The 71,888-nt window shown below is 48.3% G+C and overlaps 1 protein-coding gene across 1 annotated transcript; it reads left to right on the forward strand.

The window, feature by feature from the left end:
• Positions 1-13,618: 13,618 nt before the first annotated feature.
• Positions 13,619-28,677, forward strand: ZNF365 (zinc finger protein 365; the record flags this gene model as incomplete). Its single annotated transcript, XM_084290155.1, has 4 exons — positions 13,619-14,181; positions 22,505-22,685; positions 24,306-24,343; positions 26,302-28,677. 4 exons carry the CDS (start codon positions 13,619-13,621, stop codon positions 26,546-26,548), a joined length of 1,029 nt encoding a protein of 342 aa, XP_084146281.1. The 3' UTR covers positions 26,549-28,677.
• Between the last annotated feature and the right edge of the window lie 43,211 nt (positions 28,678-71,888).

Raw genomic sequence — 71,888 nt, forward strand, 5'->3', positions numbered from 1 at the left:
AACTCAGGACAGCATCTGAAATACTTTAAATATTTAATCTTCTTATGTCTTTGGCTGTCTTGAAAAGGGTTGAAAAACATAGTTTTTCACTTCTGGTTGACATACAATTCAGGTAATACCTAGAAACGAAACAAGGAGGATATCTCAATACCTGATTACTTCAGGCCATGAACCAGAAGTCAGATAGCTGTGGTAACTTCGACATTACAGAAGAACCGTGCCTTGTCTCATTGCACAGTCACGCAACCAATGATCTTTTCATTCCAAAGTATGAAATAACACAAACTTGCCTGTCAGTCACTAGAATTCTGCATCAGGGTTTTTTCTGAAGGAAATATGTTTTTATTATATTGTAAAACCTTATGGAAAATCAATTTTTCCTATTTATTCTCAGAGAAATTGGATATTTATAAATTGCATTATTCCTCACTTGCCATTTCAAACAGGTCTATCCACACCGAGCCAGAAGATAACAAAGGTGAAGGATCACAGGCTGTTCGCTGTCTCCCAAAGGTGTGCTAGATGCCACAGATGACCGTGATAACCATTTCCTCATTATGTGGCCATCCCTGACCAACCCCAATTTTCTGACATGTACAAACCAGAACACTATCACTACATCACTCGGTTGCATTGCAAACACATTGCAATTCAGTGCCTAGTCTTTCTCAACACTGAGGAAGAGTGCCCCAGCAACCACTGGATTTGTAAGCACTGTCAGTTTTCATCTGTATAGCACATCTGAAGTCAAAACAAGCGCTCTGGGGATGGATCTATAAGCAACTGCCTGAAACCAGTAAAATAAACTGAATTTGCAAGTTCAGTATTTCAGCTGGTAGAAAAGTACTGGCAACTCCTTTGAGCCTTAGAACAGGGTAGAAATGGATGGGAACTAATTTTTCCACAATTCAAGTACCAGAGAGCACCAGAGCCCATGAATGGGGCAATGAAGATGGTTTTCTTCTTGCCTGCAGACTCGCTCTGTCTGTGGCTGCCTTTGACACAACAAAGTGACCCTTCACAGCAGTCACAAGAAGCAGGTGGAAATTCACTGCACAGTCACCAACCACTCCCTCCTGTCTTTGCAGGAGTGGGTTTTATTGTTTTTGAAGGCCCGATGCCATCAGCCACAGATATTTAATGCTTCAGCTGCTCCTCCATCTGCTCAGAGCATCTCTCCTTCCCAACCACCCCCACTTGCTACCCCTAAAGAAAAGCAGCTCCGGTCCGTAAGCCACATTCAGCACAGCGCAGCTCAGGCTGTAATGCCCTGCACTTCCAGCCACCTCAGACCCCTTTTGCAGGTTAAGGCTCTTGTTTTATTTCCCAGCTCCTCTGTTACAGAGAGCATCTCATTCTTGTCAAAAATAGAGCCCAGTGCCACGCAGATGCTTCTTCTGCCCCACATCAAGAGCCAGCAAGTCACTAAGCCCACATCCACAAACACAGTTTCCCGTTTTCCTCAGGCAACATACGAAGTGTTTGGGTTTGTTTTTCCCCTATCAGCTGGTACAAAGCCAAAACTCATCTCAGGAGGGCGAAGCCGCGCTTGCCCCTGACACCTCCCAGGGACGCTCCCGCACTGACGCGGCTCGGGGCGCGGCCCCGCAGCAGGAGCTGCCCGAGGAGCAGCCTCCGCCTTCCCCAGGGCACGGGCTGCGCCCTCCGGACACCAACCGGGCCCCGCTCCGGTCCCTCCCCGCCGCCCGTCCCGTCCCGTCCCGTCCCGTCCCGTCCCGCTCCGCTCCGCTCCTCTCCTCACCGCCCCGTGCCGCGGCCGCCTCATGGTGCCCGTTCAAATCTCCCGCCCCCCGCAACGGCCGCAACGGCCGCGTCATGGCGGCCCCGCCCCTCGGCGCCTCTGTGAGGCGGCGGGCAGCGCTCGAGGGCTGCTGCCTGCGCGTTAGCCCGTGGCGTTAACAAAAAGCCAAAAATAAAACCACGCCAACACCGCTGCAAAGGACAAGCTACGCCCCGGCCTGCCTCAGGCAGCCAGCCTCTATAAAGCCCTTTTTTTAAAACATTATTTTTTTCCCCGGTGGTGTCGACAGCTCGCTGGGATCCGCGGCAGCTTTCCAAGAGCTTCAGCTGCTAATTAGAATGGTTTTGCAGCACAGGCTGTTCAGCAGATCCTACTCTTAATAAGTCCCCAAATGTGGCTGCGAGTGGCGTGACGAGCCCGTGCCTGCAGCCCTCACACGCCTCGGCTGGAGCCCCTCAGAAACCAGCGGGAGCCCTGCGGGGAGGACAAACCCCAGCCACTGCCAGCAGTGCCCGCACAAGCTGGCTGCGGATCTGCCCCTGAGCTGGCCCAAATGCCCAGTTTGCCACTACTGGAAACACGTCACTGCAAAGCCCGGCTTTTCACGCTTGCACCTGCTTCTGCTTTGGTCCTCCCTTGCATTCACTTCGTGCTTTTTTTGATCTGTCAGATGCTTGATTAAAAAAAATGAACATTTCGCCAAACTCCTGGTCCTTCCTCTTCAGGGAACGCGAGGCCGAGGCTTCAAGCCGCCCTCCTGTCCTGCAGGAGCCCTATGGGCGAGACGTCCCCTCCGCGCTCCCGCTCCAGCCAGGCTGCTGCCGCAGCACGCGCGCTGACTCCCAGTGCAGATGGCTTAATGCCAGCTCTGTTATCCAGAGACTTGGGAGCCAGCTGGTAGCTCTTCTGCTCCCTAATTTAAGAGTAAAATCCCAGCAGACAGCAACAATAACAATGGAAGCAGTGCCCCCGTGTTTCCTTCTCCAGGCCAGCCTCTGCTGAGGGGCACAGACAGCGGAGGCTGAACAGGGAGAGCCCCGAGCAGCCTGGCACAGAGAAGCCAGGAGCAGGTGGGGTGAATTAAACAGGGGATCTATATCCTGCCTCCTGGGGTTGCTTGAGTGAAGCATTTTTTCAGATGAATCACACCTTCACACCATCCTTTTATTTGCCGCTCTCTCTGCATTGCAAAGCATTTAGCTTCCTTCTAGTATTAGGGAAACGGGATAGCAGAGGAAAGATCATTGTCTCCCTAAATCACTGCTCTGCTTGAGTGTTACATCAGCATATTATTTTAAATGTTAGGCCCATCATTTTAGTTTAGCAGGTACAAAATGTCTACACCTACTCTTGACAGCACTGCAATATTTTTCTTAATTTCTTAGTTCCCACAGCTTGTTACACCTACTCCTTGAATCTCATCAGTGTGCCAGTAGAAATCTATTCAATTCCTATTTAGATTTCTCCTAAATGGATATACATGAAGATTTCTACTGGACACACGGAAAAGAATTTCCAAGACTTTCAATAACTGATTTCTACTTACCGCATTTTAAACTGAAAAGCAAACTGCTGCCATGGACTGCCGTCACACAGGACCCCTGTAGTCTGGTTCAATGGACAGAAACTCTGGAATTTAGGGTGTTTACCTGAACTGAATTGAAGATAGGGCTAAGATAAAAGGCAAAACTGTTGGCCTTCACTCATTTCTTCATTTCAGCCTGCTGAGGTCACGTAGTCTTCCCATTGACAGAGCTGGATACCAGGCCAACATTTAGTCCTGCAAAACAAACTAAATAAAGTAACTGCTTTGTTGTTTTGTGCGTCTGCTGCAGCTTTGACTGGATGAGGTGAAAAGCAATAATCTAGATAACAACAAGGAGCTACTGCCTAACCCTGCCAAGGTGAAAACATTGGCAAGAGAAAAGTTTGAAGGTTCTGTTTTACCTGAGCACTCTGAAGTAGGCATCTTCTCTAAGGTAGTCACGTAGCCAATGAAGATGTCCTAAAACATCTTGCATAAATTAGTTAAGATGCATCATCTCTACTTTTCTTTGATAATTACACACAGAGCCCAAAGCAGCTTAGCGTAAACACTTATTATTTCAGGTGTTCACACATTAATTTTGCCTTGAGAGTTTCTTTACCTTCTGCTCCTTTTTTTTTTTTTTTTTTTTTTTTTTTTAAGTATTTTGCAGTCCTGCTGCTGCTGTAGTGCTCCAAATGGCACTGGGGTCACCTCTCCGTACAATGCTTTCCTATAATATTTACGGCTCCATCAACAAGACATTTATACCAGGTGCTTGAATGAACTATTCTGTTGATAGTTTTATATTCCTGTAGGATTTCTAAAATAAACAGTAAAAGGCTGAAAAAACATAAGGAATCATTTTTCCTTTTTCCACATAAGAGTCCAGAACCTGGCTCTACCCAGTATTCCTGATGTTAATTCCATCTCGAAGTGCCTCCCAATTAAAATACTGTAGTCTCTTAAATAAAACACCGTACGTGGTATAAATGCACCCCAAGTAAGTTTCGTAACAGAAATAATGAGTTGCAAAAAATCCATCACCACATGCATTTGGAAAACAATTTCTGAGATCAAACCTGAAAACATGAAAAATCAATGACACTATGTGACTTCAAACCACGGTTTCACGATCCTCTATGTCTTAAAGCTGTTCACACACACAAAAAGTTCTGAAGCATGGTTAGCTGAGGTAGACCAGCCACACATACTCCTCAGTTTCTGCTTGTGAGACCAGGGGCAGTGGTTTTGAAGTGAATTGAGATGTGGTCCCTACATAAGTGTAAAGCCACCTCCCTGAGAAGTATCCTGTTGGACAAGGATCCTCGCAGGTGATTGATCGATAGCTTCACTCGAAGAATTCCTCCAGCTGAGAAGTCGATGTATATACACAGTGTCTAATAAAGCATGAGTTCTGCAGCCTTTCCTGACATTCAGAAATCTATATGGTCTCTCTTTTCTATGTGGCTTCTTATCTTCACAGCATTTGAAGGACCTAAATTAGTTGGTTGAACTTGGCCACTTGGATGCTCTGCAAATAGGGGGACATTTACACACGCACGCATACACAGAAATTACGGTCACACAAAAATGATAGTCCTATGTAAACCCAGAGAGATCCTTCTGCTGTTGAATATTGAAAGGATGTTCAGTATTAAAAGGATTTCTAAGAGGTTTTATACACCGTCACTTCCGTATGGTAGCTTTATACTAGGATTTCTTTGTTGGGTACAAAACCCTGCTTTGACTTCTGATACATTTACCGCAGGTGACATTTGGTGCATAAAATACCCCATCTGAGACAGCTGCATCTGAACATCGGCTGAGCAGCCTGCTGGTGAAGTTGCTATTTTGTGCTACAGGACAATCTCACCCGGCCTTTCATGTTCTGCTTTTAGACTCAGGTCTGTTACGATTTTTCCTAATTGATCTTGTATGGGCAAGTGGAAAGTCACTGGACCATTTAAATGATTTGCTGTATTGAATTTGAAACAGGGAATAAATGGCTCTGAGAATATTGCAAATCTAAAGATAAACTCCTATATGAGAAAAATGTGACAGAAATCCCCTTCCCTTTGTTATCCAGACGCCAACCATCTATTTGTGGGAGAGCAGACATAAGCTGCTTCTGATAATAATCTCCCAATAAAAGGGAGAGATTCTCCAGCTAGCTCAACAACAGGGTTGCTGTCTGAAGGTGGATGCAGGGTATTTACAGATGGTCTTCATTTTTATTTTTTTTTTCATACAATTTAGAGTATCTCTGCAGACCACAACTCTTGGCAAACGGTCTCAGCCTGAAATGAGTTTGCAGTTTGGGCTGTTTTCTTTCCAAGTCCTGGTGTGCAGGCATCTAAGGAGTGAAAAGTGGCAGAGCTTTATGGTCTCGAGGCTGAGCAACATCAGCTACCCTCTGGGCAGCCACAGGCGCTCACGATCCCTCTGCAAAGTAAGACCACAGTGAATTAAATGCTATTTCTTTGCACTTCACACACTCGGATTGTTTTGATTCTGTCTCAGGGAGGATATTCGAAGGGGCACGGGTAGGAATCTGTAGTTTCCTGCAAACTCCTACTTTGCCCTGAGAAAAGTTTCTCATCAGTCTGCCACTGGTTTGTGCCGATAGTTTCTCAGTAATACTTAGGGGTAGAACCATCCGGAGTTGTGTAATTCTTCCTGCCCTGCCACAAAGCTAGGATTTCTTCTGCACTTTTCTAAGTCTTGAGTCGGGTACTGGCTGCATTGTCATGCAAGATAGACCAAGAAAGAGCCCAAACAGGAAGGATTAAGGGAAATTTCAGAGCAAGAAAACTCAGTTAAAACCAAATAACGTATCATTCCTATCAGCATACTTTTTAAAAGGCACATAACAACCATTTGTGGGCGGAAATTTCTATCAGAAGTTTTAAACCTCTGGTCCTCAAGGAAAACATCACTTATGTTTTAACATCAGCTGCGTCCTATTTCTCACCAAAACAGGTCACAAGAAACCATTGAGCAATCATCTGCTCAAGTGCTTACATTAAAGAAATACATCCATAGAGATTATAAAAGAAAAAAAAAAAAAAAAAAAAGGATTTAATGTTTTAGAGCTGCCAGTTTCCCATTGCAAGTGTTCCTGGTCCCCGTGTCTCCACCCAAGCCCAAGATCTAAGGGCAGAAAGCTCCTGCAAAGCAAACCAGGTGCTGTGAATTCCTCACAGCCAAAGTGAAGGGCAGGACACCTTCCTAAAGCCCACTACGATTTCACTGTAGGATGTGTCCAGCTATTTTTTCTGCAGCTTCAGTTACCTTTGAAGTCAAAAGAAAGGAATGGAATGAAATTGGGCTGTGCCTATGCTCTGTTCAATGGGAGAGGGTAGCATTTCTGGCTAGTAACAGCATTACACATTTAATAGGACAACCCATTTTTATTCGCCACTACAAAAAAAAACAGGGGTTGAATAGCAAATGTAAGTAACTACATTTCACCTGAGGTTGGCTTGTCGGAGATTTCTATCATCCTTCTAACCATTTCACGGCCTGTTAAATGAGCTGAGACAACACTTCATGTCACTGTTAGCATTTTAAATTACAAATAACAGTAACAATAAATAGCACCTCGTGTTTTTACAGACAATTTAATCTGGAAGAATAAAAATAACTAGCTGTGCCTGGATGCATGTAGGAGTTATACACATGCATATATTTACTGCCTTATTTCAAAAACCAATTTGAGTCCTAGGAAGCCGTTCCTAGCACTTGATGCTATCTGTGTGTTTGTACAGTATCATCCAAGTGGAATCATGTTGTTTAAAGTGGAATCAACAAACAGCAAATAATTTTTTCATAACAGGTTCTTTCAGCAGCTAACGCAAACCCAGGCTGGAAGTCATCCAGGTGTGAGCTGGGACACCGAGGATCCCCTTTTTAAGGTAACTCACAGATATGCTTGTGCAGTAACACCTGCAACAGACAGCTTTAACCAACAAATGAATTTATGCTTTCTCTTAGTCCTTCCCTATTTGGGAATGTCTTCCCTGACCCCATCCATCAGCAGTCTCTGCAACTCTGACTCATCCTACTTACATCTACATGCAGTGGATTCTGTGGGGGAAAACACAAGCAAAAGCAAGCTGCTATCTATCTATCGCCAATCTGATGAACAGGTTTTTCTCATCAGCACCCCAGTCGCATGAATTTTTCGGCATTCCTTCTAAAATATCCCACTAACTAGCATCACTAAGCTGGTGGAGAACAAAAACATCTTTTACCACTTTAAGGGTAATAACTCCCATGTATAATTGGCACCATATTGGTTTATGTGCAGCTAACTGCATTTTACTGGCATTCATTTCCATCGTTGGCTAGGAAGCAAGCAGCCTTCTCCAGGCTACATCTCTGAGCATTCAGGCTTTTGTGCCTGTATGAGAAGGGATGAATCTTTCCATTGTTACTAATAGTTTCACCTCTGGGCATTTCTAAACTAAAATTACCGATCTAACTAAATAGCCTGCTTAGGATAAAATATTTCAACAGAGAATGGGAAGCTGAAAATGTGCCCTAGCTCAGATCTTGGGTAGAACGTCAGCATTCAGGTAAGCCCTGAAGAGAAGCACAGGGGAATACCTCACCTTCTGGAAAGGCTCACGTGAGTTGAACATATGGATTAGTCCATTACTCAGGAGAAGAGAACAAGCCCCATTTGGATGGGATCGATTCGGGTGTCATTCCTGCTTTGGGTGGGAGGGTCTGTGGCTACAAATTATGTAGCTAACCCCCATCTGGGTGCAAGAAATTTGAGGCAAAGACAAAATGCACCCCACCCCACCACTGCTATTTTTTCCTTTGGTCAAGACATGTTTGGTTTGCAGTCTCACTCTGAGCCAGAATCATCTGGCCACACAGCCTTCACAACCTACTGCCTGAAAGAGAAGTCTATGTGAGAACATCTGTTTTCAGTAATCTTGTTATAGATCAGCTGTCACGTATCCTTCAAATTACGTGCTCTCATGTTTTCATTGCAGATGTGGCAATGGCAGAAGCATGGTATTTCCCAGGGCTGCACCTTTTATTGGTACATTTTTTCCAAGAATACTTATCTTGTAGAATTGGCTAGAGCACAGTGTTGCCTGTTTGCTCTATGTCCTATCTTTAGACCTCAGAAATTCATTGCCCTTACGAATGAGAACGTCATGGCCTTCAGAGCCTTCTTTTGAAAAGAATCTGCTTTGTGCATACAGCCATTAGCTGAGCCGACTCACTTGCCCACAGTCCATGCCTTCAAAGTGGTAAGTATCAAAGATAATGCTTCACGTTGCTCCGAGCACTGCAGCTTTAGGATCCACAAAAGGTAGCATTCATTAGAACAAAAAAATGTCCTTTGAAAGACGATGAACTAATTTGGCATTACACCAGACTTTATTTTTACAGATATCAGAAGTACGAAAAGGTGCATTGCTGCAGCAAGCAAGAGCCCTAACACTCCCGCAACACATTCTGGCTGGACGAGAGACAAATGCCACGTGCCTTCACACTGCCCCATGTGCCCAGGTGAATTTCACCCTCTGTCTAACAAATTTATCAATAACATCGGCAGGCTACAGTGGAAGGGGCAAAGCACTCCAAACCAGCCGTGCAGCCACCTTGCTCTTCTCGCCCACTTTGGGCTGTTGCTTGACTACCACACGAACACTGAACGTTGCCAGCAAAGCTAACACACCGGAGAGAAGCACTCTCTTTTCATCTCACTCATGCTTAGGCACTCGTAAGCGTTCTGTACTTTCCTTTTTCCTTCTGAGTCCACCCCTTTATTGTAGATCATTTCCTCCTTCTCTCCACCATATAGGAAGCCCATTGGCTTGAACGAGCCCCTCTGCAGTTGCTTTGAAAGCCCCATTCAGTCCCCTCACTCAGTGTCCTGCCCAGGTGCAGGAACCTCCAGCCTACCTGTCCTCCTGCCAGCAGGCCCATGGTTGGTCCCCCCAGACCTTTACACAGAATGCAAAAAAGGAAATGAATTCTTGTATAATATCCAAGAGGAGGAGAAAAGAGGAAAAAACTGTCCATAAGCATCCCATAAAATCAATATACTCCCCAATGACACTAAAGACACAGGTCTGAATTGTCTTCTACACTCCTACGTGCTATTTGATGTCTGTCTCTGCAGGGCCAGGTGCAGGCTTTGTGTCTTTGAATCAGGGTCAGTCACCAGCTTGTTCTGCTTGGTTTTCATGATCTGTTGATTTAGGCTATGCTTGTACAGATCCCTGACAATTCTGATGTGAGCTGCCTGTGATGGATCTTTTGCCCATAGAAGAAGTGAAACATAGTTCTGCCACACTTCCTCCCTCCTGGAGAAATGTAATTTTCTCTTCCTCAGCGTGTTCTCTATAGCCAGGGTACATATCTGATACAGATGCACAAGCCTAATGTTGTCACCCACCCGGACTGCTTTAAAAGCAAGTGGCTCTCACCTCCTGGGCAGCAGACATTGCTGAGGAAGGCGAAGAGTCCCCTCTGCCTGCAGCGCAGATGCCAGGGATGCAGCCAAACAGGGGAAGGAAGAGCACAGGCCCACTGCTTCCCGTAGGGCTTAGAGCTGCTCTCTCACACGCTTGGATATGGCAGAGGGCTGCATTTGCCACCGCAGCCTTTCAACGCTCTTCTTTTTATGCCTCTGCTTATTTTTGAACAATAAATATAAATTGAACACTTTTAAAATCCCAGCGCATAGGATTAGGCACCAAAGCGAGCTAATTCGGAATTAATGACAATTCTCTGTCCTTCTTATGGCCTTTTTGGACACTTTTTTTCCGTTGGGAAATCAGTGTGATTTATTTCACATGTAATTCCTCAAACATGGAAGGCATTTGGTACGAACTTTTAACAGCAGTGCTCCTTACCATCTGGTGTCCATTGCAGAAAGAACACCATCAGAATGAAATAGCTTGAAATTCTGCTTTGATGCTGTGCTTTGTACTCTTCTTTGGAGAAAATGTCTCTATTTTAATAAGTCCCAATGAGGGAGAGGCTTTGCTGTAGGGAGAAATCTTTCTTTAAAGATATCCTGGCATGTTTTTTGCTTTCACTCTCTTTTTTTGAGTGGGGCAGCTTCAACCAAAAAGGAATGACCCCCTTCCTGCAGCAGATTGCCTCGCATTTTGGAAGAGCTCTAGGAACAGCAATTACTCTCTCCCTCTTGGCTCTCTTCCACCAACTTTCAACGCATAAATCTGCTAGCTAATCCCACAATTAGTACCTGGACTATAATTCTCTCGCTGCTCAGAGCTGGCTTAAGCACGCCCAGCGTGTTGTGGCCATCGAAAACATTCTGTCCCAGCTGGAGAGCCACGCGAGGTTTGTCCCTCACTGCCACCAGGCATGTTCTGACCCTGTGCAGCTGCTGCTACTTGTCCCCGTGGACCAGACCTGGAGGCCTCCTGGCACTACCAAAGGTGCTGCTGCACTGCTGAGGATCTCAAAAGGGGACCAGCGTGGGGAGCAGGGGAGAGGCAGGTTCACTTAAAAGGCTCAGCTCCTTCTGCTGCACATTGCAGCTTACAGCTCAGACTTTCATCCCCCTAGGAAAAAGAGGTGCCAACTGTGGCTGTTCCTGCCCTCAAGGGCCTCCTCCCCGGGGTTAAAGTGCCCTGGGACTGCTGCCTCCAGCACAGGGGCAGGTTCAAGCACGGGGCTGCCATCGAAGAGCATGTGCTGCCCATCAGAGCACGTTTGAGGCTGCCTAGAAAGCAGCCTCTGCACAGCAGAAAGTCTTTTTCCTACTAGGTGGTATGAGTGTCTGTGGCAGTAACACAAGCCTTGTTGTATGTTTGATACATCCTGAATTTACCTGCACACAAAGCTAGTGTGAATCCCAGTCCGAGGCACCACTACGGTAAAGGCCACTAAAATAATTCCTACAAGCGTCGAAGGTCTTCCCTTAGACTAACTTGTTGCTTCCTTTCAACAAACAGAGAGAGGAGATAAATATTAAATGCAGACAGGTTTCGGCATCTCAGAGTAACATGAGTATTTGTAGTTCATGCTCAAACACCAAGAAAAACACTGCACTTTCCAGCATACAAATGAGCTGAAGTGAGAAGGCACACCTATTTCAAGCACAGCTTTTACAGCAGAACAAGGGGACTGTGGTACTTGCCAGAGCCAAACTCAAAACCCCATCTGCATGCAGTGGTAGCGGATGTGTGCGTGCATCTTTGCATACCTACGTATAGCTCAATAAAACATCCGCAAGGAAACGCTGCACAGATTCATGTCTCCTGCAAACCGGCTGGATCATGCCATAAAGACCAGAGAGGGGAGTGTGGGCATGCTGGGGAGAGACAAAAATTCCTGACAACCCCTTTCAAAGCAAAGCTGTAAACAAACAAGGGAAAGCAGAGGCTGATGAATGCAGCCAGACTGATAGTTGTGAATCCAGCTCTACGCCACAAGAAAAAGCCCCCGCAAACATTTCAGCATTGTGAGCCTGAAGGGGAAAGTGGCTGCAAATAAAAACAGAACTGACTCACCTATTCTCCTCATCTAGGATGGGGGAAAAAATCAGAAGATAAACAACATGCGTAACTCTTGAAAAACAAACTGTTTTTTTTTCCAGCCCCCTTCACTAAAGGGGAATGACCAGCCAAACAAAATGTACTTCACCTTTGAAATATGATTTTTAACCTAGTGAGCACCCTCAAAATAGGAAGAGGTCAACTTATAATTTTCCAGCCAAAATCAGCAGCTGTGGGACCAGGCATGGCTAGTACAGATCACTACCCAAAAAAGCCGTATACGTTCAATATTCCCACCTTCCATGCAGCACCAGGCAGGTTGCTACATGCTAGCTTTATTTAAATAACTTTTATCCCTCCGGAAGACTTATTGAAAAGTGCTTAAAGGGATGTTGAAAGAAAGAGATGCATACAAATAAAGCGGGTAAGGCTCCCCCAGCACATGGCAAAGTTTCCGAGATGACTCATGCATTATGGCTGTGTAAATCTGGGCTTGTGTGAGCGATAGCGCTGGGTTCTACCCACTCCACATTTAAATCACAGGGAAGGAAGCTCAGACGTGTACTGGATGATGCACGTCCCCCAGTGCAAAATGCTCACTTGCTGATGCATCGCAGGGAGATTGTTCCTCATCGAGTACTCAGAAAATGACTGCACCACACATCCAGATGGGAACATCACCTGGCTCCCTCGAAGCCATCAACATTTTCTATCCCCAGGACCGTGATATAGTGATAGGACAAGGGGGAACAATTTTAACCTAAAAGAGGGGAGATTTAGAATAGATATTAGGAGAAAATTCTTCACTTTGAGGATGGTGAGGCACTGGCACAGGCTGCCCAGAGAAGCCGTGGATGCCCCCGGAGGTGTTCAAGGCCAGGCTGGATGAGGCTTTGGGCAGCCTGGGCTGGTGCGAGGGGTCTCTGCCATGACAAGAGGTTGGAGCTGGACAATTTTTAAGGTCCCTTTCAACCAAAACCATGCTGTGATTCTCTGAGGGCTCACATTCTTGTCAGTTGTTGGGGAAAATCAGCTCTTCTGGATGTGCATGGGGCCTCAGGTAGCACCCTACAAGGCACAAGGAGAAAAGAAGGGGAAACGGCTGCAGTCAGACCAGGTTAGTACAGGGCAAATACCTTGTGCAACAAGTTGCAGCCTGGATGGTAGCCCACACACTCCAGAGATTAGCTGAAGCTCTGAAATGCACTTCAAGTAGCGTCCTTTGAGGTGCCATCTGGTGAATCATTTACCGGGAACGTCTTAATCACATCAGAGGCATCTATCAATGCAGTGGATTTTCTCGGCGTTTAGGGCTCCTCCTGCACGCTGCACTCAAGGAACAGATACATCAGCACAGAATTAAACTTTACCGTGGTGTCAAAAAAAAGTCTGCAGCGTATCACCACCACGAAGCACCAGGTTTTAGCAAAGCGGTATTTCACTACTCCCTCAGACAGGCTGCCACTCCACGGCTTTGCTCGTGTTTTTGGGGATTAACTACGAACAGGCACCCACCGCGGGCACAGAGCAGTAAAGTGGAGCGGGGCAGCGGGCGGGAGGCGGCTCCGGGGCGCGGGTCCGTGGGGTCGGAGGGGCTGCCCGGCGGTCTGTCCATCCGTCTGTCGGTCTGTCCGTCCGTCTGTCTGTCCGTCCGTCTGTCGGTCTGTCCGTCTGTCTGTCGGTGGTTCCCGTGCCGCCCCGCCCCTCCCCTCCCCTCCCCGCTCTGCCTGATTTACGGCTGTGCTGCAAACGCCTCCCCGCAGCCTCTCGGCTCCGGGCTCCGTCTCCATCCCCCGAAGTTTTCCCCAGCCCGCCCCGCCGAGGCGGAGGATGCAGCAGGGCGGCGGGGAGCGGGCCGCCTGCCCCTGCCCCTGCCCCTGCCCGTACCCGTGGCCGGAGCCCCTGCCGCTGCCGCTGGGCAGCCTGGCGGCCCTGCGGGCTCACCTGCAGCACGGCCACGGCGGCGTTGAGCGGCGGGGGCCGGCCGGGGGCCGCCCGCTCCTCCCGCTGCGGGACGCGGCGCCGGGCTCGCCGCCGGAGCCCTGCGGCCGGGGCAGCGCCTCCAGGCGCCGGGAGGGGAAGCCGGAGCCGGAGCCGGAGCCGGAGCCGGAGCCGGAGCTGGAGGCGCCCGTCAGGGCGAAGCTGAGCAGGGTGGTGGAGGCGGTGGACGAGGCGGTGGAGAAGCGGCTGGCCAGGCTGAGCGGGGAGCTGGCGCAGAAGACGGCGGAGCTGCTGGAGGTGCGGGCGGCCTTCGTGCAGCTCTCGCAGAAGAAGCAGGAGGTGCAGCGGCGGGAGCGGGCGCTCAGCAGGCAGGTGGACGTGGCGGTGGAGATGATCGCGGCCTTGAAGCAGCGCCTCAGCGAGTCCGAGGAGGAGCTGCAAAGGAAAGAGGAGTAAGTGGGGAGCAAGGGCTGATGGCTCAGCACGGGCCCGCCGCGCTCCTGGGGCGGTGAGAGCCTCTGGGGGAGCGGAGAGGGGATGGGTTGCTCACCTGCTGGTTGTGAAGGGACCTGGCGGCCGCCCCCGGGTGGTGACTCCATCTCTAGGGACATAGCTCCCTGGCTGTGTCCCCAGCAGGTAGGGCACAGCTCCTCTGAGCAGTGCCTCTGGGCAGCAGCAGCTCCCCGCTCACTAACCTGGACATTTTCGCTGCGCCCTTGCTCCTGTGGGGTAGAAGCAAGCGTAAGCCATCACCAGCACGTAATCGGATTGACGCTGACACCTCTAATCCCTTGGCTTTTAAAGGAGGCTGGGTAAGTGCTGGGGGAGACCTGTACCAAAACTGAGCGGTGCCTCCTCCCCGAAACCCCCCCGCTGCGTGCGGGGCAGCCCGTGCGGGGCGATGGCCTCCTCCTGTGCTGCAGCAAAGCCCCGCTGGACGCGGTGCTAAAAGGCCACCCCAAGGAGGTGTTTGGGGCAGACACAGCACCACGAACCCGGAGTCACCGAGGGGCCATGGGGACCAGTCGCCAGAGTCACTCTGACTAACCCAGCCCATCTAAAAATCCGCTCGTGATGCAGCCATTAAAAATGTAGCGATAGCTGATATATTATTTATACATGGACTACTTAGTTTATTCTGCACTTGCTGAAACCTCTCAGGCTTTTTGGAGCAGCACAACTTATTTTAGAGGAATGCAAATGAAGAGTGTTGGTAATGGAGTGCCTCCAAACCAATTCACAGGCTTACAAAGGGAGATGCTAGTTGCCATGACGCTGATCTTAGAAGAAATAAGGAAGGTGGTGTAGGAGTTCAGTGTGGGAAGTTTGGAGGGCTTTCATCGCTCCTTCCCGCAGTCTAAGGACTAAAAAGAAAAGATGCTGATGGCTCCTCCATCAGTAGGAGTCAGCTACAGTGAGACTGCAGCTGATCCCCAGGAGAGGGGGCAGATACTCAGCACTTCTGATTTCTGAAACATTAGGGCAGCTTCGTGGACAAGAAGATTCAAGGACTCATGTACCGTACAGTTTGAAGTAGTTTTGATATTCCCATCTAGCCAAACTCCCCCTATGGGCTCTGTCAGAGCGTGATTCAGCCCACTTCTTCTAGAAGAGTATCTGGGAGTGGGAGGAATTGCTCTGGGGAGGTCCCTTCTTCCCTCTGCAGCCTAGAGAGGGATCTCAGGTAAGCAGATGTTGTAGGCAAGATGCTGAACTTGGGATATCTAAAATGAGGCACGAATTGTGCCCCACACAAAATCTCTGAGATGTGCGTGGGAGGGGAGTCGTGCAGCACCAGCAGCACCTCATCGTAGCGCCAGCTGGGGCTCCTTCACCCCCTTCCTGCCCTGCATCTGGAGCTGGGTGAGGTAGGGGATAGATGGAAGGGTGCCCTGGCTGCTCAGCTCCTTGCGTTGCTGCCTCGGCACAGAGCGCTGCCAAGGCACTCTGAGGAGGCTGTGAGATCAGGCAGGGTGTGTGAACAGGTAGAGGTCACAGAAAACCTGATTTGTCTTCTTCTAACAGCTTCTGCATTTCCCATCTTGGGGGACAGCGAGGGATACAGCCACAGAAAGCTGTACGGTACGGCATCCTAATTCAAGCATCACTGTATAATTAGGAAACTGAGAAGGAAGGTGGATATAAATCGTGCTTTGTAAAAGCACGGCTGATATTTCTATGGGCAGCTTTTTGACCCTGAGTCTCTACAAATGTCCAGACACTTAGTTTTGTGCCAATAGCAGGGAAGCTCTTCATGGTATGTAGCGGTAGAGGGGGAAAAGAAAGGATCTTCGTAGCTCTGGTAATGACAGTGTCACTTGTTTGGTTTTCTCTTGGACCACTGGTAAATTCTGAGACCTGTCCATATATTCAATCCCTCTGTGTGTTCAGAAACTCACTTACTTGGTGTGCTGAAATGACTTTCTCCTTCAAAAAGGAGGATCTCAGCTTTGGCTTTGATTTCTGGAAGAAGTCCAGATGATTAGAAAGCCAAACAAGACTGCTTAATGGAAATTGCAGAAGCAGGAGTTCTCACTGCAGATTGTGAAAAGTCAAAGGCAGCCCTTAGGGACTGCTTTGATACTTGCTGACCTTCAGAAACAAATGCTTTCATCAGTTTCTTTGGACTGTATTTTTTTTTTCTATGAGCAACCTTGTGAATATGGATAACTTTTCCCAAAAGTAGTATTGATATTGATCCACTATAGCTGAAAACTCGTTCCTCTGTCCTCTCTTTGAAAGAGGAAAAAGAAAACACCTTCCTCCCAGAAATATCTTGGTCACCCTTTTCCAAAGGAAAGCGGTCTTCCTTTGGGTTCTGAATGGTTGTCCCTGCTACCAGACATCAGGAACAGGGTGCATGTGAAAACCAGAAAAGGGTTATTACCAATATGCACTTACGGATCTCAGAGACTGAAATAGGGCTACTCGAGATCAGTCTGTGGGTTTAAAAAAGAAATCTTGTGAAGAGGAAAGAAATTCTAGTCCAAGTCTTAGATAAGGTCACAAAAACTCTTCTTTAGAGGCTCTTCTAGAGAAAAAGTTAGCAACTGATATGGAGATGAGTTGTGAAGGGTAGGACAGGTGGAGGCACCACGCTAACTATAGTACTGCATAGTTAAAGCAGTAATACTGTCTGCACAGAGAAGTCCTAGAGCAGGTGCTGTTGTGTCACTGAGTCTCATCAAACTTAGAGAGTTGAACAGCCAAAGCTTTTTTTTTTTTTTTAATTATTATTATTACCTGGATGTTCTAGAGAAGCAAGCACAGCTGCTAAAGATAGGTCCCAGTTTACCAATCTGCCTTAGTTGGACCCTGAATAGTTTTGGTGAATGATGGCCACAGCGTCAAGCCTTCAGCAGAGCTGCTGAGCAAACAAATGATTTAATTAGAAAATGTGCCCTGAAAGGGATTATTCAATGTCTGATGAAGGAGAATGCAACTCAGTGTGAGCACTGTGGTGTTAAAGCTAACGCAGGAGCCTTCCCAAAGGGAATAAGACTGTGTTGAATAAGACAGCAAGAAAACCATTGAAAATAAAACCAGTTCTCAACTCCTGCTATTGGACACCTAGAGACTTGTTTCTGGAACTCATGTGAAAACAATGAAATGGCAGAGTTTGATTTTTTTGTCTTCAGTAGGTCTAAACAGGGTATTTGAAGTTACAGTCTTCAATAGGGACTTAATTTCACTTTGTCTCCTAATTATAGGGCAAGAGCATTCATGTAGTAAGTTGTCATATCTCTGACAGCAATTTCTTTAACCAACCTATTGCATTTGTTTTAAGACTGTCTGGTCATGCCTCTGCTCTGGCATAGCCTGCAATAAGAGGGCTATTTCAGAATAGCGATTGTGGTGAGTGGTTATTTTTGCCACTGGCTTCACCTGAAATTTGCAATTATTGGAACTATTTGTTCAAACAGCAGCTTGACAAGGGGATTAAGAGCAGGCTTTTAAAGATCACTGCAATTTGTGCTTCTTTAAAACAACAGCTTGCCTTTAAATATGAGAATCACTTGTACAACAAACCGGTTTTGCTTTTGATGACCACAACTAGATGTTGGTTTTCCACCCTTGGTTTCAGGGGGTCCTGCTCCCTCTTCCCCATGTCCTTTCATCTTCCCACTCAAGCCATTGCTCCCCTCTCAGCTGCACTGGTTCCAGTGTAGCAGGACTAGCCCACAAAATGGGGCTGGGAAATAAAAACATTTTAATCCTCACCATGTCACCCCAGTAAGCTCAGGGCTCAGATCTAGACCACAACCCAGCAAATGGGTGCAACTGCTAGGACAGTAACTTTCTGAGAGGAGGAGGTGTGAACCTCTTAAATCAAATGTGCTGATAGCAGTGTAGGAATAGCGGTGTAGGAATGTGAAACCGCAGCCTAATGAGCAACAGATACCAGATTTCAGGCACAGAAGGCAAAGGGGTGATGGATCGGGTCAGCAGCCTTAATACTTAATGAATGTTCGTATTTTAAATAGTTTCTCAAGGAAATGGAAACTTGCTTTGGTAGGAACTTCCCCATCTTTAGGTAAAATAACAACAAAAAAAAATGTTTCTTTATCCATTTTAGGCAAAGTGCAATTCTGTAAAGGGATTTGATGCTTGGGTGCAGAGTCTGCCCAGAGCCTCGTGCCTGTCTTCGCCTACGGAGCAGTTGCAGGTGTCAAAGCGGCTGTAAATAGTCCTGGGACCAGCGAGATGCCTCTGTAGGAGGGCTTGGTTGCAATGTGTGAAACCATTATCCCTTCTTGTCAGTTGGTAAGGAGCTGGAGCTGTCCCAACCTCTGCATCCACTCCATCACGTGTTTGTCTGCTGAAACCCAGCGACCTCTAAGGGCATCCGCAGGGCCCGCATGCCAGCAGCTGCCTGGTAAACAAGAACTGCGGCTCGCTAGTTCTGCAGCGACCACCCCGTGATCTAGTGGTGAAGGCAAAAGAATAAATGTCACCTAGGCCGCTCTGATTTACGACTTCATTTACCACATCTGACACTGCCTTTGGGAAGAGCTCTTCTCTGTCAGTCTGGCAGCATGGACTCCTCTCAGACACCTCCCTTGTCTGTTTGTCTTTCTCTCTGTTTCCCCTGGCCCCGATACCACAAACTGCTGCCAGTTAATGTGCCCTCTGCTCTCTGGGAAGGAGCAGTCGTCCCTGCTTCTAAAAGCTTCTGTCTGAGGGAGGTCGCAGCACCCAAGACAGAGCTGCCCCTTCTCCCCGCTGCCCAGTCACAGCCCTTCACCAAGCCATTGTGCTATACAACCTATGTTAATATTAGGATTGCATACTGTAAGCAGACAGGATAAGTCACTCTGCTGCCCATTTACAGGTGCCTGAGCTGCACTGAGCATCATTGAGTCCACGCAGAGGATGCAGTGCCGGGACCTAGCGCTGCTGGTGCTACAGCGAGGGCCAGGGTGGTGCTGAATGAGAAGAGGCAGGAGGCTGCAGGCTGACAGAGCAGAGAGCAAACAGAAGCAGAGAGTGGGAAAGAAGTGCTGCTGAGAGCAGAGGGGCTCCAGGGGAGCTAACAGCTCTGCACAACCTTTCCTTAACATAGCAGCAGCACTCCGGATGTAGAATGATCAGCATAGGGTAGCAGAGACCTCCAAACAGAAAGGGCAGTGCTTCCAGGCTGAGCCAGGCTTTAATAAATGAGTCCCCTTCCAGGTGAGTGCTGTTCTGCAAAGCTACTGAGCCCAGCAGGCCTGTGCTGCTGTGCTCTCTGTTTTACACCTCCACCAAGTGGGCCCTGTAATGCTCGCACGCCCACCTTCCCTCGACTTCATTAGGAGTCATTAGCTGACCTGCTGGGAGCATCCATCGTCCACAGTGTCAGAGCACAAAGAAAAAGATGGAAATCATGGCGTAACGTTCACCCAAAAGTTGGCAGAGGCCTGGAGAAATAAATTGCAAGTAAATAAGATAAGCACAAAATCATCACATCTATCAAAAACAGATACTAGGAATAGGACTGGAGAGAGGGTTATCACTATAGGTAGGAAACGTCTGTGCACACTACAAGACGATAAAGGCAATTACACGGATAAGCAGTGGCTGCAGAGAAGCTGCACAAGATCTTTGAGCCGTTTCCCTGTTGTTCTTGGGGGGAGGAGTGTAAAAATGCTTCTGGGAGCTTCCTTCAGGTAACCAAGGCACAGCAGTGGCGCAGAGCGAGCTCTCTGAGGAAGAGGTTGTGGAGCGAGTAGGCTTATTAGCAATTGCTCCTCAGGGCTTGGTGGTGTTCGGAGAGATTTGAACAAAGTAGAAACAAAGTACCTGAACTAACAAAAGCGGTGCTTACCAGGACAAGGTGTGAGACTGAGCCCTAGCAGGTGGCTGTATTCTGGCTCCTGTCTTCATAGAAGGAATTGACAGAGCGGTTGTACAATTTCAGCACAAAGGAAAAGTTTTATCTAAAAGTTATTAAAGGCAGATTCCTAAATTGTATCAAGGCACCTGAACAAGCAGAGAAAAACAATGGATACACTTTTCTTTTTTTTTTTTCTTGCTATCTTATGGATAACAAAATGGTACTGCTGCTGCTAGTAACAGTTCCTACAAACAGGGGCTTGTAGGATGCCAAGTTACCTTGAGTAGTCTAGAAAGCACGAAGAATCCTAGGGAATTTATTGCGTCTATGTGCCTGTTCTCCTGAGAGTGATCCACGTCTTCCAGAAAAAAAATCCCATTTTCCCCCATCTCCCCATGTGCAGCTCACTAACTGCATGTTTGTAGGAAAGGAAAATTTATAGGTGATACATTCATGCCATGGAGCAGGAGATTAATGAATGCTTTTTAATTACCTTTACTGGCACCATTACAAATACTAGCATTCATGAAACTATCAGCCTTCTAAAAACAAATGCCAGAGCCTTGAGGTGATGCTCGTTGCCTCCAGCCGCAGTGGAGCACACAACCTGGCTGCGTGGCCATGGCAGGGACGTGCTGGTGGTGTCCCGGGCTGGCCAGTCCCTGCTCTGCCCCAGCACTTCTGCTGGAAGGCTGCGTGCAGCTCCCCTTCCTTCCCCAAAGGAGGGATTTAGAGCCAACCTGGTAGGTTTCTGTCCTTTGAGCTTCCTGTCCGCTGCAAAAGAGCAACCTGCAGCAGTGCCATGGGCTTGGTAAATCCAGAGTAGCTTCATGAAGTTAAAGTGCTGTAAGTGAGGTGAGAACAAAGCCCTCAATGTGACCTTATTGAGTTTAGATTTGCTTCCTCCTCGGCATCCTTCAGTGCCTTTTTATTACCAAGTCACTCCGAGCAGTCACAGAAAGTACAAAGCCTTGAAACGGGGGTTTAACAAACAAGGCTCCTCTCAGTTTCTTCAGCCAGGCTTTGTGGGTAAGTTCGTATAAACTAACCTTCATGAGTGTGCTCATCCAAGCAGTACGCGCTGGTTTTTAGCTCGTTCCTGCCACTAGGATCGGGCACGTAAGCAGCCTGCTGATGCACTCTGCTCTGGCTCAGAGCAGGCAGATGCAGCTTGAAGTTCAAATGGCAGATTTCCACAGCTGACCACTTATGCCTAACTTCGTAAGACAAAACCGGCTCACTTAAAATAATTATCTACAGCAATGCTGAGTTAAAACAATCTTTGATGAAATGCAGAGAACATTTGGATTTGTTATAAACAAGCAAAGCTTTGACAGGCCATTACTGCTACAAAATGTTTCCTAATTTCGGCTTAAAACGCTTTTTTCTCAGGCGCTGTGTTTCCACCGAACAATCATGCCCTGTTTCATTTGGCAAGCGTTGGTTCCTCCAACTCCCACACGCTGAGTTTTGTACAGAGCAAAAATTAACGTGGCTTCACTGGCAGAGCAGGGACTGTTTTTCCAGGCGTTTAATAACTGGGGAAATCCTGCATGCTCAGATTTGCCGTTTTCTGTAATACATGGCTGGCTGTATCCGAACGTTTCCCACCCAGAACTCCTGAAATGAGGCCCAAATAGTGGCTCATTTACCACCCCGAGTGTGCAGAGCCCTTCAGGATGAGCTCTGTCTCCATACATAGCTGGGACCTTTCACAGTCAGCAGCACCATGTGTTGCTTCCAATTGTGCTACCAGACAAGCAGCACTGCTAAACTCCTGACCTAAACTTGGTCTTCCCACGCACTTACTCCTTGCTCCAAGATCTCCAAATTCTCCCTTAATCTCCTGCGCTCCCACCAGCTCCAGCTCATAGCGCTGCTCTTTGAAGTACTTGCAGGATTGCAGCCAAAATGGAGCTTAATGGCCGCAGCAGCTCTCTGAAGCTAGGAACTAGCACAGCAGCTGTTTTAAACTACCGCTGTAAGATTATGATGAACCAGGAAGGTGATTTGGGGATTTCATCCACTCCTCTTCACATTTCAGGACTGATAGGCACATTTATAAATAGGAGAAGAGAAGGTGGATCTGTTTTCGGCGAAGTAGCTATGGCTGTGCCCAGGTACCTCGAGTGGTGAATGGTTTTGCTTAATGATAACTTTTCTGCCCTGCTGTCGGTGGACCAACAGGATCTATGGACTATTGCCAAGAGCTCTGAGTGTGACAGAAAAAACAACAACCCACTGCCCATAAATTTACATTCAGCATTCAGGGCTCCAGATCTGTAGTCAGTGTCCACAAAAAGATTGAAATCCCTTACTGGAGGGGAAGGACAGTAATTAGCTAGGTGGGATAGCACCACGAAGAAGAGAAGCAGCGCCAGTATTTTTCTGACAGCAGTGAGACCGGGGCTCTCCCCATTATTGACGCGTTGCCTCTCTGTGATGTTTCTGTCTTACAGAGAAGTTGTTACTTTCAACCACTTCCTGGAAGAAGCGGCAGAAAAAGAACTGCGGGGAAAAGCCAGGCTCCAGCACTTCATTGAGAACCTGCTGCAGCGCGTGGACCTGGCGGAGAGGCAGCTAGAGTATTACCAAAACCAGCAGGTCGCCTGCAGCCACATGGATGTCAGCGACCACGTGGTAAGCCAGCAAAGCCCTTTCGTTAATTCTCACCCACCACCAGAGGGAAAGTGCTGGACTTTCAGTGTGAGTAGGCTCAGTGGGACGGGCTAATCGCTTCCCCAGACAGAGCTGGGTTTATAAATGCTTCTGTAGACTTCTGTTTTATTTATGTTTTAAGCCGCCACTTCTCATATTTGTCATGCCTCACGCAGGGCGTGTGTTAAGTAGGACAAGGTGAGTTTCAAACAATTTTGAGTCTCATTATAGAAACCTGAGAAGTTCTGGGTCTCACTCACCTGAATTTTGTTTGCAGCTTAGAGCTCTCGATCATCGTTGTAAAGGGTGGTGTGGAAAACAACCTGCAGTTGTAACCAAATCATAGGGTGAGGAACAAAGGCAGCAGGCAGGTGAGGATTCCAGCTTTGTGCCCTTAGAGCTGCAGTCAGGTACTGCTACCTAGGGCATGGGACGAGCAGTGATGGCTATAAATGCTGCTGGTTTCTGCTGAGCAGAAAGGATGAGAGCAGTTAGCAAAGGTGGGAAAAGGAGAGCAGAAAATAATGAAATATTTCCCAGGTTTTTTTCCCAGCTTTGGCTACTGCTGACGTTACCTTTGCTGGAAACAGTTTCCCTTGTGTCATTTACTGACTTGGCAGTTTTCTGGAGATCCCTGAAGATTTTCAGGAAGGATGTGAATCCCTGTAATGGACACAGAAACCTGCTGGCAGGTTTCAGCTTGCTTTCTGTAGTTCCCTATCAGCAGACGTGTAGGAAGAGCAAACGGATTCCCACAGGCCTGTCAGACGAGACTCCAGAGCCTAGAAACCACTGCTGTCTGAACAATGCTTTTAAAAATAACCATTTCTTTCAAAGCCCTCATTATTACTACTTAAACTCCCTACAAAGCATTACACTTATACAGCAAGTTTTATCCACGACTTCTCCAGAACATGTTAGTTTCAGTGAAGACCCCACACTGCCTATGCTAATTGCTCACCCTCCTGGAGGTGAGATGAGAGGCATTTGATCACGCACAGCACTAAGGAGGTCTGTGGTAGTAGAAAGCCAAGGTTTCTGTAGCCATGTGGAAGACAAAGACCTATAGACAATTTGGGGTGGGGATGGAGGGGAGCACTGGTGTCCCTGAGTGCTGCTGGGGGCAGAGACAAGAGCTGGTAGTGGAAGTTTTCTAGCTGCTCGTGTAAAGGAAACACATCGCTGCAAAATTAAAGGCTCTGAGAGAAAACTAATTTAATACAGCTTATTCAGGCACTGTCCCTTATTAATTATCTTGAACACAATAATTACTGCTCATTGTACCATATTGTTTAACCTAAAGTGAAGCATCTCTGTTCAACCCACACTTCTTTAGCAATTTACTGGGATTATAATTATGACAAAAATAATGGGGAAAAGTCCAACAACTAACGACAAATTAAAAAAAAAACTAAGTTAGAGGAATAACAATCTGAAAACGTTTCTTTTCCTTAGGTTTCTTTCATGAACATTTTTCTTGTACTAACAGCAGGTGAAAATGGAAATGTGGTTTTGAAGACTTCATGTATTTTATCTCCATACTTTAATTGCTTGGTAATTTAATACTAATATTTACCACCTGTTTCTTTTTTTTCTTTGCAGTTTACAGACATTTCATTAAATAAGAAACCCAGATGCCTGTATGTATGTCTTTTTATTTTTCTCTTGCTAAAAAATGTAACTTGACATGCTTAAATTGCTGCTTTTGCATTTCAAATTGATCCAAAAGCCTGAATCAAGTTGGGTTTGGATCAAGTTCTGTACCTTAGTGGGGTCTGTATTTATGGGACGTAATAAAAGAAAAAGAGATTACTGCTCCATCAAAAGCTTTCTGCTAAATCAAAAATAAAACGAGACATTCTTTAAAGGAAAACAAAGAATATAATTTTGTGTAAAATAAATGACTCCTTTCTGATTGACTTGAGTAGCCTGTTGCAGTGCTACAGTTGTTGAATGTCTTTGGTAGATGCAGGTCAAGCTTCAGCTGAAAATATCTTTAACATTCTGTAGGGAGGAGAGAGACAGCTGTCATTTCCTAACTGACACTAACGCTGTCAACTTAAACATCACATGTAAGCAAACAAGTGTCTGGAGCAAGTACGGCTGCTGGCAACATCTCGGGTTACTCAGGCAGCTGCTCTGGGAGTAGCACTAACACGGGCTGTTCTGTCAAGGTGAAGTCTTTGGCCTGAGTATAACACAGTTTGGTAAAATCCATCGGTTGCTGACAAACGGTGGGAGTTCAAAGACGTCTGTAAAGTTGTGTAGAGGTTTCTGCTTACCCATTGATCCAGTTCTCCTTTAAAAGGCAATGGCAAAACTAGCACTTGGTGGTAGCCTTTATTTGGAATTATCAGATTAAAAATAGCCCAGCTTGTGCTACCAAGCAGAGAGGGTAGAGGAGAAGATGCTCAGCGGGGTAGGGAGGGTTTATTTTGCTCTGCCTGCTCTGGGCATGAAGGCAAACCTCAGCCTGATGCAGGGGGAGGTGTCTTAAGTCCCTGCCAACCCACACGACCCCGTGATTCAAAGCCCAGCACCTCGGAGTCACCTGTAGTGGGGGGCTGCCCCTCCCCGTGAAGCAGCACTGCCTTTCAGCGGGCGATGGCCTGCGTCTGCAGCCACCTTAGAGACCCTCTTCACCCTGGCTACTCATTAGGGGCAGAAATCCACCTCCTCTGCCACAAACGGGTTTAATTTAAATACAGCTCAGCTCTTCTGGGCAATGCCCTCCTGTCATCTTACCCGTGACCCGAGCTGGTTTTAACAAAGCTGCCAGCAGGTAAAGTCATTCCGTAGGTAAGGCTCAGGTCCTGTGCAGTCGGTTGGCTTTCACTGCCTCCTACCAAGAAATGCAGAGGCTTTCCTGACGCCCTGCAGGTCTTTCAAAGAGCAGGCTTCAAACGAGGGCAGATTTGGAGAGAGACACGCCAAGAGGAACGCGTTTGGCTGGTACCAGGTGTGGTTCAAACAGGAGGTCTCTGCAAGTCTGTGAGGAGGAGGGGAGCGCACAAGCATCAGGTAGCATCGCTGGCTGTTGCTGTGAACCAGGACCAGCCCCGAGGGTGGCACAGGGACGACAGAGTCAGGCTGCACATCCTGATGGGAGACGGCTTGCACAACGGCAGCTTTTTCCAAAACTGGCCTTATCCATGCCCAGTACTGTCCAACGCCCAAGACAAGAGCACAGATGGGTTTTCAGAAACGATGAGCTCTGTAAAATAGCCCTGTGGGAGCCCTGAAGAGACCGCCGCACAAGCGCACACATCTGCTCTTCCCTTCAGTCACAGCATCTGGGCAGACACGAGCTGGGGCCTGACATGTGTTGTGCTGCTGTCACACTGCATGTATCTGCCATAAACCATTCTGCTGTGACAGCACAAAGAGTCCATCAGTAACACGTGTAGTTCCTGTAGCGAGGGATGATTTTGATTATGGAGAAATGTCATTTATATTGCAACTGTTCTTAACGTTCAGCCTGGTCCTGTAAAGCAAGGCCATTCTGCCTGCAAAAATATACAGGTTTGGGACATTTGGGGCAGCTTTCACTTTGCAAGACTGAATAGTAATTATTAATAATCGCTATTATTAATTTCAGGAGCCGAGGAAGTCAACATGCCTCATACAACATCCCCGACACAAAGCCTCATTCCTTTCAGAAAGGAAGAGTCTTGCTGAAAAAAGCAAAGGAAGAAAAGAACAGTTTGCAGCCGGTCAGATGCTTCTACGAACCTGTTGATTGCCCACGAGAAATATGGAGAGCCCAAAAGAAAGGTGAACCAGGCTGCTCCGCCAGGAAAGTGAGCGCAAAATCCAAGATGGGTAAAAAGAGCAAACAGCTATAGGAGCGGCTGACGATCTAAAGTAACACAGGAGCGTGGCTTCAACAGAACAAATACTGAATGAAGTTAATTATCCCACTTCTCCTATCCACCTGGCCATGCCAAAACGTAACAGATCTAATATAGAGAAATGTATACAATATGGAATATTTATATTATTTAGCAACGCCATTCCCTCTTTGGGCACTATTAGAGAAATGACATTTTATTGAGTTTACACAGAGGGTTTTCTATCTATTTATTTATTTATAGAGCTTATTTTAAACAACTGCAGTTATCTTGCTGGGCAGTACTGTGGCTGTACGTTTAATTATTTTAGTGGCAGCATGTAGCTTGGTAATTTATTTTCCATCTATGCTGTTGCTGAAGTTCAGAAGAATCCATTTAATCGGCACCCAAACAGTCACTCTTCCAGCTTAGCTAGGTGGAAGATCAATGACTGACTCCTACCTGCGCAAGCATACTTGGATGCAAGAAGCCTACTCGAGCTGCTTGAAGGCTGCTATAGCAGCAGATTGCCACCCTGGATTTCCCTCGGGAAGCCCACTTGGGCACATCTCCACATTTCATTACCTCCATTAAGCGGCCCGGCCCTGCCAGCAGCCACGGTCCCTGCTGGTGCGAGTTTGGGTTGCTGCAGTGTCTCAAGCACAGCTTGCACACCCCAGCAGCTTTCTCTCTCCTTGGGCACCGGCCTCTGGTGTCCCTCGGCACGAGGGCAGAGCTGGGCCCCTGGAGGCAGCTCAGCAGCGAGCAGCAGCACGCCGCAGCACGTGGCACCCTGAGCAGCGCCTGCCCTTGGGTCGGGAAGGACCTCAGAGGGCTGTGATCATAACCTAACCCCTTCAAATCTTCATCTCCATGACGAGTCCTTCCGGGGGAGATGGCTCCTCAAATTTCAACTCAAAGCCCAAGAGTAACGAAGACAGATGACCGCAGAATGGGAGTACGGGTGTTTACAGTGGTTTGTGCCAATTAAAAGGATCCTTAATTCATCAGAGTATTTATTAAGATGATTTTTCCGTGTGTACAGTTTTTTGGTAACCTGAATCCTCACGCCATGTTTACAAATACGAACATCTTGTTGATGTTACTGAAGAGATTTGTTTTCTCAAGCAACAGAAAGAATAGATGAGATGAGTCTGCGTAAATTATTTTTAGATGCTCATAACAGATGTAAATCGTTTTTGTGGAAGGTGATTTTTACAGTACGTGTATAAAGATTTGTGAAAAATGTTTTTCATTTTTATAACTATGACTGTAAGCAGAACCGAGTATTAAAAGGCAGTGCATCGCTATGATTACTGCTGCAATAAGCACCCGATCTGCAATATTTTTAAAGCAGAAGAGGACCGGTCAGTCAGATCAGGTAACGACAGGTGTCATACATCTGCCGGTGCACAGAGTCCCCGAAAGTAGCAGAGTGAAGAAAGAGTATTATGCCTCACTTTTCTTTTACCTAGTGGATGTGGAACTATCAGATACATGTTCAGAGTTTCTCAACACTGTTTCGATAGGAAGTCACCATGTAAAGTCAGTTCGGGTATTTAGGTTGTACTGACATTTTAACATTTGTTTAACTCTGTCACAAGGCCACACCTGGCCTTCCACTTGCCATTGTGTGGTGAAGAAGATTTGTCAATTGTGTTGCATGGGTTTTGGTCGGATCGTGTGTTACAAGAACTTGCCTAGGAAAACCATATCATAGAAACAACCTTTAGGTTTTTTCCATTTCCCACATCCTACTAACATGAAGAAATGGTAATGAAGGTGATCTTTAGAATGGAAGTAAATACATTAATATGTTCCTTTATCCACTTGACACTGAAAGAATATTTTTATTTTTAAATGCCTATCTACTCTATTAGTCACCAAAGTTAAGTGCAACTACTAGTTCACAGATGAGATGTTTATTTTATTATTTATTGCGCCAAAATCTTGACTGTAAGTGGGGGAGGAAGAGAAAAAAGAGAGTGAGAGACGCTGCATGTTCTTAAACTTTTCAATTTAAGTTCCAGTTACTTGCTGAACAAATGCTGGGTTAGGTAATCAGAGAGAAATTGGATCGGATTGTAACCCCGGATAAAAGTTTTTAGAATATAAACATTCTAATAATAAAGATATATTTCTCAGTTACTGTCTCATTTTACTTTGTGAAAATACAAACATTTAACTTGGTGAAATGTTTCTTGCAAAAGCCTACCCAACAGCAGAGAAAAAGACAATGAACACCTTGAAAGACAAAGCCCATTTGGGCGTCTGTTTCTTCCTCAGATAAAATGCCACTGATCTTTCAGAGCTATTCAGCGCAAATTAACCCAAGAGACACCTGCAGCATCTTGGCCCCACGCAGCTCGCACGTCACGGCCCGCTCAGAGAGGTGCAGTACCTCAGAGGAAAGCGTCCAGGCACCAGGCTGGGTGACTGGTGGGAGCCTGGGACAGCTTCGGGAGCAGGGAACGCTGGAATTGGAAACTGTCTGTTTAAAAGTATCCTAAAACCTAAAATCTGAAAGCGTTCTGGCAGAGCTGACCACTCACCTTTGAATTGCACTGAAGCACATTTTGCCCTTTGAGACGCTTTGAGGACACCTAGGTGGGTTGTCTGAAGGGCAATGCAGTAGGGCCTGGCCACCTAGTTGGCACACGTTTTAAAATAACCCCTTGTCCAAAACTAAAAACACCTCGGAGCAGCACATATGCGGGCTGGGCCCTTACAGGTGACCTTTGCTGAAAACAAAATGTTCCGACTGGCGCGTAACGTTATCGGCCAGGAAGGCGAGAGACTAATTGAAACCTAGAACTTTAATTAGACTACTTCATACCAAAAAAAAATAAAATAAAATAAAATTTTGAGATGCTCCTGCCAGCTGAAGAGAGCACATGTTTTTAAAGCACTTGATGGTATCTGACCCCCCTCTGCCTTGGCAGTGAAAACAACTTTCTCCTGCCAGAGATTAAACACATTTGTTTTGTTTCCAGGAGAGTTATTGGAAATATTCAGCTGGGTATTTGTATTCAACGGGATGGCCACCAATTAGGCCAGGTACCAGGTCAAACAAATTACCACTTTTATCATCCCTAATAAGCTCTTCCAAAGCCACCAGCTCTTTCCGTCTCCTTGAGCAAAGTCCTGCTCTTCTCTCCCTTTATTCTGCGTCACCAAATGGTTGCCTCTGCTTGTTCTTACATCAGGCTAATGCTGATTATTTCCATACATCCTGTCTGAAGTGGTTGGAGTGGACTATTTTAGTGCTCTCTGCAGTAGGCATAGGCATTTTTTTATTTTTTTTTTTTTTTTTTTTTAGAAAACGTAATCCCAGAAGTGATTTTATGACATGAAACATGCAACGAGCTCTTAAAAATAGCTGCTGTTGTGACACGAACAAAATGTCCTTTCCCGTTGTGTTGCTAATGCTGCCACCCCGCAGCCAGCCACTTTCTGCAGCGTGGTCTCTTGAGTTGTCCTCTGCGTGGCCCTCCAAGGAGGCTCAAGCTGCACGGGTTAAATGCAGTCCCTGCTTCGAGAAGCCCCTTTCCCCTCGCCGATGTTCATAAAGGGTGAAAGAACAGACACGGGAGGTCGCAGGTTCCTTACAACCTGTTACGAAAGAGGAAGAGGCTCTTCTGAGGTGAGAGAGGAAGGGAGACACAGAGGGATCCCCGGATGCCTGGGCAGGTGCTGTGTTCTGGGGCAAGGCGAGGAGATCAGAGCCACACGGCCAGGGCCGCTTTGCAGGGAGCAGCCTGGGGCTGAAGGACCCATCAGCAGCCACAGCCTGGTGTCAGCAGCCTAAATAGCTCGGATTTTAAAGGAGCTGAACTCATTTCTGTGCTAAGAGCCAAACAGCCCCAGCTCCTCTGCACGCCTCTGGCTGCCACCATCGCTTCTGGCTCCCACCAGCCCTGCAAAAGATTTGGGGCAATGGGAGGCGCACGGGCACACCGAAAAACTCCACTGCATGCAGCAGCCCTGAAAACGTGACTTACAGCCGTTTGGGTGCCCCTGTGGGCTCCCCCTGCCCTTTGCCCATCCCCACGGGCCATGAAGGTGCTTCTGCCCTGCTGGGAGCTGAGGAAGGGCAGGGGGAGCCCGGCCTGCCAGCAGAGCCCCGCGGACGCGCTCCTACAGGCTTGGAGCATTTGCAAATGAAGAAACTAAAATCGTAATTAGAGCTGTAATGAAGGAGCTGTAACTCCTCTATCAGTTCATTTAATTGCCATGGTGACCACGCTGAACCATCGAGAGCAGGTTTTATTGCTGAGTCCTGCTTGTTTGTTAGCAGCCATCCCCGGGGCTCACCTCCAGCCGCCTCCCCGCGCAGGGCAGCCGAGGGCAGCGAGCAAAAGGCAGAGCCCGGGTCCCAGCACGGACACTTGCTAAAGGACAGGCACAAGCTCAAGTTGCCAGAACCGTAGGCGGGGAAAATGGAAAGGAAGATGCAACTGGTGCACTCGGATCATGCCCTAAAGGAGAAGGGGTCAGGGCACCAGCACAGTCTCTGTCCCCCTCTGTTCTTTCTCTGGCCTTCAGCAACTTTGTAGTTTTGGTTACAATTTGTTAGCGAGGGAACAGGGGTGCCCACTGCACCCCCGTCCCACACAACATTCCTACCCCGTTTTCCAACCTACACCATTAAAGGACTCGCATGAAACAGCTGATTTTTTTGTTTTAGGGGCAGAGGCTTCTCTTCCTTTTGCTCCAAGTAGACGAAAACCTGCATCGTGGAGCCCCGTCTTCCTGGATGTCAGGGCTGGGGTTACATTCCGTGTAAATCTGGCTGGTGGAAAAGGGCCCGTTCACCTGGGCAAAAGTTAAAATCATTGCCACTTTATCCATCGAGGCGCCTGAGAGGCAGCCTGTGGGATTCAGCTGCAACGAAGGACATTTCCTCTTGTCCTAAAAGCTGCTCTGAGGTCAGAATCGGCCCATCAAGCATGAGCCCAGTCTGAAAATTCTCCTTTTGGGGAAAAAAAACGAAGCAGACATCAGTTTGCAGATGAATGCAGCCCGAGCCTTTTTGCCACTAGGTGGTGATGGCCGATAATGAATTGCTGCAGCATCCCCGTGTCCCACGGCTCACTCTGCCCTGGGGCTTCGCATCCCCCTGGGGGTTGTGCGCTTGCTGCACTCCAGCAGGCTCTGCCCACAGCAGGCACTGCAGCTCCCAGCCTCAGGCTGAGCCACAAACTGGCGACAGGACTTCACCAAAGAGGTGCAAGTGCCATGTAGGTAAAGGCAGGGATGCTGGGTGAGGAGCAGCCCAGGAAGCACCGTGTTACTTGTGGTCATGTGCAATGCAAACAGCATCGGCTGGGCCAGTTCCACAAGCACACGAACAGAGCAGAAATGACCAACGTTTCTTTTTTTTTGGGTAGAGCCAAAGCTGTACAGTAGCAGCCACGGGCAAAAAGCAGAGTTTGCCATGACGGCAGCCAAACGCTGAGGCCGAGCACACGGGTGATGCGCTGCGATTTTAACGCATTAAGATGAAAGCACTGCTGCCAAAACAGGGCGCACGCTCCTCTCCTCCACGCAAACCACCGCAGCAGCAGCAGGTGCCCAGGACAAACTCCTTGGGCTGCCCCGGTGCCGGGCTGTACCCCTGCTGCACCCTGCACCGTGCCACAGGAGCTGCAGCCCCTTCCCCATCCTCCTGGGAGCCTGGCAGCTCCCACCCTTCCTGCTGAGTGCATGAGTCCACTTCTTCCTAACCCTAATTAAGGGGTTTTATTCTTATTACAGAAATTAAGTCTGCTTGGAACAAAACGGCAATTTTCTGCTATAAAACGATGACTTTCTGAAAGACATAAGAGGACTAATGCACTCGGCAGCAGCTAATGACTACATGCCAAATGGCCCTTTGCTTTTAGTGCGCACCCACCTGCGTCTTCATGCTCTGCCACAGCCTGCGTGCCCGTCGGTGCTGAGGAACGGCCCGGCCGGTCAGGAGGTGCCTCTGCAACGGGGCTGTGGGGCACACATCCCCTCTGCAGGGAGGTGTCTCCACCCCAGAGCACAAGGGCTTTGCTATGGGGCAGAAAGGCGAGGGCTGTTTGCTGCCCCAAGAAAGCTTCAGGGAGCTTGAAGATTGCAAATACGTCTAAAAAAGGTTGTGGTTGTGGGTTTTTGTTTTGGTTTGGTTTGTTTTTTTCCCAAGATGTCCTAAAAATGTTTCAACCCAGCTGGCACAGCTCCTCTTTCATGCCAGAAACAACTCCCCCTCTCTCCTCGAGCGCTTCCCCACTTCGCCAAGCCCCCCAGGGGGAAGGCAAGCCCGCCTGGCTGGGGTGCCCAGCGGCACTGGAGGAGCACCTCCCAGCAACGTGGCAGCACAAACGCAGGGCTTGCCGCTTTCAGAGCAATCCACATGCAGAAATCTGTTTGTATGAAACATTAGTCAGTTTAGATAACAACAAATCAGTACAAATCCAGCATTCAAACAGATCACCAGCTTTGAATAGCTGACCCACTTTATGCATAATCTTGGCACACAATCTTGACTATGAAATTTGAGGCAGATTGGTTTCAGCTTGGTCAACTTGGAAGGAAAGAAATGAAGAACACGTTAAAGCAGGGCTCCGAATGAAGGCTTCTTTCAAATTTAACTGCAGCTCAAGCTGCCTTGTTCTTACACTGATAGAGACTGCAATCATCCACAAGCACCCTGTTTGGATTACCTGCCGGTCGGTTTCCCATGGAGGTGTATTTGGTTGGCAGGCGCAGCTTGAACCTGTCTTTAGAGCGCTGTGCTACAAGCGTGGCGAGCACCACACGCCTTGCTACCACACACCAAAAAATCCCCGGCACCAAGGATTCAATTCAAAACCTACTACAAAGTTTTAATCAGCACCAGCACTCGTGCTGCAGGTAGAAAAATGGATTGTTGCTAACGCACAAAAAGAGGACTGCGAGCAGAGCCATTGAGTCAGTGTTACAGAACAGCACGCCTCTTCCACAAGTGTATAATTTCTGGTTGGTAGAGAACCGAGGTGAGGGAATACAAGCAGACAACCGCCAGGTAACAACGAGGGCAAACTAGGCACAAGATGCAGGTCTAATGTTCAGGATACCTGCGGACACAAACAATGTAATTCTGTCGCTTAATCGTAGCTCGTAACGAAAAGTGGCAATGGGGTTCTTGGGAATTGGGCAGGCTCACAGAGCTCGGTATTTTAAGTAAATACCACAATCGGCATGAAATCCCAGCAACTAAAATATGAGAAACAGTATGAACTACCAGTCTTTTATGGGATGGAAAGAATTATGCCTAGCTATCCAAAGGCTAGTTTGGCTTTCATACACTTGTATATAAACCATGAGTCACTTTACACCGTCCTGACTCCAGCTCATTGCAAAACACAGAGGCTTTGTTAGTGGTGTTTAAGTTAATTGCAGGTATTCTAGGTATTGTTAGTGGGGGACAGAAAGAAATATTAGCCTTTTGCTTAAAGGGAGAGAAAATTTAAATTCATATTGATACAAGAACAGGGTCAGGAAGAATATACAAGCATCTGCATTACCGAACTCCTAGTGCTAAATACTGCAAGGGAGAGCTATGGATATTTCTCTGCTTACGACAACAGAGAGAACCAGTCCTGAAACTGCAAGGAGAGCGCAGTCAGTCCCGCCTGCAACGCCCCACGAAGCTCTGCAGGGAGCAAGGTGGCTCCCTGGGGCTGTCCGCTCGCTCAGGTGGCCCCGCTGCATTTGGAGACGTGCGTGAAGGCCCCTGTCCCACCAACCTGTCTCTGGTGGCTGCCCCGAGCGTCTGCCTCACGCCAGCCCCGACAGGTCGCTTCAGTTCTCGGTTTCATTTACCCGACTCACGAACCCGGCGTAATGGGTTCTCCGCTGAACACTCTGAGCCCTTCCGCTGGCGGTTGTTACAATGACAGCTCCTCTTGCCGGGCAGTAATAAGCCTCCCTGCTCTGCGGTGGAGTGCCCAGGTAAGCAATTTGCCCATTTTACGGACAAACTGAGATACTGAGACGCTCACACACTAAATTAGCATCAGCGTGGAAAAAAATAGGTGATCCATTTTCGGTTTCCTTCCTTAGCAGCTACCAAATGCTCAGGGGAGTGTGGAGGGCCCATCCTGACAGCTGCCTTCGGTTTTAAGCGTGCTCACTCGTTGTAAAGAAACGCGTAATACCTCTCTGTTAAACCTCGTGTGCGTTTTCCACTTCCAAAACTGACATCAATTCCAGGGTTCCGCAACAGCCTGCCAAGAGCTGGCAGCGAGCTGGCTGCCGCTTTGTCGAAGAGGATTTACTCTGAATAACGTTGGCTGGAGGTAGGAGACCTGATTCTATTTCTAGCTGCACTGGTATAAAACCGGAGCAACGTCTGCAGAAGGCAGATGCAAGGGTGTGAAAGGATTGCAGTGGGAGTGAACCTGGCTCAGAGGAATTGTTGGTGTATTTTTTTCAACGACATACGCGTTTGGAAACTAATGGAAATGCTAAATTGGCTATAAAGACCTACAGTGGAAAAGTAACATTACTTTCAAGAATCTCAGCTGCTGTGAATAAATGTAATTAGGACACATTTAAATTTGTTTAATAGTTACCCAAAAAGGTTGTTTGCAATCTGCAAAGTAATATGCCCCTAAGTGTAATGGGTAGCATACGATTTCATTAGCAGCAAAACAGGCACAATATATTGCAAGCTGCAATTCCTAGTTTCCTCTCTAACTAGAGCTCTCCCAAGCCCTTACACCCGAGTCCCTGCCGTAGGAAAAGGCCTCTCAGGGGTTTATTTGTTTTTTGTTGGATCTTTCCGCTTGTTTGCTTTTACAGAAGGGGAGGCATTTCCCAGCCTGCTGCGCATCTCTCCTCCGTGAGCGCGCAGGAGGACGCCCCCCGTTCATGGAGCAGTGAGGTTACAGCTCGGGACCCCCCAGAAGCCTGCTCTAGGTGCACTCACGGCTCCCTGGCCCCACTGCGACTGCTCGTGGAGCAGCTGAGCTGCCGGGGCTGCACCTCCACGCACCTCACGTGTGGCAGACAGCGCCGTGGGGAGATGCAGGGACCTCCCGTAAGGCGGTGGGGCAGCCCCACCACAGCTGTGCTGGCCCCAGCACCCCCAGAGACCACGCCGGGGACAGGGAGGGAAGTGAGACCCTCTTGTCCCCACCCCAAATGCTTCCAGTATCAGGAAATTAATAAAAACGAATACAATACGGGAATACACAAAGGACTACAAATATCCCCTTTGTTGTATCTGATTTGGACCTGGAGCGTGTCCCAGCTTCAGTCTAGCCACTCAATAATCTGACCGGGGAATGCTGCATAAATTACTCATTATTCCCACCAGATGAGCTGTCAAAGGCTGCGGAAACCAGTTCACGGTCACTTCACCTCTCTCTGCTCACTCTACTCTTCCTTACTTTCCCCTCCAATAAGATCTGTTGTTAAACACTTGTCTTGAGATGCTGAGAGAGAGAGAGAAGGGAGGAAGTACGGAAACCCTCCACCAAGCATCCTCAAGTTTTACTTTTGAACAAACGAACAGCAGGACACCATAAAAGCCAAAGCAATTGTGCTTTCAGCGTGAGCTCATCATAAAGCAGCATCCCCGGTCTCCCTGCACACCTGGGGTTTCCACCGGCACAAACGCCCAGCCCAAGAATCGCAGAAGAAGCACGGACAAAACTCCCCTGTTGCCAGAGGAGATCCTTGTGAAGAGCACAGGCAGCTCTGGAGCAGAGCTTGTGCATTTCTCATGTTGCAGCTACTCGTATTTATTTTCGAAGCAAATCCCGAATGTCAGAGCATCGCGTAAACACTGCATCCGACTGCTGCGCGGCAGCTGCCGCCCTGCACAGCGCACCCAGCAACTTCAGCCCCCGGCCAGGACTTCGCCACGACTAAAGCAACATCTCCCTTTTATTCTTCTGAATTAATCACCCGTCTTCCACACTTCCATTCGTCCCTAGAAGCTGTGTTTCTGTCTGTCCACCTCCAGGGTTTCCCTTGTGTTGTCGGTTCCATGTTATGGCCGGCGCAAGTGGCAGAGAGCTGTCGGTCTCCTAAAGGATGTTTCCACACATGGCTCTGCCCCAAACACCTGGAAGTACTTGTAGCCCTGGAAAGGCAAGCCCAGATACTGGGTGGCCCTGGAAAGCCAAATGTCACTGCAAGTTTGCAAACGCTTCCTGTCATCACTTTTGGGCCAGCCCAAAACCCTGGAGTGAGATGTCTCCTGGGGTGAGGAGAGGCAAAGGTCGAACCCTGGCTGAAACGTGGTGCCCCGAGTCTCGTAGCAGCCCCGGAGCCAGGAGGAGCTGGGGTCCCGGGGCCAGACAAGAAGCCTGCAGGCTGCGGGACTGACCCGGCACCTCATCGCCCAGGGCAGCCACGGCCCCGAGGGAATGCCCAACCCCAAAGGGAGCCTCGTATCTCTCCATCCCGCCAGCACAACAGAAAGCCACCGAGTAACAGCCGGAGCGGCACCACTCTGGTTTTCTCAGCACAGAAGGTGCACAAAGCGCAGACACCGCCTTGCCCGGACTCCTCTGTGAGCTGGCTGGACGCGTGACAGCTCCAGACCACGCAGAATTGAGGAAAAATAGGGATGGGAAGGCCCCACGGAGGTCATTTAGTGCAGCACTCATCCCCAAGGCAGGATCAGTTTCCCCCTCGTCATTCTTGGCAGACAGGAATAGAGAGGAACCAAGAAATGGAACCTCAGGGCCTCGGGGCAGGGTAAGGGTAGCTGTGAAACACGTCTGCTCAGGGGGAGGTGTGAACGCGCTTATTCTAGAAAGCCATGCCATAAAAGCAGAATCAAGAACTTGACTTTACCTCTTTTTTAAAATAAACAAACAAATCTGGAAGCTTTAAAATCCAGGATATGGGCTGAGAGCTATTTCATAATCCTGAGTCACCTACACAGTCACCCAATGCGGAAACGCATCGCATCACACCCTAATATGCACCAGGCAAATATTTTTGTAATCTAGCGCTAATGATACCAAATATTATTAACTTGTCATTTGGCACACTATTGTAAAAATAATATTTAACAACGCATTAACTGTAGTTGTAGCAAGTGATGTATTTAGTTAATTGTATGCAATTAAGTTATAATTAAAATGGGGACGTTTCATTATCTTCCTTGTTTTCGCTAAAAATCTAAGCAGGAAATTCAATAAATGAAAGCTTCTGGAAAATCATGTGAAGCATCAAGCGCTGGAAGATGAATATAGCACAAGGCATCGTGTGTTGTTCATCTAACTTTATTAAAACCCCGCCAAGTTTAAATCTTTAGACCTTTCATACCGAGCTGAACTTCATTCCTTTTTCTTTCCTGTTTCTTCATCCTATCTGTTATATCACCCGGGCTCAGAGCTACTGCATCGTTATATCCTGAAACGCAAAGAAAAAACCACACGGGTGATGAAAGGGCCATGTCTGAGCTGTGGAGGGAATACGGATGCAGTTCTGCATTTCATCTGGCATAACTTCCCTGCATCACAAGGGCGCTCCTTCCACTGTTGTCAAGACTGATCATACACGTGGGCAAAGCATAAAGGTTACAAATTGCAGCGTGCTTGCTGTTAGGGGGCTGCTCTTTGCTCGGCACGGGTGATTAACAGTCTGTGAGAACACAGACCGCCCGATGTGCACACGCCTTTGGAGAGGAGGAGTGGGAACTCACCCTCTCGCCGATCCTCGCTGCAGCCAGGTATTTCTCCTTTGCTTTGGGAACTGCACAGACCCCTCCGAACACTGGGACACAGGAATATCAGGCTCCTATCCCCCTTCCTCGGCCCAGGCCAGAGCTGTCCAGCACCCACGCCAGCCACACAAGCCCCCAGTACCAGAAGGCGAGCTGGATCAGCCCGACACCCCACGCATTTTGGATGACACAGCTTCAGCGCGGAGCTTTGGCAACGTGTCAAGACTTTTCCCTGAAGACTCCAGCTGCTGCTTCCCCTGTTTCATTTCGCACTCCTATAAATTAAAAGTTTTGGTAACACATTTTGACTGCTGTACGCACGTCGCTCTTCCCATCCACACTGTGGAGTGCTCCACGCCCTCCCCTTACCACAGCCCAACGTGCTGAAGAAGCCGAATTCGCTGGCGTTTGGTACCCACCACCTGCCCCAGCAATTCCTCCCCAGGCCTGAGGAGCAGCGAATGTTCATGGCAAACGAGCTGCTGGAGGCTTGGCATTTCCAGCCCAGCCTGAAGACTTTTTCTGGGTAGATGCTCGCTGCCTGCCAGAGGAGCGGGGTGTGCTGGTGAGGTAGTGGGCAGTGACAAACAAATGCCTGTCTCAGTCCACATCTGCTGAGGTGGGGTGCTCAGGCTTCTGCCTGTGGGACCTCACCGTGCTCAGAAACAAATAAACCTGGGGACAACCTTTCTGTCAGGCTTCATCCCACGCTGCAGAGAAAGCTTACGGAGCACTCGCTTTAATTCAGAGTTCATACAACCCCAATCCAGACATGACAGACCCCGCCTGCTCCCACAAGGCCCTCGCCGGCTTCAAGTTTTCTAGCCCAGCGGACACATCAAAGAGTGAAAGTCGAAGAACAGATTTCCTATTTCCTACGAGGGGATTTTGCTTTCCTGTAAGGAAACTTTGCTTTCACGGGCGGCTGTGGTTAGCCACTGGGACCTGAAGCTCCCGTTCGCCTCGCTGGTGCTGGCCGGGGGTCCCAGCGCCTCCTGCGCCCCCCTGGCACATTCTTCAGCCTCCTTCCATCCAGCAGTGGCAACTCAGTGAAGCACTGCCACAATTTAAATAGTTATTTGCATTTCATTAACAATGACAACATTTATTTTAATGCAGTTAAATCAGAGTAGCATTTAATTTAATTTTAACAAGATAGTTATTAAGCTAACCAAATATCAATTGATTGCTGAAGAAACCACATCGTGAAACAAACACGGCGAGAAATAAATCTTGTTGCCAGGCCATTAATGTAAAATCACATAAATAATAAATGTCTAATTAGGTTCTCTCTAATGAAGAGCTCCAACTGTTCGCTGCCATTCTCCGGGAGGCCTGCTGCCTCCTGACGTCGGCTGCTAGGGGAGAGGGATGCGAGCGCTCGGGGGCGACACAGGCTGACCAGCGCCGGGCAGCCGGCTCCCACGAGACCCCTGGTGCCCACCTGATGTCTCGCCAGCCCCGCGCAGCTCCTGGGGCTCTGCCTGGTGCTGCTGCTCACAGACACGAAGGTCTCAGGCCCCGGAGGGAGCCAGAAGCCAGGGGCAGGGCGCGAGGCGTGGGGTCAGCCTCCCACGCTGGGCAGGAGCAGCGCGCGGGGCTTCCCTGCGAATTACCCCGTGTCCGGAGCTGCAGCAGTGGCCAGTCGGGGCAGACACAAACATTTCCTTCTCCAGTACTGCTAAGGACGTGTAATTTTCATCCATTTGTATGTGTGGGTATCGTTTTCAAGGGTTTTGTTTGTTTGCTTATTTAAACACAGATCTCTTGCGGGGAGTTATTTTCATAGCTTTTCTGACCATCTGCTCCGTCCAGCTGCATAAAACAGACCAAAAAATCTCACCCAGGCAACTCTGAATCGAGTCTGCAACTTCTGCTTAAGGCGTATTATATTACATGCAGTCTTGATTTAAAGACTTTAAGTGATGGAAAATCCACTAAATCCCTACACAAGTCGCCCTGATGGTTAACTATGCCCACTGTGACAAATGGTCACCTTCTCCCGAGCCCAAATTTGTCTGCTTTTAATGTTTATTCACTGACTGTTCCCGTGCCTTTTTCTGCCAGGTTAAAAAATCACCAGCAATCAGAAATAAATTACTTGGTCCTGAAGCTGCCAGAGGACTAAGGTATAAACAAATCGAGAGCAAGCCAAAGAGATTTGTCCGTGTGCAGACAACCTGCCAGCAAGGGCTGCCTCCTGCCAGCGCGGAGCCCAGCAGAGAGTCGAGGTAGAGGCAAGGAGCCCCCAAATGCTCCTGAGCCCCCAGCAGGAGGTGCAGCTGGCCCCGGAGGACCCCCAGCTCCCATGGGGGGCAGTTGGATGGGATGTAGGGACAGCTCGGCTTTCCCACCCCGGCACCCACATCCTGCTGCTCTGCAGCCACCGCGGGAGCTCCTCCAGGTGAAGCTCAACCCAAAGCAGCCCGTGACCCGTAACCTGTACCCACACCTGGTAGCTGGGCTCCTAGCAAGGGCTTGTACAGCTGGAAGCACATCTCTACCGAGGAGAGACAACCTCTCCAATGCTGATACGGAAATCGTGGGGGTTGTTTTGTACAATGCTGCTTGGCTGTGTTGTGGCAGCAAAGCCCTGGCAGTGCCTGCCCCGAGCCCGGCTGCTCCCCAGCGCTGCCGCCGGGCACACGTGCCCTTAATCGCAGCGCCAGCAGCAGCCGGGGCTCGGCAGGGTTCAGTTACACAGATCAGAGGCCGCGATTTCGACGGGGGAAGCAGGTGTTTGGGAATATGATCTATTTTTCCAGGAGGATGTGATAAATACTTTTGAGCTAATTATTTTGCACCAAACCACGCTGCTTTAAAGCAAACGGCCTGCGAGGAGGACTCGTCAGCTCGCCAGACAGGTGGGATTTTGCACAAAACTTTAGGCTCGATGATGACCGCGGGGCAGGACGGGTGGTGGCATCGTCCTGCATCGGGTGAGCCTGCACCAGAGCTGCAGCTTCACCTACAGCCAACACGTGGCCAACCACACTTTTTTTTCCCCTTGCATCTTTTCGTTCTTTTCCAGCTGAAGCAACTTGGACACATCTGGGAAGAGAATTAAGCAAGTGATCAGAAAATGTGCTGGGCCTTGTGCAGTAACAATGCAGTAGCTGCTGAGAACTAGCTGCAATAGCAGGGGAGGTACAGGGCTGAGAGGTAACTTTGGGCTGGGGAGAAAAGCTGGCCAGCCAAGGGGCAGATGGACCCACATCAGTCCCTTCCTGACTAGAAAACGTGGTGTTGGCCAGGCCCAGGGTGCCCCTGACCTCAGAAATGAGCAGCGCCCAACGGGTTACAGCAGGGAGAGAGCCCGCAGTGCAAACAGCACGTCCCTCACTAACAAAGGAGTAAATGATTAACTTTCCCTAATTAGGCACCACTCCCATTCCACGTCTGTGTGTTTGGGGTTTGGAAAGGGCTGAGCTGGCCGGCCCGCGGCTCTAACAAAGCAATCTCCGCTCCGCACAACTAGGAGGGACCGTACCACCACCAGCCCTCTCGGTGGTGGCAGGTGAAAAACTCACTGCCACTGTTTGCCATCCTCTGATAAACTTCCAATGAGGAACAACAGAGACCTCCCCCACCACCAGCCCGTGACAGCATTCTGAAAAATCACTTGTAAATCCCTGCCCAGGCCCCCGCTACAGCCCCAGGAGCACCCCCAGCAAGGAGGGACCCGTGGGAGGCGAGGAGGGCTCCCACCCTTGCTCTTCAGTTGCCAGAGGTGCAACATGGAGCTGCCACGCACGAGCCAGTCTCTTTCCCATACAGAAACCCCAGGAAGACCCATCGCCACGCTTCCACTGGTCCAAGCTATTCTTTTTCCAGGGGTGACCCCGAAGATGACGCAGCTGGAGCTCGCCCTGCTCTGCAGCTCCCGGCTGGCCAGGAGGTGTCACGGCCGGCTCAGCTCTGCCTCCTGCTTCCCCGTTTAGCAGCTGATGGTTTGTGGTGCGAGAAGCTCTGTAAGCTGAGGGCGCTGCGCCAGGCCTTCCTGGTCATCTTCTCTCCTGAGGTCTCCCCTGCCAGGGCTTACTGAAAGGTGCTCGGCACCGCGTCTCATTTTCCAGGTACAAACAGTTTGGGGGAGAACAAAAAAAATAAGGGAAAAGCAAAGCAAAGCACAGCAAGCGTCCAACAATGTTATTGTGAGCTGAGAAGATGTTAAATGAATTAATTTGATTCATTCTTAAATTTAACTGGCGAGGTTTAATGGTTCACATTGAAAGCATGAATAACTATTTTGTTCAGCGAATGACTGGAGTTTAGTGACTCTTGATGTCAGTGTATTTTGCCCAGGGTAAAACTTGCTATATGAATTATTCACTGCTGGGTGGAATGAATGGGCCATGCTCATACACAGAATGCCAACTGTGGTTATTTGACATGACGGGGCACACTTGATGCTGACAAAGGACAATAGTTAATTTACAGTGTGGTACTGGGGCTCAGTCACTCTCCTTAAGATCTTTATAGAAAGCATGGCACTTTTTGTCATGTACTCCACATTAAGATGGATTCTGTGTGCCAAAAAACACTGAAGCATAGCTCACTTTTAAAAATGTTCACTAGTTTAAAGGCAAAAAAAAAATCCACCTTCCTGTCTTGTTTGGCTGAAACATTGCTCCAAAGAAAATGTGTTTAAGAGCAACTTAAAAATAAATGGAGGAATGCATCTATATATCACCGGAGCATCTTGTCATAGATGCAATAGTTGATAGCTCCGAGAATCTCTCCTTGATAGGAAAGGATCTGGCAGCCTCTCACACACCAGGATCTTGGACTGGAAATAATTGTGCTTTTACCTAAGCTTTTATTTCCAAAGCCGGGAGAGAAGAGACCGGGCAAAGTTTCTACACCGAAGTATTTACAATGAGCAATCGGAGCAGGACGTTTTCCCAGCCTTCTTAAAAAGCTGTTGCTTTAATGCAAGCCATTTGTAATCTGGAAAGACAGAACGCAATTCAGCCTGATCTGACAAATGGGCCACAAAAGTTTACTTACGCATAATAATGATACATTCATCTTTACTTTACACTTCCCAACTGCATGCTTATTGCAAACATCTGTGTTGCTGAAACTGGCATCACAACTCATTTATATGGTTAAAACCAGTGATAGATGAAAGGGGAGGGGGAGGGGAAGGGGGCTCTGTTTCCTCCCCAGTTTCACAAACAAATATTTGGTTTCATCTCGGAGCGTTTTTCTGTGAATGGGCTGAGTCACTGCCCTGGCATGAGCAGAAATAACTGTATGGATAACTTCCAAATCAGCCACCCAGCGCAACCCCCGGGTGTGCGAGCCCTGCAGTGCCAACGCACCTCGCACTCGGAGAAAAGGCTGAAGGCAAGACCACCAAAAGGCAGCTTTCGTTTCTCCACCACGTCACACGCGCCCCACCGTGCAGTGACAGCAGAGGCATTCCCCTTCTGCTCCGTGGGCCAGCAGCTCCGGGCCATGCTCCTCCATCCCCAGATCTCCCCTAGGAGCAGCTCAGCTCGTAACGCCAGCCCAAATTCAAGCATCCTCTTGCCTTATGCCAAAACGGGACGGTTTCCCTCAAACTACAGCGTGCTGGGGACGGCGCTTACCTCTGAAACGAGCCTGCCTGCATTGCCAGGCTTTCGTCCCTCCTGCCTCCGGATGGTTTGGCACAAATCCTGCTGCCTAGTGCTGTGCAAAACAACACCGCCAGAACTGAAATGCAGTTTGCACAGCTAACAGTGAAACGGGACGCTGCCCTGGGGCTCCCAGATCTGCCAGGCGTTACACGTATTTGTTTCTGTGGCTGTGACCAGGTCACACTTCGGATTTACAGCAGCACGAGGTATTGAATTTCTGTGCCCCCGTTTGGCGAGCATACACCATCCCTGGGGACCCTGGATACGCGTTAATGCACCAGAAAGGCTCCCAGGTCGTCTTAGAGGGATTCTCTCCTCAGACACCTAAACATTGCTTGTTATCTGCCTGCCTTCGTTTACGACACGATATTGGGGATTCTTTGTAGTGATGAAGACCATCTCAGAGCCCCTGCAGCCAGGCTGATGGCTGTGCACATTTGAAGCTTTCTATTGCTAAATGCTTTCTGTTCACTTAATTCCCTGCCCCAAAAGCAGGGGTCAAGCCTTCCACAGGTGAAATCTTTAGCGAGACGTCTCCTTTTGCTCCAGGTGTCTCTGTTTAATTGCTGCCGAGGAGCTGGCAGCTCCCTGCCTGGCGGAGGTCTCGCTGGTGGTGCCAGCCACCCGCCAGCAGCACGCCTTCACCTGCAGGGCTGCGAGGGGAAGGAGGGACGCAGCAAACACGTCCACTGCCTTTCACCGGTTAATTTTGGTCTCTGCATTCATCAGAAAAGCCAGGAGGGTACGGCAAAGCAGGGATGGGACTCCATGAGCAGGAACATCTGAATGAAACGCTGCCTCTCTGCTGCTTTCTGAGGAATATGCTCTGCTAACACGGTCCACTTGTAGAAGAGCAGAGGGAGGGCAGCTCGCTGTGGCACTCACACGACTGCGTGGCTGGAGGGTGCACGAGGAGAAGCGACTCCTCTTTAGCCCTTTCAGAACGAAGAGCCTGCGCCTGTCTGAAGCCTCCAATCGAGAAGCCATTACCTTAAGGTATGTTTTCCAACCCCTGCTATTTTCAGGGCTGACTGCTGCAGACTGAAGAATACCTCCCAACTTTTTCTCTTTCTGTGCATTCCGGCTGTTTATTTTGTGTAGGTACTTGTCCAATTTCAGATAATTTCATGTCTGGAATGTCTGCAGAATTCAGCGTGTGGGACTATCACAAGGCAAAAAGAAGCATTTTTACAGGAAGTGCTTCGTAACACTGAGGACTTTTATGGAGAAGATCAGTGCCTTGGTGCATGCAGAGATTTACCACAAGCAACAGACCCGGATTTTGTTTGTTTGCTACAGTTTCTACCAGGTGTACAAGCTGTCATGCACAGAAAATCCCTTTCATTAGGAAAAATGAGAGCTCCAGAGCTCTTCACTGCTTTCTTTGTCGTCCCTCTGATTTTAGGTACACTACTGGTGAATAAAATCCTATCATAAAACACAAAGATTGCAGTAATTGCACATGTTAAATATCGGTGATGCAGTGGGCCTCTGGATCACTAAGCAGTAATTCAGCAGCAGCCTCTTGAAGCAGAAGCACGCTGAACTATGCCATTCCCTGCTGCTTCCAACTCCTACTGCTGCCGCCACAAAGCGCTCTGCACTGTGAGGTGAGACGGACAGGAGGTGGAAGAGTGCACCTTGCTACCCGGGCACACTCAAGCACCAATCAGCCAAAGGCCATTTGGGAACAGAAAGGCACGGCCGTTACCTTATTTCACAGCCCCTCCTGCCGCTGCTTGGGTTGGATGTTTTGAAAGTGCACGTGCAGTGTGCATCCTGTTATTTAACCTTTCTGTTTTCACCGAATTACACAGGAATATCACCCTTTCCAAACACAGCTTTGATAGGTCTGGGTGGACTGAGAATCGAACCAGATTTTTTATTTATTTATTTATTTTTGAAGAAGTTTGCTGAACTGACTGAGAGCGTGAGCTGGGCGCTTCGCCCCCAGGCTGAGCAGGAGCCGCACGCCAGGGCTGGGCTCAGCGACCCTCAGCATCCCCTCCGGCTGCACGCACGGAGCAGCCTGGCTCTGGCTGGTCACAAGCGAAGCTCTCAGGGATGCACCTCAGCACTCACTTCCCCTGGCACTGGGTATCGGTTTGGTTCAGATGAACCCAGGGGCTAGGGCTGTGATTCTGGGTGTCCTGGGCTTGCTGCTGGGCACCTTGAAAGTAATTCATCTGTTCAGCTGCTTGGGAAGAGGGCAGGGAAGCTTGTGGAGGTGCCAATGCAAATGTCCTGGGCCTGAGGCCCTATCTATGCATACATGCACGCACACCAAATATGCATGTTCCTGGCCTCCCCGATTTGCTGATCCACTCATCTTTCTAAGAAATGAGAGCTCTGGGAGAGCTGACTTTCTTCTCACAAACTCTGTGACTGTCCTTCCTTGTCCCCAGCTATCCCAGGCCCCTAGGACAGCCGTCACCCCCTCCTGCCTCCGTCCCATCTCCCATGCATCTGCCTGGAGCATGAATGCCAAAACAAACACGGGAGATACAGCGGCATTTCTCAGACTATTACAGAACCTATTTTAACAGATGACTGATGTCTCTGGAGTAATGTGTGTGGGAAACAGAGATACACTTCACACTTTTAGGAAGCTTAGAAAATGTGATACTTCTAGGAATACAAATGACAGCGGTTTAAGTATGTTGAGTATCCACCCTCTTTCATTTTCTTGCGCCCAGATTTCAACAATAGCACCAGTTTCTGCAGTAAGCAGCATTTATATGGCTAACTGAAAGAAATCTTCAATTACGTTCGTGAATATGGATAGTCCCTGCCTGCTGATGTACAGGATTGTGTTTATACAGGAGAAGGACAGTTTGTTGTTGTTCACATACACAGAAAATATTTCAGCTGTAAACACCAGTTGGTACAATTGCGCATCACACGTTCAGCGTGGTCTCTGGGTTTAAGCACCAGCAGTCTCCCTCAGATGAATCTCCCCGCTAGATTTCTGTTATTTTTTTTTCTTTAACAGGAGGTAAGCCATCAGCTGTAGAAGGGACATTTGCAAGTGTGAAAGCAAATGAAACTGTGGGGGAGGAAGAAGGGAGGACAAAGAGTGCTTTACTGAAGATCTCGGCAAAATATAGTTCCTAGATAGGATTTGTCCCAGCAGAAAGACTCAAACAGAAGGGACACATCAGGGAGCACGCGGACAGAGCTGTCATCTACAGGAGCAGAGCTCTGTGATGATGTGGATTGGGGCTGTTTGCAAATACCGTGCAACTGACTCTTCTAAAGATCACACTCTATTTTTCAACAGACACCCACTCATCAAGATACTGCCTCAATTTAGTGAAATCTAATAATCTAGTTCTCACTGTTTGGAACTATTGGAGCTCAGAAGCCTAAACAATATTTGGCTAACTACATGCTGTTTATTTCTACAAAAGCCCCTCTCCACTCCTGCCACTTACAGAGCAAGATTCAAGGTTTCTGAGCACAGAGAGACGACGCTGAGCTCTGCTGTGCCTTACATCCACGGACAGACACCGCTGCTCTCAACAGCTACTGAGATACAAGGAGCACACCTCTGGAGAGGCCTGCAAGAGGAAAAGCAGCCAGTGTTGCTCTCTCCTATAAGGAAGGGACACGACATATGAGAGATGGTTTATTGTCACATGGATTGACACTTGCAGAAGGTGGGAAAAACTATTCTGTAGAGGATATATTTTTGGAGCTTGCTGTGGGGGAAATCGCGCCCTGCAGGGAGGGAGTGCTGGCCCGCTCGGAGCCCAGGATAAACACTTGGCAGGAAAACAAGCTGTCGAGGATCTGCACCAGGACTGGGCACCTCAGTCCTGCAGAGACCAACACATCCACTGCGCTTTCTGCACTTGAGCACTCCCACCCTAATCCATGGCTGTAAACATACGCACATGCGCAGATTTGGGACCTTAGCACTCTTTTTCTCTGGATCACATTGAAATTGTTTCAACTGCACTGCACACGAGGGATTTGGGGCAGCGTTACCTGCACAGCCTTTCCTGCAGGAGGAGTGTTTGGAGAGCAGCCCATGCCCAGACACACGGCTGGTCCAGCCACAGCGGGCTTACTGCTGCAAGATTCACCGAACAGAACGGCCTCTGATAAGCAGGAAACTCCTGCTCTTATTGTCTTTAATGCTTTGATTGCTGCTAACGTTGCTTCTCATCTGCTTAATTGCACCTTTATATAATGGAGAATTAGCGTTCGTCTAGATTCAACTACAGATTAGTTCGTAACAAAGGGGAGCCACTGAAAGCTAATTTAAATAATTACTTATTTTGCTTTATCGAAGTTTTGTCCAAACTGCTAAAAATTGTTCACACTTACAAGCGAGCTTTTGCCTGTGTTTTCCTTACTAAGGCCGGTTCAGTCAAGGTTTGATCAGATTTATGTCATTATCAAGACATAAGTCTTGAAAAAGTCAGTGGATTTTTACAGGTATTAAGGATGTTTCATTTGCATTCTTCCGATTACAACGCTAACTTTTTCAATCTCATTTTTGTTATACCCCATCCGACCTGTTGCTGAGCTGCCAGAACTGCAATTTTGAAACAAAACTACTTAACAAGGTGTGGCCGGTGGTCAGCTCTTCAAGCAATGATGGTTTCGATGTTCAGATCGAATGTTTGCTCATCGTTTACCAACAACTGCCCCTTATAGACGGATAATCCGCATGCTCTCCGACCAGCGTGTTGGTTGCAATCACAAACAGAGAAGCTGTTTGATGTACAGCAGGAATTAGTCCTTCCAGGGTCTCAGCTGATTGCCTTAACCAAGACCGTTTCTCCTGTGTTGGGAAACTGAGGTCTCTTTGCCAATTACTGCTGCCTTTTTGTAATCAAAGAGAATAAAAGAGAACTGTGGGGCTTGGATTCTACCGATGATTTGATTGAGCCACGAGCAAATCAAAGGGGAAGATGAAAAGAATTCCTGGGGAAGTATTTATAAACCCACAGGACTGAATGACAGCATCCAAGATTGCTAACAGAGCTAATAGAGGCAAGCGCGATACCTTGAGCAGTGATTTTTGAAAGTTCATGGAGAACAGATGAGGTGCCAGAGGATTTCAGAGCAACAAAATACAGCACTCAACTGAGTTATAAAAAGGGGCATCCAGGAATTTACTAACCAATTCATTTAACTTCAATAGCGAGTAAACTATGTAAGGAGTCATAAAGGAGCCATTATGAGAACTTAGAGCAGCCCAGAATCATAAATAATTGGTTGGGAAAGGGCTTTAGGAGGTCATCTAGTCATCTCATCAGAAATCTCATAACTGTAAACATTCGGCAAAATATAGTACTTGGATATATACATTTCAGCTGGCCCTTCCTACACATCTGAGGAGAAAATCCAGCCTTTATTTTGGGAGGGGGAACATTCCTCGTGAAAAGCCCACTTTAAACGAGGGACTTTGTTACCTTTCCCGCATGGGTTTGTCTCACTATTCAGCTAAAATCCCCAGAGGTGACAGGAGAAATTACGGCAGCTGGCACAGAAAAGGAAAGCTGTTAAACTTGACGATCCTCTTTTTCAAATTAATATATCCTGGACAGAGAACCAGGTAACAGATCATCTCGGGGGTGAACTCTGATAACACGAACGGGCTAGCGCGGGGACGGTGGGGCTGGCTGGGAAGAAAGCTCTGGCCAAGGGCAAGTCTAAAAGCAGGCTTCTCCTGCCAAACACTGTAGCGCAGGGAATGAGGGCAAAAGACAGTTTTATGTAGGGCTTGAGGAAGCTTTTCACCCATTAATCGGAAGTTTAAAATGCTTCTTAAAATCCCACTTCTTCCCTGCTACCTGAAGCAAGGCAGACAATCTCTCTGAATCTCGAATAAAGTGCTCCGCAACTGCAAAACTTCTCTAGGACTTTGGTCCAGCCAGATACATGCGTGTCCTCCCTTTAAATGCAAAATGACACGAGGCCATTTTGAAAGGCATGAGAAAAAAGAACAGAAGTTTACTTGTCATTAGATATAGACAGTAATAACCAAAAGCAATAACCAACCCATGTGAGCAAACTGAATACAGACAAACCGCTATGCTAAATAAGAGAGGAACACCAATTATGTGCAGCAGAGCTCTTATTATATGGCATTCTGATTACCTTAAATTATATTTTTTAACAGACATCCGTTTTTATTTTTGCTTCTAAAACAGGTGAAGTTCCTTTCAAGTATTGACGTCAGCTAGCCTCATCAATTGTTCCTTTAATAGCTCAACTACCACTACAGCCACAAATGCTATGAAAGAGCTAAGTACTCCCTGCACAAAGGGGCCGCGGTTTTGCCATTGCCGCAGCGTGTATGCATGGCCTAGTCTTTTACAGCAGCGTAATTGATATTGATTTTGTGTGGTAGAGGTCCCTCCTTCCACGCACCGGTCTTTATTTCCAAAACTGAAAGGAAGTTGAAGACATCATGATCCATCTTGAAAATAAATCTAATTCTTCCCCTCTTAAAAAAACGCAGCGAACTGAGTACTCCTCAGATGTGCTGGACCGAGTCCATGGCCGGGCTCCAGCACGGTCGGCAGGACAGCAAGGCTCCACGTGGGCCTGCCTCCGCTGCTCGGCCGCGCTTTTGGGGGCGCCCCTTCGGGCCAGCACGGCGGCACAGCATCGGTTTGTCTTCAGCGTTACGCTCCCTCCCGATCCCCGCATGCAGAGGCCGCGTGCCAAGAGCACCCCAACCCAACCCTGCAGCTCTTCTGGCCACCAGCCGGCAGCACAAGTGCCGCTGCGGTGTCCGCGGTCCCATCCAGTCCCCGCCAGGTCCCGTTATTTCCTGTTTGGTCTTCCCTTTATGTTTTGACCCTTAGTTATTACTAGGGCTGCATCCTCCTCTCTCACAGGCCTCCTGGATCGCACTATTTATTTATTATTGCTATTATTTTGGTTTTAAAAGATAGCCACAACTCAGGGATTGGCGGGGGGGAGAGCGCGTGCTACCGAGAGCGCCTGCTAGCAGATTAATGGAAAACCTCGGGCCGTGCCAGGTTAAACAAGGCAGGCCAGGAGAGCTACAAAGGCCAGCTGAGTGCACGGGAGCACATGAATTCCCGGGGAAGGCAAGGGGAATCTGTGGCAAACACGGGAGTGACACTTCTGCCTCCTTCCTGTTCATCACAGATCCCAGGTTTCTTCTGGTACTGTTTCATTCTAGGTACAGTGCTCAGTTATAACAGGTACCTTTCACGTGCACAGACACACTTGTTTCAGCTGATGGACACACGCAGTGCTTGAGACTTGGGTAAAAGTCAGCAGTCATCCAAGCTTTATGGATAAGGACAAAGACTGTTGAAGGCCTGGGGAAACGTGCTCTCCCATAAGATGTCCAGTACTTCTTGTTGCAGCCTGGGCTAAAAATATTACAAGTATAGTTCGCAATTTTGTCATTCCCACTGCCCATGGGAGCAGGATGTGCAGAGGCGAGGTTCAGCGGACATGAGAAGTTCATTCAGGAGCCTGTGTTTTTTACATTTTTAAAGTGACCCCAGACACTGGGAGCCCTCCGTTCGGCTTTGACCAGAAAGTTTGACTTTTTCCTGACCTCTCCTTCAGTCCATTGGGAAGCAGGAGTCAGATCCTGACCGTCACCTTGACCCAGCTTTTCTGCAATTCAGGGAGCCCTTTTGGTACCCATGCCCACAAAGCATCGATGCCTCCCACGGTTCAGCCGTGCCTTTCTAAAGCTTCTGCCCACCAAACTCAGCAGGAGGGCTGTGGCTGGCCCTCTCCCACCTCTCACTGATGCCCGGTCCTACTCCCAGCTGGTGGAGCCGACTGCGGTCCGTGATGGAGAACACAGGGCAAAGCAGCCCCAGGATCTGCTCAGGTCAGGATATTAACCAAGCCTAGCTCCTCTGAAGAAGATACGAAGCAAGACTTTACACATGCTCCTTCCGCTCATTTTTCCCAATCTAACATTAAAAGTAATTCTTTTTGAAACCTGAAATCTTCCTGATAACCCTAGAGTCCTGACCCGGGCGGCGGTGTGATTTGGAGTGAGGTGGTGACCATGTATATAAGATGGAGAAGATACAGAGATTTCATTTCCTACAAATTAATTCTCTACAAGCTGTGTAAACTTTCCTTGGTATAAACAAAGTCTTTATAGACAAAGATGCTAGTTTTTTTTCCCTCTTTGAATTATTTGGAGAAAAAATAGGAACGTGATTTGCTGTCTAGGCTTTTCAGCCGGGACTCAGCAAATTGAGAGCTGTTCTTGTTGCCTTTTGTGGCAACTTCCGCATGGTCCCGACTATGAAACAAAAGTAAATAAACTCGCAAAGAAACAACCCTGCAAAGCCGGATACTACCGAGCTGTCTCGAGTTTCTCGAGTAGATTGACAACAGTTTATAGTTACACCCAGAACGAATCTCCTACTACAAATGGGCACCAGCGTGAAGCCAGCACAGCTGCCCAGCGTCGTCATCACTCCCGGTGCTTTTCCCGTGCCCTTCCTTTGGGGAGGCTCTAAAACTTGGCGCTAAAAAGGCATCAGAGAGTAACTCTGCAAAAGAGGGAATCCTCCACACAACCCATTCGGTGGCCTGGCTCTGCTCCACGTTTACTGACTGTCTCCCGTGGGCGTTGAGCGTGTCCCAGCCTGCGGCGGAGACAGGGAGGGGAGCTGCCTACGCGCCTCGCCCTCCTGCAGCACCTGGGGTGCGATGGAGCCTCCGGAGAGGAGGCAGGGGCTCTCTCCCTGGGAGCTTGGGGCACCCTCGGTTTGGAGGTGGAGCACGAGGAGAGGCAGAGATGCCCCAGGGCTCGGTGTGCCCCGGGAGGAGCGGGGAGAATCCCCAAACCAGCCTCGAGGTGATGGAGAGATGGAGGCTTGCCTGGGGGCACGGGGGAGTGGGCTAGGGCTGTAAAAACATGGGAGGTGCTGGGCTTGAAAACAAGAATGGGGCAAGGACCTGTCCTCCGAGGACCCCGTGGGATGAGAAAAGCCTTTGATTTTAACCTGAGGTGTTTTTTTTTGTTTTTTTTTTTCTGCTTCAAAAGGCACCCTGCTGGAGCCTGGTTTCTGAGAAAACATAAAGCTGGGGAGTCCCTAGGACTATCCTTGTGCACTCACTTTCAGGAAAAATGTAGGGGGTCCACCAAAGGGCCTGACTCAGTCCCATTAGGAATGGCTTCGCCAAATAGACAAACAAGTCATTACAGACGAATATAAAAGTACCATCAGAAAGCAGCAGTATCATCCTTTAAAAATATTCCAGAGCACTTAATTCCCACTCATATTCAAATGTACATAGGACCAATTAGAAATGCTATTTGCTGTTATTTGTTTTCTTTCATTGTATTATTTGCTATCAGTACATTGCATATCATTTAAGAGGAAGAGTGCTTTCATAAATCAGAAAGACATTTTTGTCTCATTAGTGCTCTAAGCCTAAAAATAAAACCACAAGATTTAAAACGAACGTTTGTGATATTTACCTACCCTTCAGAAAGAGATCTCCATGCCTAAAGACGTGATTTCCTAGAGAAGCAGTGGAGGGCAAACTTCCAGCGTGGTAACTTCTAGAGAAGACAGTTTGCATTTGGTTACCTCTTTGGTGTCATTGCTGCTCAGGGTAGCCACTGACAGTCCAGAGCTGGCTGTTCGTAGTTGGCTTTTTTTTTTTTTTCCCACTTTCTCTCTCCCCAGTGGTTGCAATGCCTGCTTCTGACAGTACCTGCGGTCTGACTTTCTGGCTTTCACTGGGAAAAGAACGCTAACAGTGCGAATAGATGCCTGAATACTGCTCCTTAAGTTAATAGGGCCCAACATCTATTGGAATCTGACTTCTCAGTTTTCTTTATTAGACACTTTATCATTTGGTCTTCATTTTCCAACCTGATCTGTTACTACGAGAGAAAGCAATGATGTGCTCAAACATGATCACAGTGTAAAACTCCAGGGCCGGTGACAGACACAGCTCTGTGGGTGATTCTGTGGCCAGTGAACAACTTTGGTACGGCTGGCACTTGTGGCAGGCAGCTGCCCAGCCCTGGGTGCTCTCAGTGCCGGGGAGAGGCTGGGGGCTCCTGGGCTGTGGCCACCCCGCAGCCAGTCCTGCCCGCTGCAGGTTGTGGGGAGAAGCTCCTGGCCCCAGGCAGTGGCTGCCACTGGCCGCTCGCCAGTGTGAACGGAGCTGCCTTAAATATTACCTTCCCGCTACACGGCCTGGTCGGTAGGAAACAAACGTGCTGGAGGAAATGAACAGGATTTTGTTTTTAAAGGTATTGTGTCAGGTACATCAACAGCTCTACCATACACGTTACTCAGCTCTTCAGAGAGCGCTCGGGTTTCACTTCTGCTGTAATTGTATCAGCATCTTGCTTCCAGCCTCTCTTTGGCTTTCCTGCTCCTTAATTTATTTTCCTTTGCAGTCATGTGCTGAGCCATCCACTGTGCTCTGCCGGCTGCTGAGCCACTGGAAACAGCACGCCAAAGCCTTTCAGTGAGTCACCTGTGGCTCTTGTTTGCAGCTTTCACTTGCGCAGCGAATGCCAGCTCCGTGTTTAGGCCCTATTACTTTAACGATGACTCTCTTTTAGCCCTAGCAGTTGCTGAGCGCAGAGATGGTGAAACTGAAGGCTTCTGAGGAGGAAAAGCAGCCATTTGTCAGGTTTTAACAAAACGTCTGGCACAGAGGTGGCTCACAGAGAGCAAGGAGCTGGGGGTTATTAATCCGGTGATGGTGAGCGTAAAAGCAGCTGCCACGCAGGAAGCAGCAGGTCATTAGGCAGGTGCCGCAGACGGCCAGAGAGAGGTACGGGTCAGCTCCCCCAGCATCGGGGCTGGGGTGAGCGCTGCTCGGGTGTTTATCAGTGCCATTATTTATTCTGCGTTATTTATAAGTGGAATATGCAAACGTGACAGTGATCTGTGAGTGACAGGGAGCTGAGAGGCGTACCGAACGCAGCAGCCAGACCCCATAAACACAGAGGAACTGAAGGGCTCGGAGATCTGCCAGAGCAACGGGACGGGAGCTGCAACGGGAGCGGAGCACGAAGCTGGGGTCAGAGCCCCCAGCCAGGGCAGGCTGGCTCCCAGCACGGCCCGCAGGAAGGAGAAGAAGCAGCTGCTGCCTGTGGATGTGCCGGCTGTGAGGGGACAGCTCCGGAGCCACCCCACACCAAGGCACACCGAACCGTGGGTTTTGGGGCAGGCTGTATTTTCCCCTGCCACACGTGCCCGGAGCCCTTCTCCCAAGGCAGCAGCTCCTCTGGATTTTCACAGCACTGCCAAAGCGGGCCGTCAAACTCCAGCTTTCTAACTCGGGCATCACTCCGCATTTGCTTGTGCTTCAAACCAGGCAGAACCAGACTCTTACGAGCAATTATTGATCCCACAGGCTCATTACAGCTGCCTTTACTCCCCCTGCAGTGATTATGAGCAGATAGCGGGTGTTAAACAGCAGGGTTGTGTCTACACGTCTGCTCAGCGACATTTACATGAGTTAGCCAGTACCTGCGAGGAGATGCATTTTGCAGCACCGGCCTTTGTTCGCTTTTCACGCCAAACTCCAAAATTCAGAACAACTTCAAGGCATCTCAAGCCTGAAGGCCAAAACCAGCTCCTTCAAAAATCAATAATCATCCTGTAAAATATATACTTAAAGGGATCTTGGCTGAAGTTGGGGCAGCTGTCAGGAGCAGATCACAGGCACCCTCCATTGAACTGATTGGAGAGTCCTGGGTGTCAGGACTGAAAGATAAAAGACTCCCCAAAGCCAGGGTTGTGGCACAAAAACAGCTATCTCAGGGAGAGTGGGAAGAGTTATGAAAAGTTAACTGCTCCAGGGAGCGAGCAGATGTTAAATAGAGTAATTAGTTCAGTCTGAAATGGGAGAGCCCTGTCATCAGAGAGCTGCAGGCCATAAGCAGGGGATGGACGAGGCCTTATGAGGTGTCTGAGAAAACGCTTCTCATCAGGAAAGGATGCCGGAGAGCTAAAGAGCAGCCAGAGCACCACTCAGGAAAGAAGGCAGCCTCCAACCGAATTTGCAACCGTTTACGGAAGAAAATTGCTTCACTGGAGAGAGATAAATACAGTCTCAGCCGAAACAACTGCAAGGGGTCCAACGCGGAGCTTTTATGAGCAATATGAACCTGGAGAGCAGGCAGGACGGGAGCATCCCCAGGGCAGCGATCTTGGGGCACCGCAGGCTACTCCCAAGAGGCGCACGAAGGGAAGCCGAGGAGCAGGGTGGCGGCGCAGAGCTCTGCCCTCCCCCAAAACGCCTTCAGGAGGCACAACCCAGAAGATGCCCGGCGCAGAGGGGCTGCAGAGGGAAGGGGCACGGCTCCGGCTGGCTGTGGACACCCAGTGCAGAGATGGGAACCCGCTGCTGCCTCCCAGCAGACATCGCAGCCCCCTCCGCGAGATGGGATCCGTGCCCTGCGCTGACCGGCGCCAGCCACGGGTGGGAAAACACCCGCGGGTCTGCCCCAAAAGCGGGTGGGGAAACATCTGGGAATGGACCCTTTGTGGGTTCGGGAGGGCGAGTTCACATTAACAAAAGATCTCAAGAGGATCTTGTGGAAGAAATAAGGAGCCCCTCCCCCCCTCGATTCTGGCAGTTTCCAGATGGGAAACTGAAATGAAACTCTTTTTTTTTGAAATGTTCAGGAACCTTTTGAACCTCATTAGTTTTCATTTCATGTGGCTCTGCACAGAAAAAAGTATATAAACCTGCAGCTCTTTTAGATGAAATGATGCAACATTCAGATTATATCGATCGGAGCTGAGAGGGGAGCAATGGTCTCAGTAATATTTTAACAAAAGAAGTCATTTTATGCAGCCTTGACAATGCTTTCTTATTTCAGGGGTCATGGGAGCTGCATAACACCAGGTCTTCACAGCCTCCGAAACCAAATTACTTAATTTTGAGGAAACAATACCTGCATGCAATTAGGCTCTTAACTTGACTCATGTGAGTAGTCTGAATTAGTGCATGGAGAATACTTGCATGCATTCAATCACACATGTGTAAGTTTTGGCAGGGTCTGGTTCTTAATCACGTTAATCTTGAAGCACTGCTTTCTTTGTTTTCAGCAGCAAACGTAGCGAAACTGTAAGCACACCATCCACTTTGAAAATCCTGTAAAATCAATTTTGGAGACTTCAAGGAAATCAAAGGAAATGTGATAAAATTAAAACGCTCCCACTTAAATAAAATTTTATTTCCCTTCCAGTAACATACAATATTTAACTAAGAGTTTTAATACATTCAGTAAAATACGAGCATTTATTAACCTCTTCAAAATGACACAATTTACTGTAAAGTCATTACCATTCTGTTCACTCATGTCTGGCCTCTTTGTTTCAAGTCTGTTTTCCCAGCTTACAATATCAGGTCAACAGACTCGAACATAAATGAGTAATGTGTCTGGAATTTTTCCTTGCAACACCAAACCTCAGAGTGAGCACAGCTAGGAGGGCCACGCTGTGAATAGGACGGGAAGCAGCTTCAGCTGCACCTCTTCTCTCCGTCCTCTGTCCTGTTCCCACTTTGCCTTGCAAGAGACTCATCCGCAGGCTGGTGTCTGTCCCTGACTTCATTTCCTCCTCCTGCAGCTCTCAAACAGCAGCTGGACTTTTGGAAGTCCAGCAGCATGCTTTCTCAGGGCCTAGCAGACAAAAACATTGCCATGCTTCCCACGTCCTCTTTCAAAACCTGCAGTAATGACCCGGAAATTCTTGAGGCAAACTGGTTGCTGCAAGGTGGGACAGGCAGATGGGATCTACTCGGATAAAAGCGTTTGTGGTGATTTCTCAGCTGCTGCCCCGAGGTTACTCGGTGCATCCAGGGTGTGCCCTGCTTCTTGCTATCTGCTCCAGGTGGAAATGAAAGCCCAGCAACCAGCAGGCTTTACCGACGGTGCTGGAGGTGTCATGGAGCTGGAGAGCGATGCAGATCTCTTTCCTCAGAGCCTGAAATTTCTATAGTCCTCAGGTCTGGGGAAGCGAGCTGTCCTTCTGAAACTTTCTGTCAATAAATCTAGTGGTTTATACGGATATTAGCAAATAAAAAGCAAGTTGTGTGAAAAATGTCAGTTCTATTTTCGCCAACAAAAATATAACAGGAAATTGTATGCTTAACATATGTGGAGGACTGCAAAACTGAACCACAGATATGTAACCACTGTTACCGGGATTGGTAAATACGTCTGTGGAGGTGAAATGGATTCTGCTGCTGGTTGTTTCCTTTAATATCAATTCCAGCTATGGTGGCACTTCGCATATGAAGGTAAAGAGAAAATCCTCGCAACTTCAGGAAAGAAAAATGCGCTCTTACAATTTGGTTGTATATTTCACTTTACCTAGTCGCTTAACACAGTGATGGGAAGACCAGTGTATTGAGGTATCCAAACTAAACAGCTGGCTCCCTGAATACCTTAACTTCAGAAATGCAGAAATTCAGAAATTTGATAGGAAGGACCTGAAATGAGTGTCTTGCGCACAGACCAAAAACAGAAAAGAAAAAAATCCATGAAAGCTGCTAAGCCAGGAGCTATTTTACATGATGTCTGGAATCAGCATGAGCAGAAGCAGGTCACACCCCAGATCTGAATCATACAAGCAGGCCTCATTTGGGATGCCCTGGAAGGCCCCACACAAGCTGTGGCTCTGCCAAGCAGTGAGTCCACCGTGTGCTCTGCAGCGGGCACCTGGATCCCTAGTTGTACCTAGTAGTTCAATCAACCCCACGATCCTAATGAAAGAAAGCGCTCCCACCTTAGTTCCTCTGCCAAAAGGGTGTTGCATGACACAGAGGTGGATTTCTTGAAGAGCTGCAATTTTCTAAGCAAAGAAACACTTTATAACTCTTGGCCAAGCCGGGGCTTCAGGCTGCATCCTTAAGGAGAAACAGGAATTGAAGCTGTAGATGCCAATAGCCACCGATAAGGATTTTCCCTCCAAACCCCTCTCGCTGTACCCCTCACAGCAGGACGGAGCGAGGTTGAGCCATGGTGGGACACAGGTGGGCTCCGTGGTGGGGAACCGGTGCCAGGCAGGCGGCTGCTCCTCACGGCCGGCCTCTGATCGGTGTTACCTTGGGGTTAAGCTCTCGGTCAAGTTGCTGATTGCACAAGATAAATTACTTCTGAGCAAAGGACCAAGCAACCCACCAGCCACCACAGTCATTCAGGCGGCAGCTGAAGACTTCAACACGCACAAAGTGAAATCATTGATCGACCCTAGTGCATCCCAGCTGCCAAACCTTGATGTTTACCACCACCAACCACACACGAGCACGGCTGCCCCAGTGATAAGTCCTGGTGAAGCCCACTGAATTTCTTACAGGCAACTAGCAGCACCCTTGTGACCACACCACAACTTTTTCCTGCCAGTAACAGCCTGCTAGCCACTTAATCCCTAAGTCCCTGAGGCCACAGGTACCTGCGTGTGGCCGGGACAGGGCCCCTCTCCTCAAAACACATCTGGGCAGGCTCCAGGATACTCCGGGCTGCGGGCTACTCATCCCATTTCTTTTCAGCCTGGGGATTTGTGACTCACAGGCAGGCAGCTATTTTTAGGGCCAGCTTCGGGCAGCTCTGAACGGACACACAGCAGACCGCCGCTTCCACCAGCCAGAGCAACTCGCACAGCCCAGCTCCCAACACAGGTCCGCGCGGCTCAGGCAGAGGCTGCTGCTGATTTCAACCTGGGGGCTCCCCATCGCACAGGTTATGGCCAACAGTGCGAGGAGTGCCTTGGACAGGCCATGCTCTTCCCCTCCCTCCCCTCTCAAAAGCCATCCCCAGAGCCTTTTCCGAGCCACTGTGTCAGCAAGCACAGCGCCGTCCAGCACGGACCGTCTGATGTCCTCTGAGTCAGCCACCTCCGACGAGCCGCAGCTGGCCTGGCACCGCTCCAGAGGCTTTTCCCTTAAGTTTTGTTGCACAATGTGATCTAAATAACCGGTCCCATCCAATTGGCTTCCTTCATGGGTTTAAGGAAACCGTACTTCACATCGTGAAGTCTCAAGTTAGGGAAACATCTTAAGGTCAGCGTCCAAAAGCAATTCAGACAGCAACACAAATAAACAGCGATTGGAAAGAGAGAGACACCGTCAGGAAAAAACCCTTTTGCGACTAGACTATCGCTTTCACTAGCATCATCCCCTGGAATTTAAGTTTCATCTGTTTCTATGAGAAATACGAAGGAAGCAACGTATAACCAAGGAATTAATTCCTCCTCAGCCTTTTCCTTCCTATAAATTTGTCACGACAGTCTTCTAGCAAAACCAGTTTAAAGAAATTCAGAATTTCTGGAGTAAAACTGAGTCAGTAAATCTCCCAAGGTGAACATTGCTAACGTGCTTGGAAGTCAGTCGTGGCACGGACTGCTTTAAGAAGCAGCCCAGTATGTATTTTTGTCATTCCTTTTTATTTAATCACGACAGCACAGTACTTCTTTGGAAAAGCTGGTGTATTTCAAGCATTTCTATCTTTCATCTTTAAGAAGCTGTAGCGTAACCTAAGCATGGTCCTGCTCACAATAACTTACAAGTTCAGTTTTATTTCAATATATCCAATGACCAGAAGTTTTAAGTAAAACTATCAGCTCCACCCGAGAGATAACAAAACTTTCAGAGGCTAAATTAATCTTCTTGTTGACTCAAACTTTTGAGACAACAGGTTTTCTTTAAAGCACGCATGTATACACACATGTATTTTCTAGCATTTTACTGATATTCTAGCAAAGCCATATTTTGGGGGACAATATATAAACTATTTTTAGTAATTAATTATATTAGAAAGGATCCATTGCGTGGCTCTGGTAACAGAATACACAACCCACATTGTTTTAAATTGCTTCTGTGCTTGCAAAAATTCCTAAAATCGTGCCGAAGGACAAGGTGGGAAATGAGCAAATTGTTCTGGCTGTGTCCCACATGCACGCTCCTCTCCCGGGCAACAGAAACTCCCATCCACCTGCCAAAGCAGAGAAACCAGGGCCTGCTGCCATCAACCTGACAGCCCAAACACGAGTAGGGGCCAGGGCAATACCAATGTTTGAGGTTTCCTGCAGTATTTTCCCCCAGCTTTTGGCTCCTCGGCCTGGCCAAGGAGTGTGCCACTGCTTGCCCGTAGGCACGGAGCCGCTGCCCACCAGAGGCAGCCCCGCTCACAGCATCCCGGGCCACAGAGCTGCTCCTTATAAGAGCCCCTCTGGCAGCTCTGCTCATCAACTCGTGGAAGCTCTCGTGCTGGCTGCCTTGGAGGAGCAGGCACAGTCCTTCCTCCACAATCACAACCTCGCCGCACCCCAGCCACCATGCTAGGAGGTTTCCAACCAACACAGAGCTTCCACTGGTGACCAGGAAGGGCAGAAAGGCCAACAGCAAATCATCCTACCTGGGAGTTTGAGAAAGCAGCAGATTCCACACCAGGGTGGGGAGTTAGTTTTCAGTCTGAGTGCTCCTCTTATTTGTTTGTTTAAAGGCTACTCCGACAGAGAGCACGAAGGGAAGAAGTCCTTCCCTGGGCAGGAGCACGCTGCCAAATGCCACAGACTGCAGCACAGCTCACAAACATTGCCCAGCTCGCTCCATCCCCAAACACAAGCAAGAAGCCTGTTCAATACCTCACAGCAAACACCAAGGCTGTTCATACCTCAAAGGCATAATTTAAGTAAGAGAAACAAATTTACCTTTTCATTGAAAATCCTGCTTTGCGTGCAGCCAGCTGAATATATTTCCACATAAGCTGGTGCTAAATGGAGAGGAGGAACTCGCAAAGAAAGAGAAGTGCTAATTTGCCTGTGCCTGAATGCCACTTGCAGCCATCGGGGCAGCAGCACACACGGAAGCACATTGTTCAGATGGAGTTTGTATCGAAAAAATAAAAGCTTGCACAGGGTGAAAATGAGGCACAAGATCTTAGGTTCTCGTCCTTATTAGCACAGTGGGACAATAATATCTGAGGTGTTAACTGGCAGGTGTGTTTGCTGATAACCGCCCGTGCCTGTTATGCAGGGCAGCAGAGAACAGAATTCAGATTTCAAAAGCTATCGGGCACCAGGTTGCTTTTCACTGAGGTTGGGTCCTATGGCCATCGTGAATTAATGTGGATAATACAAGTCGTTCAATAGCTCTGTAAAGCTTTCCTCATGGATTTTAACTCTTGCAGAAGCTCAATATGATTTCTAGAGGCCAAGTTCACTCCTCAACCTTAGCATCCCAAAGCTCCAACAGATCTATGAGGATCCACTGCTGCTAATGGAGATGACCACGGTGATCTCTTGGCAAGCTGTCTCAGGGGCTGACCCACTTGTTTTCTCTCTGGATGAATCACTTTTCAGACAGCCAGACACGAATTTAATTCGTTTACATATACAACAAGTCCAGAAGTTAATTTGCAAAAATAAAAAACTAACAAGTCCAGTGATCAGCCCCCGTAGTAATCAATTACACTGGCTGTGGCTTTTCCTCCATCACCCACTTGTGGCTAACATGTGACTCCTCCGAGTAGTAAACAGCAGCCTGGTGGATGCAGCCATGGTCAGACTCATTATAAACTATTTGCTTCATAACAAAACCCTTTCATCCTTTGTTTCTTTCTTAATTTGTTGTTGTTTGTTTGTTTTTTTTTTGTCTTTAAACAGGAAATAATCTATAGTGTCACTCAGAGGAACTCTTTCAGTGCTCTTTTAACCTGTGTGTACTCACCATGGCTCCTTTACCTACGTGTGCTCACCATGGCATGGGTAAGGTGCTTCACCTAGGAATCCTTTTGCTTTTGTTCTTGTTTCCTTTTTTCTTGCAGCAGACCTGTGCTGTAAGACAGGATGTACAGAACGCCTCTCAGCAGTCACAGTGAACCAGATCTTCAGATGGTGTAAGGAGAGGAAATTGTTGTTGAACTGATAAGTCCCTGCACCAGTGCCAGAACAGAATCTGACTCCAGAGTTTTTGACTTCATACTCAGAAAAATAAAAAAAAAAATACAAATGGGTGGGGTGGGGGCATGGACAGACAGCCTGGATTCCTAAACACCAGGGTCAGACTGAGTTGCTGCAGCAGGCTGCTGACACCCACTCTCAGCCACTCTCGCCCTGGCTAAGACTGGTCACTGCTCTCAACAGGAGCTGAACCGGATCCTTTGCTCTCTCCTCCACATTTTGGCTGAAGGAGGAATGTTTTCAATCAGGGTGGGATGGGAAAAATTAAGAGCCTTTAAGGAATGGCATATCCTGAGTTTCCAGAAGCTGTCTAGGTCAGCCCAAAGTCTAGCCGGCTTGTGCACTCATCCTCAGTATTTACACTGACAGTGGAAACAAGACTGGAACAGCTGCAAACGATTACATCTCTGACCCTCTCACAGCAAAGCCCTGTAATGAAGGATACTTCCATTCACGCTGCACATTGCAGCAGCTGACGCTCACTTCCGTATAAAAACATCCCCACTAAACTTATTTCATTATGGCTAATTGGTATACAATTGAATTCTTTAAAATGTGTGCTTTGCCATAGCTGTCATCCGAAAGCTTCCCTTACACAGAGGAAACACCTGTCTTCCCTGCAGTGGGTCGAGGGTTTTCTGTCTCTGCATTATACATATCCCAGGGAGAACAATGGTAAAACAACAAGGCTTCCCAAATGGAGGTGCCCCACTGCTGCTCATGGCCTGGGTGCCACCGCTGAGGACTGCCACTCACCGCCAGGCTCACCTCCTGCCTTCCCGAGCGAGGGCCCTGAGCACGTGTCCACCCGCTGCGGCCTCTGCCCACACCACGACTCCAGCCCCAGCCGCGTCCCGCAGCAGGGCCTCTGAATTCCCTCAGCATGAGTGGATCCCGGGCTGACATGGAAATGATTGCTAGCTCCCCAAAATAATCCTGGCATGGGGCGTGCACAGCAAGGTGTTTTAGGAACAGAAACATTAAGAGGAAAACAGAAACCAGCAAGCCCACTGGCATGGCAGAAGGCATCGAATGCCAAGTCTTCTCATATTTACAGACTCACGCTGTTTATGGGCTTAACCAACTGCTTCACTGAGAGAATAAGAATAAATACTGGATTCATTAATTTATAATCCTTGAGACTAATGGAAAGAATGACTGGAGCATGATAGCAAAGCCGTGCTCTTGTCTTGCTGGCCTCAAGTTTAGGGTCTTTCCCTCCTCTTGCTTGCAGTTTTTTAAAGCAACATTTAGAGTTAACTTCTCTCACACAGAGTAAAAGCTGGAACACAAGCCGATAAAAATAAGCAGTGGTAAACATGGCAGTAGCCCTGGACTTCGAGTGAGCCGCTGGGCAGCCCACATTTTGCTATATTCCTTGACGGGCTGGGGCCAGACAGTCTTACAAGTGCTGTTATTCTTTGCCCTTTTGTGATACAGACTTGAGTAATGAAAATGGAAACAGCACATAAACCAACTCTGGTTATTCTAATGACTGAATTGCAAAGTTTTCCTCCAAGGGATCTGATAATTGAGAAAGCAGATTAGAAAAAAGTGGCATAAAATATTACTGTAATCTCTCTGAGACTAGAAAATGTATTACATTGACTAATAAGCAACAGGAAGAAACTTTACATTTCCCTTCACACTTACATTTCCAGTCATTCAGTTACAAAGAAATGATTAGGAGGTTATTATTTTATTTCTGGGACCTCAGCGGAGAAGACAGAAACCAGAAGAATGTGGAGAGTTTGAACCCAAGCATAAAATATAAGCTTTGCTACGGAAAAGATGTCAGCGTGCAAGTGGCAAAAGGAAAGACCAAGATCGTTGATCGCTGGTGCGCATCGCCTGCTAGAAGCTCGCTGAAAATTGTTATTCCCCTTCAAGGAAGTTGTTTGTGAAGTTACCAGCAGACAGGCATGGTTTGTGAAGCAGCAGTGAGCAAGAGAGCTGCGTAACGCACAGGTTACACCGCTGGGCTCGCGCTTTGACCTTAGGCTCTCTGAATCATCCCTCTGAGTCTTTGCGAGGACGAGGACCAGCGCTTGATATTGTTCAGAAATACCAATCTCCTCTTCAAACACCATATACATTACCAAAATATCACTGGAATGATGACTAGAAAGTGCCCCAGCAAAGCAGTTCATTCCGGGAGCGCACGGTACCAAAATAGCAAAATGCAAAACCACAAAAGCCAACAAAAGCACTCATTTAGCCAGGGAAAAACACTACCAGGAGAGCCTGGAAGTGTGAGTCGCCCCTGGTGCTTATTGGAGCTGCAGCTGCTCCCAGTGAAATGTTCACCCCCAAACTCCAGTGGACACAGTGTGTAGCCTGCAGTAAGTGGGCAAGCAGCACACGGTGTGTCACAGACAGGGAGTGCTGCACTGGCTCCTTGCAGCCCAGCTTGCGTGCTCAGCGTGAATCCCTTTCGTGCAGTACATGGCAGGCTTTCCCTGAGCCCACCAGGAGCAGGGGAAAGAGGAAAAAGCTAGCCTGTGATTAACTTTTAAAAGAAACTGTATTAATTCCATGCACTAGACTGGAAAGAATAAATGTCAGCGTGCCACATGTTGGTGAAGTGAAAACAGCTTCTCTAGACTGCCTGTTTGAATCAAAAACACACATATCTAGTTTCGGTATTAGTGAAAGGGACAACTGATTTGTCACTCGGCAGACTATTCTGGTGTTTTACTATTGATACTGTGATTCTGTGTGTCAATTCTGTACTATTCAGGTCCTGCTACTACTCATGAGGTTTGGGCTTTTGGATGCATTACGTGGGAGACTGCTGAGTCCTGATTGTTTCCAGCCCTTGCTCGCCAAAATAAATGGTAGCTAGATCAATGCTATTCGGCTTGATGCTGTCATAAGCAAATTAGGGAAGCACAGCCAAAGAAAATATAGAGGAACGTAAAACTGATCAGAAAAGCAGAGGCAGAGAACTGTTAGCAGCAGTGCACAGCTGAGAAGGAAGAATACACTGTGTGATACTGGGCTCTGCAGCAGAGCTGCCTGCCTCTGTCCAGGCTTTGCATTAAGGATTGCCAGATAGGTTTGGACATCAAATTTTTTTTTATTATTATTTTTTTTTTTGAGAACTTGCAGGAATGCTTGGGGGAAAAAAAAAAAGCAATTCAACATGGAAGACTGAAAGATGTTTCTGCCATGAAGGAATTACCAGCTTCACAACTACAGGAAGATAAAAAGTTGTCCAGGCAGTAGCTCTCCAGAGAGAGATGTGATCAAAAGTGAAAGAGGAGTCAGTTGCACCACAGCACTGAGGGGAAATGGACATGAACAGGCCAAGCTGGGAGCCTGCATTGCTCCTGAAGTCACCCCTCCAATGCACACCGTTGCTGTAGAGTTGTTCTGTGTGTTAGCCTCCTATCAAGGACATCATTGCAGACTAAGGTAAGGAACTAGTGCCGTTGCTGGCAGGGGTGGTACTCACTCGCACGGTCGATGAGCTGCTTGTTACCCCTGGATGCACACAGCATGGCTCACCCCACCCCGACACACTCGGGCAGCGCTCCCCCTGCCCCTCAGCAGGGACAGTAACAGAGCTGGGATGTCAGCGGCTCAAGCAGGTGGGATGTGTCCTCTGCCAAGAGGTGCAACCACTCCTCTGGGTACTTCCTGGGCATGAAGAAAATCCCCATGGTGGAGAATGTTTTTAAAAGTTGCCATACCAAGAGCTACACGTGTAAATGCAAAGTCACTTGCTTTTTGACACAGGGACACAGTAAAGAAGTACATAAGAACTCACAAAAAACACAAAAGGGGTGATTTGCCACTGTTAGAGAAGGAATTAGAAAGTTTTAAAATGATTTCTCATTGGCACATAAGTCTTCTGGCACCTTTGTGGATCCTTGCCTTAAAATATAAAGCTACCCTATTAACTTTTAGTTGGATACACGGACCAGGTGCAGAGCCCAGATGAGACTCAACACCAGTACTCACTCCAGGAGATGCTGCTTAGCTCTCAGAATTGCCTTGTCTCTGAATATCTGCCCAGAAAGTTGGTTTTGATTCAGAGGTGTTTAGATTTTCCTCATGTAGCTCACTTTTGTGTATTTTAAATACACCCTACGCTTGTACATGCCAAAAGAATGAATACGTCCTTGTTTTCACTCACATTTTAGTTCTGTAGCATTTATTCCAGAATTATTTGCATAATGATTTATCAAGAGATAAACTTAGGTAATACGAAAAACGCTGAACATGGTAAATGTGCATGTTATTGTCTTGCACGGAGCCATTTACCTTAGAAAATTTCAGTTGGAAAAAGTAGAAGCTGAATCACAACCTATTACAGCATTATTTCCTACATACTCATCACTTACGGCCCCTAAACACTTCACTTTCCTACTGTGTGAGCTCAGAGGGAACTGACTGAACCACTAGCGTTGTGCCATCAGCAGTGCTGGAAGGGGGACAGCGAGTGATGCTGGAGGCTGGCAGCACTCGGCACTCCTGGATCTGCTGCTATCCAGCAGGTTTACTGCCCGTCTCCCTCGCTGCGTTACACCAGTGGCAACCTGTCACGGGCTGTACACTCCACGGAGTACCCAGCACACACAAAAAATATTTAGATAGAGCTGCAAGACAGAGCCACCCGTGGTACTTTGGCCACTTTGAGTGACACGGATCCTTTTAAAAAGTTATCTCAAGCGTTTCAGCAACAGCATAAGGTGCAGCCAGCTGAAAGGGGCAGGCCCAGCCCCTTGGCTAACTCAGTTCGTCCATCCAAAGATGGTTCCATCTATAGCAACCGTGGTCTTAGCTTTAAGTCTTTATTTTGAAGCAAAAACATTTTGTGTTTTTTGAAAAAAAAAAAAAAAAAAGTAACATAATGAAGCCGTGTTAATATTAAAAGGAGTTGTGCATCAGCAGTTCACATTGAATGGATATGGGCATTATGTTCACTGGTGCTAGGATACCATGGTGATGGGCCCTGAAGAATTACCAAAAATAGATTAAATGCATGTGGCAAGTGATAATAAGCACAAAATGTTTTCCATACAGTAAAAATGCTGCAGGAAAGCAGAATAATACATTCCATAAAGCAGCTCCGCAGATCAACAACTTCCATGCAGAATACTCAGGGATCTGAACGCGTAGTCAAAGCTCAACTCCTAAGCCCAAAATTGCCAAGAAACCAAAATTGGCACTGTCTGCACCTCAAGAAATTCAGACCTAGGAGACTGGCAGAGGATCTGCTGTTGCTAGCAAAAACGTATGAAAGGAGCTGAGAGGTTCGGATTTAAAGTAAGAGACATTAATCACTGGGTAACACCTACCACAATAACTGTGCCTTTCCAAGCTGCTGGAGTCTCATCCCTTTTTGTACTGAGTCAATCAAAATATTAAAAATGTCATTCTTTGAAGCTGTGCTGAGCCAGGCTGCTTGTTCAGTGCTGTAGAAAACAAATCACTCGAAAGTCTCACCGAAGCTGCCCACCATTCTGCAGGATGCTCGCACACAGAATTAAAGACACATGCAAGAGCCTGCAGCTCTTGTCTAGGAATGACAGGAGGCAGCGTACCCCGCTTTCTCATTAACCACCACCGTGCTGCATTACCACAGAGCGCGGGACATCAAAGGGGCATAAAATGCCTGATACAGCACCGCTACTTGCTCGCAGCTGTCAGCAGCGCTTTCTCAAACCATCCCTTATGGAGACGCATGCAGAGCGAAACCATTTATTTACAAAAACAATAGCTACCTAAAGCCACGCTGAAAAGTCATTAACCAGGATGATTTACCACCACCACCGTGACTCGCTGTACGTATAAATATTTAGGTTGCTACTCCAGATGTTGAGCCACTCTCAACCCGATGTCTGGAGTTTCAGAAGCAAAATTTCTTAGGCTTCAAAGGTTTGTGGGAGCTCTCAATGCCAGGTGGGTCATGGAGAGGGGTACCAGACCCTCGCAGAAAGCTGCAGGGAAGGATGGGCTTTCCCAATGGCACATCCGACCGCACAGCAATGCACCGGAGAGGTTCAGAAGGCAGCACACTGAGCTGCCTGACAAATGCTAGAGGAAAAGATGACAAGCATTGGAGCTCAGGGAGGAGACATGCCCCAGATTTCCATGGCTTTGCTGGGGCTATCAGCCAGAGCACCTCCTTGGAGAGAGGAACACGGGTGGTGGAGTCCTCACAAGGCCAGTGGGATTTTTTAACTTTAAGAGCAACAGAGAGGTCTGATTGCAAAGCCTGTTACTAGGTGACACACCAAGTCCTGACAAACTGTGCTGGGTGATATTTTGATATCTCATCGGCCTATGCAGCAAACTGTGCCAAAAATCCACCTTATATCATCTCCACTCCTCTGCTTCCTCGAATTGCTGAGAAATAAGGCCTGGAAAGCTGATAACCTGACAGAAATCACCTCAACACCAACAGGTTAAGGACTCCCAATCTTCTGGTCCAGACCGTCTTTTCTGTAGGAAACAAAGAAACAGCCCGAACCTGCAGAGATGTTTTCTCCAAAATTATTGCCACCTCCTGCTTGTGAATAGGCCAGGCGGCAGGATGTGCAGGGAAAAAAAAAAACGCAAAAAAAAAAAAGCTAGTACATCAGGCTCTCCAGCTGGATGTGGGGCTTGGTGGCTGCCTTTTCTATCAGCGCTGCCTCCTCGTTGGGCTGAAAGGGCTTTGGGAGTCTCTCGCATCTCCAGGACCTGCTTCTGCACTCTGGCAACCTTGTACAATTCCACTTCTACTAACAGATATTATTTTTTCCCCTTTTTTTTCTGCATGGTCAGAGAGCAAAGAGAAGCTCCCAGGCTCCATAACCTCTAATAAGAGCCTTGGGTTTAAGTGAGGTGTGAAGTTGTGCTGCCAGCCGCTTCTTCCTCAGGCACCACCATCTCCTTTGACCGTGACCACAGCAGAGTTACAGCAACTCCTGGACACGTTGGCCGTATGACCCAAAGGGATCATACCTTCACCTGCTTTGAAATCCCCCAGCATTCGGACCTAATACGCTCCCTGCGGTGTTTGTCGGAGCAAAGGCCTGCCACTTCTCTGATTACAAAATGCTGATCGGAAATGAGAGGAGTTGGTTTCACTTTCTTGGTCTCCAGAGGCATTAAGAGATTTCACATAAGTTTGGTATCTGACATGAAAATTTGAATTTGGAAACAGCAGTGTGAGGAAGAGATTTTCGGAAATTAACACAAATAATACTCCCAACCGCACGCTACCAAAAAATTAGCAAACCCAAAACTTCAGGTTAGGCGGAAGAGCGGTTTGCAGCAGAGACTTTAGATCACGGGTTATTGTTATTATTCAGCCAGACCCGAGCTGCTCACTCTCAAAACCTGGCGTCCCCTGGGAGCTCTCTAGGACAGTCCCTCACCCGCTCTGGCTTTCCACGAGGCTGAGAGCTGCTGCGTGCTGATAATTTCCTACCTCATTAGCAAAAGCAAAGCTCTCTGCTGACAGGGCTCGGTTCAGAAGAAGTAACCGGGGAACAGAACTGTCAAGAGAAGGATTTGGAAGGGAAATCCCGCTACCTACTTCCCGGCAGCTGCCTGCCTCTGTCGAGCAGCCCAGCTTAACCAAGACCTAAAATCTAAGGCGGCTTCTCCTCCTCCTAGCACACCACATCCCCTAAAAGCTGGGGATCCGGGAGAACTGAGCCGGGGGGCAGATGCCAGTCACCCTGCAGGCGCTGCCGAGGATTTGGTGCAGCTCCCGGCCCCCCCCGGGCTGCGGGGATCGCGCACGGGCGGCTCCAGGAGCCGAGAGAGGGCGCCGCTGGCCCGGGGACACGGCGGTGGCTGCGCCCGCATCGGACACGGCACGTTTGGAAAATAAAAACACAGGTAAGGAAACCTAGGCGGCAGGCGCTGAGAACGGCTCCCACAGCCGCCTGCCCAGCGGCACAGCTGCACGTCCACAGCCAGAAAGGGGAGACCCCGCTCCAGGAAGGCTGCTGGCGAGCAGCGCTTATGAGAAACTCGCTCTGCTGACGGGTCGGCCTCTCCAGTTTCTACTTTACAGCTAGTTTCTACTTCACACAGTCCTGAAAAGTGTTCTTCCTCTCTCGCCCAGACAATTACAAGGTTCTTTGCGGATAGCTAAAAACCTGATTTCATAAGTCAAGGGCCGATTTCAGTAGCCTACTTTCTCTCTTTTTTTTTTCTTCTCCCCAAAAAGCATCTTTAGACCACAGCCTAAACAAAGCTTGAGATGACTTCCAAGGTTGGCCTGAAATGTATTGCTAACGCAGTGTCCGGAGCAGAGGACACCAGCAGACCTTCCTTCACATTTTTGGCTTGAAACACATTTCTACTTCATTGCCTACATCAGCACGAGGATTCCCAAAAACAGATGCTGCAAGGGCTGTGGCCAACTTTGACAACTGATACCAGTAATTTCAAGTATCCTGAGCTTCATTGTGGCCTCCACACCTACCAGAAGACTCGAGTGCCCTGCAGCCAGTGGTGGACAAGCTGCACGTCTGAAGTTGCTCCTGAGCCTCACATGCCCTCAAGAGGGAACCTCAGAGAAACACCAGCCAGCTCCACTCACCAGGGCTTCAAGGGAGCCCACAGACTGACTATGTTAGGTAGAAGTTAAGGATCACAGGAGGCTCAAGATGGCCTTCGGTAGACTAAAACATTTTCCACTTAATTTTTGGCCTGAATTTGACTCCTGTCTGTTGTCAGCCTCCCAAATACACACCTCCTGCACGCACGCAGCAGAACTATGATTATAACTTACTCCAGGACCCCAGAGGCAAGCTAATTTTTTTTTTTCAGTAAAGCAGGCTCCTAATCCACGGGCTACACAAGGATTTTGTTCGACAGAAATCACAAAACTCAAAATATGAAACAAATTTGCCATTCGAGAAGACTGGGTTGTGACCATAATTTCCAGGGTTAGAAGGCACAGTCAGCAGCCAAAGCAGCCATTTCTACTTTCTGTAGGGACAGTGAAAGGCAGCCCCTCTGGATGCAGTGAAGCACCCTTCTTGTTCCAGGCAGCCTTAAGCCCGAGCCAGGGCTTCAGGCTGGAGGCTGCAGAAGTGGGAGGGTTTTACTCCAGGCTCCTGGGAAGGTCTCAGGGCTTGGTGACAACCAACAGGAAT

This window comes from Netta rufina, assembly GCF_964035555.1.
Source record: "Netta rufina genome assembly, chromosome: 7".
NCBI classification, from domain to species: domain Eukaryota; kingdom Metazoa; phylum Chordata; class Aves; order Anseriformes; family Anatidae; genus Netta; species Netta rufina.